The 72089-nt window shown below is 40.0% G+C and overlaps 1 protein-coding gene across 1 annotated transcript; it reads right to left on the bottom strand.

Annotated features, from left to right (window-relative positions):
- Positions 1-21895: 21895 nt before the first annotated feature.
- LOC104478424 (sodium channel protein type 5 subunit alpha) lies at positions 21896-53771 on the bottom strand. Its single transcript, XM_086743073.1, has 27 exons — positions 53517-53771; positions 52588-52718; positions 50885-50980; positions 49225-49353; positions 48350-48441; positions 47259-47462; positions 44822-44879; positions 44295-44436; positions 43606-43803; positions 42492-42674; positions 41540-41941; positions 40671-40797; positions 39520-39758; positions 38971-39171; positions 38230-38583; positions 36682-37119; positions 35666-35812; positions 34440-34560; positions 31690-31844; positions 30850-31023; positions 30504-30611; positions 28633-28911; positions 28012-28065; positions 25875-26016; positions 25146-25246; positions 24455-24725; positions 21896-23052 (listed from the first exon to the last, which is right to left on the bottom strand). Exons 1-27 carry the CDS (start codon positions 53769-53771, stop codon positions 21896-21898), a joined length of 5958 nt encoding a protein of 1985 aa, XP_086599199.1.
- Between the last annotated feature and the right edge of the window lie 18318 nt (positions 53772-72089).

Below are 72089 nucleotides of genomic sequence, written 5' to 3'. Positions count from 1 at the left end.
GCTCCCCTCCAGCCCCCGGCAGCCCCTCGCCACCCTGCCCGGACGGGACGGCGGCGCTGCCGGTACCGGTGCCACCGCTCCTCCCGCAGCGAGGGGAAACTTCGGGGAAGGGAAAAACCCCGGCTCCGCCAATTCCTCCTCCACTGCTCAGAACCGGACGTCTTTTTGGCTTTTTCTTTTTTTTTTTCTTTCTTTAAATTTTTTTATTATTTTATTAACAAGCAAACAAAAAAAAAAAGAAACTTACATTGGTTTATTTAATTTTTCCTGCTAAACCAAGAGTCCCAGAGCCACTTCATTGTATCCACAGAGTTTTTAGTCCCCGAGCGGTACCGTCCCGCGGGAAGGGCCCGGCTGCTGGGCGCGCAGCCCGCGGCGGAGGGCGCATGGCTCGGAGCCGCCGCGCCGGCTCTGTGCGGCTGCCGCGGGAGCCCAGCCCCGGCCGGGCGCGGGGGCGGGCGAGGGGAGGAGGAGGAGGAGGAGGAGGAGGAGGAGGAGAAGGAACAGGGATGCACCGCCCCGCCCCGTCGGGCAGAGCCCAGCCGAGCCCAAACCCGAGCGGGGCCGGGGCGGGGCGGGTCCGCAGCGCCCCCTGCCGCTGGTGGGGGTGGGTGGGGGGCTCGGAGGGGAAGGAGCGGTGAGAAGGGAGGAGGAGGAGGAGAGATGGGCGGGGGTGATGGGGGAAGAGGGAGGGGAGAAGGATAGGGAGGGGGGAAAGGGGGTGGGGAGGAGGGAGGCACGGGGAAGAGGGAGGAATGGGGAGGAAGAAAGGAGGATGGGGAAGAGGAAGGGATGAGGGAGTGGAAGGGATGGGGAAGTGGGAGGGATGGGGAGGAAGAAAGGAGGATGGGGACGAGGAAGGGATGGGGAAGTGGAAGGGATGGGGAAGTGGGAAGAAGGGAGGATGGGGAGGAGGGAGGGATGAGGAGGGGTAGAGAACAGAGAGGGAGAAAGGATGGGGATAGGGAGGAAGGCAGGATGGGGAAAGGATGGGGAAGAAGGAGAGGCAGGGGTGAGGGAGGAGAAAAGACTGGAAAGGGAGAGGGGTGGGGAGGAAGGAGGGATGGGGAGGGCTGGGCAGAAGGCAGGGATAGGAAAGAGAAGGATGGAAAAGAAGGCAGGAGAGGGGGTGAGGGAGGGCTCTGGATGAAGAAGAGTGAGGAGAGGGGAGAAGAGGGGATGGAGCTGCAGTGGAAGCTGAGGGTTGGCACAAGGGGCTTGGAGAAAGGATTCGACCGGGGCAAGGGGACAGAAGGGAATGGAGAGGCTCTGGGGAGCAGGACAGGGCAAGTTGTCCCCAGCATACAGGGGAAGGGGACAGACGTGAACGGTGCCAAGCCTGGAGCCTCTGTTCACCCCATGGACAGTCCAGCCCAGCACCTCCTGCAGCTGCCGGCCCCAAGTGCCTCAGACCTTGAGGAACAGATTCCTGGGTCATACTAACAGAGCAGCAACTCCAGTGGATTTTACCAAAAATAAGCTGCCCAGCAAGACTGGAAAGGTCATAGACGGATGCTCACAGGGTGGAGCGAGGGTCGGCAAAAGTTTGCTGGCAATATTGAAGTATTCAGTGTTGTAAAATTGGAAAAAACTTCTGAAGAACTGCAAAAAAAAAAAGACCTCACAGTACTAAGCAAGGTAAAATAGGGTCACAAGAGACAGGCATCGCTTTACTGGCTGAGTGATGGGCTGTGAAGTGGCTGTTACCACTCCAGAAGGAGAGTCTGGAGCTGTAAGAAACACTCCTGTGAAAGCAGCTCAGGGCTCCATTGTGATGGACGAAAGCAAGTGCTGGGAAAGGAGAGGATCATATAGGAAAAAACTGAGAAGGCTACAAAACAGCACCCAAAAATGCAGCAGTGGCCTGAGGAAGGTGGATGGAGAGTGGGTCTCCATTCAATAACAAGTTCATGCTCAAGGAAATGATGAATTGAGGGTTTCAAAATATACAAAGGCTCAGAACTGGAAAAGCTGTGAATGAAGTGTATCATGGGAATGAGCAAGGTGAGGAAGAGGAGGAGAGAGGGGGATAGAAGTCAGAGACTGGAAAACAAAGACTACAGATGAAGGGAGATGGAGGGGTGTGAAGACTAGGAAAGGCAAAGGAGAGCGGACGTGAGCTCCCTGGTGGGAAAACAGCCTGTGAAAGCCTAGAGAAGAGCAGAGGCACAGAACAATGTGTGAGGCAAGACATAAAGGAAGACAAATCCTCAGGGATTTAATCACTCAATGTGAATCTGAATGATGGTTGTGCAAAGGGAGGTATGTTCTCAGAGGGACCCAACATGGACAGAGGACAGGCACATCTCCACCACTAAAAAGGCAAACTGTGGGTCCTTGGCAGCTCAGTCCCTGCTTTTGAATCCCTGCTACTGTGCCACCACATCTCTACAGGACATCTCTACATTACAAGAGGAACAGGGTTTTTTTTTTCAGCAGAGTTTAATGGATTTCCAACCTCATTTTAAGTTTCACCAGAAAAAGGCGTTCACACCAGAGCAAAAATGTGGTGTAGGGATCGTTGCTGGCCTGAGCCCAGAGGACTGAGGTGATGCTGCTCATCACAGCAGCACAGCCTCAGTGGAAATCCTCCGCGCTGGGATGGCCACGATGTGGTCCCACCACACAGAAGGTTTCAGCACCTAGAAACGCTCCCAGCTCTGGGGCAGCGGGTCCAGCATCACTGTGGGGGTGTTCAGACCTGCACAGACTCCTACCATGGAGCCACGCCCTACATCGCTTCTGAAAACTATGCTTCTTCCCCCAAATTATCTGAATAGCTATAAAATAATATCGTGGGGGAGACGGGCTAGTGCAGAGAGAGAAGAGGTGAACCTGTCTTCTTCCTATGGAGGAAGAGTTAATTAGACTGCCTTGGCTGTGGCATAGTGCTCGCTGTGCTGACGACGAGTGAAGACGTTTTGGGGTTGATTTACATGTTTATGCATTTGAGGGAATTTTGGGGTTGGTATATCCTTGACTGTGCTTTCACAGACCAGAGTTTGCCTCTGCAGGTTGATGCTACATAGACATCGCTGGAGCTTTAACTTAAATTCAGGAATTTCATGTGGAAGGAGGCTCGGCAGCTAAAAGTAAATACTTGCTTCTTCCATCCAGTTCTTGCTCCACTCACAACCCATGAATGAAGGTCCTTGTCTCTGTCCTCCCTCCTTCCTTAGTGATGTCAGTAGCAAGCGTCTCAGGGTTGATCACAGAGAAGTGGGAGTGGGCAGGGGGAGGCAGCAGGGTCTCAGTGTCACAGCTGGGAAAAGGAGGGGAAAGCCACGAGCTTTCACTGAATGTCCCATCCATTGGTCCTGAACTAACCATTTCTTGTCTCTCTTTTGCAGTGTCTAATAGATAATGCTACTGTAAATCTTCAGCTCTGTTGCTTTTTTTACGGAGGAAGGAAACACTCTAAACCCTGATAAAGCACCAGGAAGATCTGTCTTTAGAAACTGAGAAATTATTCCTAAAAGTAACAAATCCTTATTCCCGTGATAACTAGATCATCTCAATCTGAACCTAGCTTATAGAAAACACAGAGTAATATTCACAAAGGAAATAAATAAGATGAATAAAAGGTAGGAAAGGAAAGCTACCTGTCAGATTTATTCCATGTCAGGAGCAGGACTGAGAGGGTTCCTTATTTCCTACCCCCTAGTTCAACTTGCAGCCCAGAAAAACATCCCTTCCCCTAGTTTTCAATTCAAATATGTACACGCTATTTGGGTTCTTGTTTCTAAATTGCCTCCCTTTGAGCATCACTTCAGAAGACACAGAAATGTAACCCAGGAGCGTATGCTGAAGGCAGCACTTCAGGGATGGGTTCTGGATCTGTGCAGCATCCAACTCACACAGCAAGTGGGGAGCATCCTTGGCACAGGAGCAACTTGTAATGCAAACACTAATCACAAAGCAACCACGTTAACTGGAACCGTATAGGCAGACTGATCAGAGAGGAAAATTGATTAAACATATACTACTTTGCCAAAATCTTCCTTTCTGCAGGAAACACTCAGGTAATGCTGGCTTACTGACTGTCTGACAAAGTTCATGCGAGCCAGCTGAAACCCAATAAATGCGCATGTCAGATGGAAGGGAGTACCAGCAGCAAAATAAATTCTGTGCTGGAGAGCAGTTGATGCCATCTTTCTACTCAATTATCTCAAAAAAAAAAAAAAAAGATAGTTTTTTTTTCCCACAAAGCAATCACTGCTTTCTTAAAGGTGTTACAGACGGCAGTGCTGGTTGCAAAGAGCCATTTATTCTACCAAGATGTTTATAAAGCCTTTCTTTCATCTTATATCCCTCCACATCTGTTGCCACCTTTTTTTTTTTTCAAGGAAAAAAAGAATTAAAAATGTGCCGTTCTTGAAAGAGTGAGAGTTTGGAGAACAGTTTTAGTTTAAAACACATTATGTTTTTCTTTAAAAACAAAAAAAAAACCAACAAAAAAAGCTTATTCAGAAATACTTTTATTGTAAAATTTCATTTGGCAAAAAGGAAAAAAAATATTTTTCTTCAAAATTTGAAAGGGTTTTCCCTGCCCTCTCACCCTGCTGGTGCTCAGCGGAGTGCTTTTGATTTCCACAGACCCTGGCTTCCTATAAAGCCTTTTTCTACCCAGGATAAGTGGTGTGAGAAGCTGCTTTAGCACGGGATGCCGTGAGGTTGTCGCACGCAAAACTCAGTTTAGCCAATACTTCCCTCTACCGGGAAAGAAAAATACTGCGATTTATTATAATTCCCTTTGAGATAAAGGAGGATACCCGTGCAAGAAGGGCTTTCCTCTCTGAAGATGACGGGAGATTCAGGGTACGTGGGATGAAGACAGGACATCAGATTCAGGATATCACCAACACATTGCTTGTTTACTAAAAAGCAAAACGATTTGGGCCATCCCGTATTGACCCCCCCCTTCGATGCAAGTGAATGGAGCAAATCTAGGGGGGAGGTTGGGGAGGTGGGTCACCTCCACGTCCCCACCTCTGTGCTATGGAAAGTGTAAGGTCAGGCCACTGTCTGCATCAGGACAGAGCCCACCACTGGGTCGCATTGTGCATGGTGCTAAAGCTTCATTGTATAACATTGTCTGGGATCTGGGGTCATTCCTTCCTCTGTAATAAAAGGCCTGATTCTTCTCATCCCCAGCTTCGATTTTGATAAGCAAAGAGATTCTGACATAAACCCAGCTGCTGTGTCAGGATACATCTGTATCAGTCTTCAGCTTCTGTCTTTTAATTAAGTGTATCGTCCTCATGGAGCATCTCTCATCAAGCATCCACGGGGAAATCCTGTAACGCCTGGCTAAATTGCTACATTTGTTCAATCAGACTCAAAGATATAATCCTAAAGTAAGCTAATCTAATTTAACGGGGAGAAAAAAAAATTACAGGCAGGCAGTGCCTCTGTCAATTAATGTGTCCAAGTGTGAAGAAAGCATTCAGTGCTCTAATAGACACATAACAGCTCACATCATTAAAATAAAATTTATTTTCTCTCCCTGAAATTGCTCACCCTCCCCTCTTCCGAATTAAGCCACTTTATGTTGCACCAGAATATGTCTGTATTTTAATTCAGAAGGGGATGAAGGTTATGCTGGGCTGAATTATGTCCCATTACGATGCTCTTGCCGCCTGTGGACAGCACAAATATTTGGTGATTAGGCAGCTCAGAGAGCAGAGAAACACTGCTTCACTAAGTGGGGTGAGCGTTCACACGGGGTTCAGTGATTAGCAGTGTCAGAAAGGCAGAGCCTGGGTTTCCAGCAAAGCTTTCTGTTCCTCCTGTGTTCCCTGCATCATAACGAGCCACAAGCTTGAGGAGTTTCTGACACCCAGAAAGTTGAAAAAAAACTTCACCTCACATGAACTCACCTTTACTAACTTCCTCCAAAAATTTGTCCATCCCCCGGCTTCCTCAGGTTAGGTAAAGCCTCCTACGAGGGAGTGGTCACACACTGAGCCTTCGCAAAGCAACCAAGAAATACAAATATATTCCCTCCTTTTTGGGTCAAAAGCACCAACTTATGACACTAAAGTTGCTCTACTCCTGCGACCTCTCTTGCAGAGGACACTGCCATCTCTCCAGCGGCACGAGGAGGAGCGAGGCTCAGCCCATGGAGAGAACCAAGAGATCTCCTAGGTGCAGCTGGACTTCAGATGCCCTGGGGAAAATCTAAATTTTGCCAAGCTCCATGAGAGATCTGGCAGTGATCTGCATAGGGGAAGGGCTTCAAAGCGGACCAAAGGGAAGTTAACAACTTCTAGAAAAATTTCCACATGGAATCTAAAGCATCTAGAAAAATTGGTGCTTTATAGATGCTGCAAGATTGACCATACACAACGTAAAAATCACGTTTGATTTGTTGCAAATCACATTTGCTCTGTGCTTTCCTTCCCTTGCCAGGCACTTTGAGCAAATTCTCACCTTACTTCTGCCTCCAGAGCCACCCCTTGCGCATTATATAGAGGATCTCCAAAGTATCGCACTGCTGTTTCCAGGCTTAAACTAATGCTGGCTTGTCCTTTGCACTTTGTTGTGTTAAAGACACCAAAAAAAAAAAAAAAAAAAAGAGCAAAAAAGAGAAAGTTGCTTGGTTTTGGTTAAAAACCCCCTGCAAGCCGGCAGTCAGAAACATGCCTTTGGATGCATCATGCAGGCACAGCTAATGAGAAGACCCTCACAAGGACTGGAGGGAAACTCCAAATGATAAAGTAATTTTCTGCATTTAGTACACAGATCCTTCTTCTTTCATTGCAGTCCATCATGCCCTCCCTTCCTCCATTTTAACACTAATTAGAGTCAAGCTTCCTTCCAGTACATTTACTTAATATTTTACACGAATCATTAAAATTTTCCTTTTTTTTTTTTTTATTTGAATCTTCTAATTAATTGTAATGCCTATTAGTTTGTATTCAGACACTGCCATTTCAGTTTCTGGGAAGTGCTTGGGGTAGAAAGACCCAGTGTAGCTAGGCAATAAAGACCACAATGTCTTCCAGCACGGAAATAATCCGGTGGACTTCCTTAGGATTGCTCTAGGCCTATTGATACTCGCACAGGTCGGGTCTTAGGCAAATTGTGGTTACAAGTGACTCAGAATTTCTGATAAATCTTGGCAAATCTGAAGGAAATTAAACTGAGCTATCCTCCTGTTTCTTTTCCTGTATGGTTTCCTGTAAGGTTTTTACATCATGTTTACCCTTCAGTGGCCTTTCTCTGCTGCTCCTCACTTACGTTTCCATCCTTGTACTTACTAAGTTGCAAATCCAGGGATTGTAGGCTGCAAGGCTTTGACTGCCCATGTTATTTTGCTTGCAAAAGTCTCCAGTCCACCACACGACTACTTTCTGGTCACTTTTCCCTAGCGTACCTGCTTCTCCATCCATTCCCAGTCCAAGTCTACTGCAACAGCACAGATACATGACAATGGAGTCTTTCCTCCTGAAAAGAGGAAGGCATGACTGAATTCAGGAACAATCAGTACTATTTTTTTCAGTATCTTCAAGTTGAGCAGCCTAAGGAGCCCCAGGTGGACCCAGGGCCTGTCCTCAAACTCTTTCAGTCTAAAACTCTTGTCCTGATACTACCCGTACATGGGCCTTCAGGGATTGCTCGTACAAGTGCTGGTACTCATCCTCTTGGTGTGATGAAGGGAGAAGAAGGATGGGTGGTCAGCAAAAGTCCAAGTGGGAGATTATAAGTAGATGTCGTGGTTTTCTTAGTGAGGGGGGGCCTAAGGTGGTAGCTTCTGTAGGAACCTGCTAGAAGTCGCTCCCCTTTGTTCAGTGGACTCGGCCGGGCCTAGGGCGGACCCGCTGCTGGCCAAGGCTGAGCCGATTGGTAGCAGAATGTTCCATGATAACGCCTCTGCGATAACGTATTTAAGAAGGGGAAAACAGAAAAAAAAAAAAGAGAGAAGAGAAGATGTGAAGAAGCTGAGCTGGGGCAGAGGCGCAGAGGGGGAGGCGCAGGCCTCATGGGCCTTGCAGGCCTCACCCTCTGGCCTCTCGCCAGGCGGCCAACTGGGCCCGACTCGGTCCAGCCCGGCTGCAAGAAGTGGAGAGGAGATGAGAAGTGAATAAGATGTAAAAAAGATCCTGAGAGACATCTACCAGCCTGTTGTGAGGAACGGCTGCCGACGCCAAGGTCAGTGAAGAAGGAGGGGGAGGAGTAATGCGGCTCCTGGCCAAGATTCCCCTGCAGCCTGTGGTGACGACCATGGTGGAGCAGGTTGTCCCCCTGCAGCCCATGGAGGTCCACGGAGGAGCAGAGATTCACTTGGAGCCCATGAAGGACCCCGTACCGGGGGAGGTGGATGCCTGAAGGAGGCTGTGGCCTGTGGAGGGCCCGCTGGGACAGCTGTTCTGGAGAGACTGCACCCGTGGAAGAGATGACCCACGCCGGAGCAGTTCCACGAAGGACTGTGGCCCGTGGGAGGGACCCCACGACGGAGCAGGGGAGGAATGTGAGGAGTTCTTCCCCCGACCATGAAGCAGCGGCGTGAAACAACACATGATGAACTGACTGCAACCCCCATTCCCTCTTACCCCCTGTGCCGCTCAGGAGGGGAAGGTAGTAGAGATAATGTTAAGCTTGGGAAGAAGGAGGGGTGGATGGAGGTTATCTTGTTCTCTGTCTCATTATCTTGCTGTTTGTAGTAATAAATGAGTAGTTTTCCCCAAGTCGAGTCTGTTTTGCCCGTGATGGTAACTTTATGGATTTCTCCCTGTCCTTATCTCAAACCTCGAGCCGTTTTTCCTTATATTTTCTCTCCCTGTTCTCTCGGAGGGTGGGGGGAGTGAGAGAGAGACTGCATAGTCTGGTCCTGATCGGGCCTGAACTACTACAGTAGAAAAGGATTCAAAGACAAACAGGCATCCACAAACTGGTGGTTGTGTTTGATTGACCCATTCCCTGCTTGGGGAATACAAAAGGCGCCGACAAGATCAAAGACCAGGAGACACTTTCATGTGCAGATCTCCACCCTTCACCTTTGAGTGAATGTTACACAACCAGAAATAGCTACCAAATATATGCACCAGCTGCCTCTTTTGCCTGAGTGAAGAGTCAAGCACTAGCCCTCACACATCTCCTTGGACTTTCTTCTTCTCTCCTTTGTCTGCCTGTTTGCAAGCACAGTCTGCAAACTTCTCACCCCTCTCTTGCTTACTCCCACTTCCAACTTGAAACTTCCAGCAGGTCCCACCACCGATTTCCCCCTCATCTTCCTTTCCCCAGCAAGCAGTTTTTAGGCTAAACTAGAGTTGAGACAAAGTTAGAGGACCGTCCATCATAAATCACCTGTAACCCTGACAGAATAAACCAGCTTGCCACTCACAATAGCAAGAAAGGGCAGGAGGAGGACAGCACTCAGCCAGGATCTGGCTGCTGATGCAACAGACCTAATTATCTGCTGGGATAAACTACAGTGAAGTCCCTGGGTCCTCCAAGCATCTGAAAATCTGCCCTGTTAAAAATCAAGGAATCCTTTGAATCCTTCTGGTTTGCCTCTTTGGAGACGATTTTAAACAAAGCTATAATTGCTCAAGGCTCTCAGCTTTTCATACTTCATCCTTAATGCAATATCCTACCTCTGACAAATGGAGCCTTTAAGAACCGTACTGCCCTTGACTGGAAATCCAGCATTAAAGCACATCAATGCACACACTGAACAACCGCACTTTGCTTTCCAAGCTGACCCCCTCTGAGTGCAGGGTCAGATCCTCACTGGATATTGAATGTTCTTCTCTGAATCAAGCAAAGTTCATTTTTTTTTTTCTGTAGTGTTTCTGAGTGCTGTCTCAGAGCACGAGGTTTTTTTTCATTTATTCTTTCATCCACTTTCAAGCATTGATTTGGGGATGACTTTAAATGGGACAATACCAGGGCTTCTGCCAGGTGTTTTGAAGAGAATTGCTATCCTCAACACAAACACAGCCACCTACAAACAACAAAACAAAATCCTAACATTTGACTTTGGTTTCCAAAAGAGTTGGACGGGTTCAAGAGTGGCCTCTCTTTGTGGGTATTTGGTAGTCCAACAGAAAGGATGGATGCTGGAGAAGCACTTCCTCCTACCTGCCATTCCTCATATTTTGCTTTTTCTGACGGATTTTCACTTCTCTGCTTTCTCTGCAGTCGTGTTCATGCAAAAAAAAATAAGGAAAAAACCAACACAAGAACTGGTTTAAATGGATGGTTTGAAGTAAAGGAAAAGTTGAAGTGGAAATAAATGTAAAAGACAGGTACCCACTTCTGATCTGAGTGGCAGTTCACACAGTTACAGAGAGGCTACAAAGAGACCACAGGAGCGGGGATGGTGCCCAGTAAACTGCTCTGTAATCAGTTTATTTCTCTAAAGAGATTTTTGTTTGGAGGAGATGTTGGGACTGATGGCAGCTAATGGGCTGCTAAAGTTTGCACAAATAAATGAGAAATGGATTTTAAGGAAGTTTGCAGAACTTAATTAGCAGAGGATACAACAGTGTTTGCTAAAAGGCTTGGTGATGCACGTACGACTGTCTCAGAACGGTTTAATCAAGATGGGAAAAAGACATTCTGAAATGTTTCTAATGTCTACATTTCATATTAGCTTGTCTCATGACTGACCAAAAGAAAAAAAAAAAACAACAAACAAAACAACAAAACCCAACAAACCCCAAAATCCCAAACTCCCATAACTTTGGTTTCATTCATAATGATTTTAGCAGACAAGGTCCTCAGCTGGTACAAACGGGCTCAACGCCATCAATCAAATTATACCAGCTGAGGGCCTAATTCAGGAGTTGCTTGAAGAAATTAAAAGTGTGTAAAAGTTTCCCAGACAAATTAAAAATAAATTAACAGCTGAAATTAACTTACTTCTGGGTGACGATGGGTATCACTAAAATTTTTCTTGCTGCTGTGCTGTAGCCTCAATGGAAGAGGGAACCAATTGCTGTTTGAACCTAAACTTTCACCAGCTGCCTTTTCCCTGAAAAAAAAAACTCATTCAAAAATAAGTTGCTAAAAACTTAAGGGAAGAACAGGGGAAAAAAAGTCTGGAAAGAAAGTACTCAAATTGAGTAAGATCTTTATCCTTAGATAAATGAGGTAGGATAAATGAGGTAGGATAAATTAGGGTTGTATTTCACACCTGCTACCCGTAATGTAGATGGGAATGGGTGATGATCAGCCAGGAGCGGGTATTTGTGGTGTCCCTCCCATCCCACCAGCATCGGTGGAGCAGCCTACGTGTTTAGGTCCACATGGTTTACATCAAGCATCCTGATCCCTGCCTAGAGAATCTTACAAACATGCTTGCAGAAAATTTACCTGCTTATAAACCCAAGTGCATGATACAGTATGGTCAAAGCTGGTGGGTAGAGCAGTGTGGAGGAAATAGGTACACCCTCACCCCACCAGCCTCCCGTCTGGTCACCAGTAGTACTTTGTGATGCATTCTGCAGCAGGGCCCCAAAATAGCTCTTTTTGGTGATCATTGTAGTTTCAGTCATCTTCCCAATTTGCGGCATGGCCACACCATGTCCTGCACAGGGCTTTTTCCCAGGATTTGGTTTTAGCTCTGTAGGCATCTTTAGCTCAGGAGTGAGCTACATGTTTTTCAAAGCCGTAATAGCAGTCACTCTTGCCCATGACGCAGTTGTGTAAAAGGGAGACTTTTGTCATCCTCCACTTTAATTACACGTTTTGATCCTGCCATCGATGTCAATAAACACAGTGTGCAATATATCATACCTGATCCATTAAAACTGTCGATGGCTTTATGATATATGGCAGAACTGAATCTGGCCAGGGATATAAAATGCAACAAGAAGAGCTTTTATAGGTACGTAGGGGACAAAAGAAAGTCCAGGGAAAATGTAGGCCCCCTCCGAAAGGGAACTGGTGTCCTGGTTACCCAGGACATGGAGAAGGCTGAGGTTCTCAATGACTTTTTTGCCTCAGTCTTCACCGACAAGAGTTCCTGTCCCACCACCCAAGCTGTAGAAGGTGCAAGCAGGGACTGCGAGAATGAAGAACTGCCCATTGTACTCAAAGAGCAGGTTCGGGATTATCTGAGGAACCTGAAGGTGCACAAGTCCATGGGACCTGATGAGATCCATCCGCGGGTCCTGAGGGAACTGGCGGATGAAGTTGCCAAACCACTGGCTATCGTATTTGAGAAGTCGTGGCGGTCTGGTGAGGTCCCCGATGACTGGAAGAGAGGGAACATAACCCCAATTTTTAAAAAGGGGAATAAGGAAGACCCAGGTAACTACAGGCCGGTCAGCCTCACCTCTGTGCCTGGCAAGGTCATGGAGCAGATTCTCCTGGAAACCATGCTAAGGCACATGGAGAGCAAGGAGGTGGTTGGTGACAGCCAACATGGCTTCACCAAGGGCAGATCGTGCCTGACCAATTTGGTGGCCTTCTATGACGGGGTGACGGCATCGGTGGACAAGGGACGAGCAACTGACATCATCTACCTGGACTTGTGCAAAGCTTTTGACACTGTCCCGCATGACATCCTTCTCTCTAAACTAGAGAGACATGGGTTTGATGGACGGACCACTCGGTGGATAAGGAGTTGGCTGGATGGCCGTACTCAGAGAGTGGTGGTTAATGGCTCGATGTCTATGTGGAGACCGGTCACGAGTGGCGTTCCTCAGGGGTCCGTGCTGGGCCCAGCCCTGTTCAACATCTTTGTCGGCGACATGGACAGTGGGATAGAGTGCACCCTCAGCAAGTTCGCCGACGACACCAAGTTGTGTGGTGCCGTCGACATGCTGGAAGGGAGGGATGCCATCCAGAGGGACCTTGACAGGCTGGAGAGGTGGGCCTGTGCCAACCTCATGAAGTTCAACCAGGCCAAGTGCAAGGTCCTGCACCTGGGTCGTGGCAATCCCAGGCATAAATACAGGCTGGGCAGGGAACGGATTGAGAGCAGCCCTGAGGAGAAGGACTTGGGGGTGCTGGTGGATGAGAAGCTTAACATGAGCAGGCAATGCGCCCTTGCGGCCCAGAAGGCCAACCGCATCCTGGGCTGCATCAAGAGGAGCGTGGCCAGCAGGTCGAGGGAAGTGATTCTCCCCCTCTACTCTGCCCTGGTGAGACCCCACCTGGAGTACTGTGTCCAGTTCTGGAGCCCCCAGCACAAGAAGGACATGGACCAGTTGGAGAAGGTCCAGAGGAGGGCCACGAAGATGATAAAAGGGCTGGAGCACCTCTCTTATGAGGCCAGGCTGAGAGAGCTGGGGCTGTTCAGCCTGGAGAAGAGGAGGCTCCAGGGAGACCTGATAGCGGTCTTCCAGTACCTCAAGGGGGCCTACAAGAAAGATGGGGAAAGGCTGTTTAGTAGGGCCTGTTGCAATAGGACGAGAGGTAATGGTTTTAAAATAGAGGGGTGTAGATTTAGATTAGAAATTAGGAAAAAATTTTTTACGATGCGATTTATAGAACACTGGAACAGGTTGCCCAGAAAGGTGGTGGAGGCCCCATCCCTGGAAACGTTCAAGGCCAGGCTGGATGAGGCTCTGAGCAACCTGATCTAGTCAGGGATGTCCCTGCTTCTTGCAGGGGGGTTGGACTAGATGACCTTTGAAGGTCCCTTCCAACCCTAACCATTCTATGATTCTATGATTCTATGATTCTATATAGGGGGACAACAGACCCCCATGTCACTGTGCTGTGCTTTGTTAACACCATGGCAGGAGCACAGCTGGGGTTGAACAAGCTCATGCTGATGAGGTTTGTCCTACAGTTGGGTATCAACAGAAATGTTGTCATTGCATTACACGTGTCTTAGCACCATCTCCTGAATCCAGCTATCTGCCCAGGTCACTTCTCTCCTCTGCCATTGCTGAAACATCTGTGGCAGAGGATTCCCGCTCCATTGAACCGTGTGCTGTAGTATCACATCAGACTCCTGGTTCTCGTTTCAGAATAAAGCTGTGATTCACACTGTGAAGAGAATCTTGAAAACATGACTTGAACCTCATTGAGGTAAAAGATCTGCCAAAAACATGAACCTGAGGTGTGACCTGCGTCACGCACATTGCTAAGAGATGAACCCTGGATCTCGCTGCCCCAGGGACTCTCGCAGCCAGCAGTGGGTTTAGTCATTGAGAAGCGCCAAAACAGAGCAAGGGAACAGATCTATTTAAGATTTTCCATATTTTTGAGGGGGTGAGGGGATGTAGAAGTTGTGTAAGAAGATGTTTGAAGATAATCAAGCAGAATAATCTAAAACTTAACTAAGTGCATGCTCCCCATGTCAGGAAAGATGTTCCCTTTCAAGATTAAATGTCGATTTGAGGGGAAAAAAATATGAAGCTAGCCAAACCCTTCCTGGTTATTAATCTTCTGAAGAGATACGCTGACTGACTGAGTTTTTCCTTTTAGACATGTGAAAATGTGTATTATTTTGACAAGCAAGCCCAGCTCCTTCTCCTCAGCATACTGGCAGACACCCATTTTTGGAGCTGGCTCAGACTCAGCCTGGCCCCTCTCATGGCACAGGGTCGTCTTCTTGCACCAGGGAGTTTGACACCAGAATGAAACATCAAGGTACTCCATGGCTTACCAGGGCAGATGGGTCATCTCCTTGAGATCCTCCCACCCACAGAAGCTCACACCTTGGCCAAAACCATCCAGTCCTGTTAAATCCACCCAAGTCTTACTCCAGCTGCTAGTCCTCAAACCACTTCCTCTCCCCTCAGAGCAGAATCCAGTTCTCCCATACCTTATCCTGACAGAGCTGAGACACCCTTCTCCCAGGTATTCACCTCTGTCTTGTGGCGGGTGTGCTCAACCCCCTGGCCAGACTGGTGATAGTCTGATGACAGTTGTGGAGGAGAGAAAGGCCTGAGCTGTAGCCAGACCAAGAACTCCTCTAGTTTCAAACTGTTCTCTGAAAATCCACAAAGGAGCAGAGCAACACTAAGCACTGACGCATGTGAGCTTGGAACACTGATTGTCGATTAATGCATGAATAGTGGGTGGCTTTTCCAAGACACATTTATCAAGGAACAGAGAAAGTTGTGGGTACAAGGAGTCTCATACATACCTCTCCCGTCACAGCCTAAATTAGCCTTCGTTGAGCTCTCCCTGCTAGGCAGCGTGGCTGCATGTTGGTGATCTCCTCTCAAGCTGGGACGCCTCTCAAGGTTGCTCCTCAAGGAAGAAAGACCTTTCTCCAATGGCAGATCTTTGGTAAGCAACAAATACCGTGCATCACCTTGTAGTATGGTGTCTTTGATGTTTGCCTTGGGAGCTTTGATTACCTGTTGAAGTGATACTGCAGAAACTTTGTAATCTTGGCTAAATGATGTGAATGACTGACTTGCACACATACTCCTTTAGACATAAGCCATTGATCAAGTCTGAGACTGAGTTTGGATCTGGCTGCACGTTAGCTCCATTAGGAGTTTGACAAGCAAGAGTGCCCACTCTGAACCTCATGACTCAGCGGGAGGATCCTCCTTGCCCTTTGCATCTCCAATCTCTCTGATAATCCTTCTAACTTGAGTGTAACTCAATTTTCCTTTGTATGTTTTTCCACGCAGTAATTAATAGAATGAACTTAGTTAAGTCTCACTTTCACAACATCATACTAAAACCACTTTTGCTAACACCTTTGACAGTGGCTCTTTAAGTGTCTAAATCTCCCATTTATGACAAACTTGTGCAGTTGGCAGGATCCTAAATCAGGATTTGCAACATGTCCTAAGCAATAATCTCCTTTAGATATATATGTACATTTTTTTTTTTCCCCCTGATCTTTTGTACCTTGCAGCCGGCTTCTGATGGCTGAATGGGTTAACCCTTTCCCTGCCACATCCAATAAAGCTCCTGACTATTGGTTCCTGCTCTTCATGTCCCAGGAGAGGGAAAATTGGCTGGATACTGTCAGGGCTATAATGATCCTGACAGGCAGCAGCTATAGCATTGGTGGGTCAGATATAGGAAGACACTAAAAAGAGGCAAAAGATTATTAGATTGATGAGAAAAATGCCTGTCTGAGAGCCTTTAAGAGGTCATTTCCCTCACATTAAAATAATAAATAACAAGGTGATAGTGGGTAAGTGCCTTCATTGAATCAAAATATCAGGCAATAAAGAATTTTTTAATGTAGCATTAAAAGTATATCAAGAACCAGAGGCTTGGAGCTGAAGTAAAGCTAATTTAAACTAAAAGGTAGGTTTGTGATTTTAAGTGTAGGGCTAATTAACTCTGAAACAAATTATTAAGTGGCAGACATTCTCCATGATATCTTCAGGTCAAGAGCTGTAACTCCAGATAGTCAACTTATTTTAGTCAAACGCAGCCCAACACTCGCCTGTAAGATGTTTGGTTGCATTTAAACTGGTGTTTCCAGCTCCTTTCAGTGGCGACATGACCTAGTTACAGCACAGCGACTTGCACTAAGGTCATTCAGTTGTTTTGTGCTCATGCTATCCCAAAGCAAACCCTCTAGACCTACTTTTCATATCAGCTTGCACAAGCCTTAGTCCAGTACTTGTCCAACAAACTTCTGCATCTATTTGCCTGTAATTATATTAACACTTCTCCCGCACACAACTTGTGAGCACGGCAGCCTGCTCTGCTACACCCTATACCCTCCCACAAAAGTTACTTTGCACTTTCTGCAAGAAAATCTCCTTCCACCTTCTGGTTTTGCTGTCCCTGTCATCACAGGTCTCAGTTAGGGACCACCTCAATCATCTGAATGGGATAAGCAAACACATTTTGGATGACTGGATCTTGCTGTTCTGGAGCAACTTTCATTTGAGACCAATAAGGTACAGATGACAAATTTTTGAGGTGCATTTTATAGCTTTCCTCTGTGCCAGAGGCCTGGCCTGTAGCCATGGGATGATGGAAAGCTTCCCCAGGAAAAACTCACCACAAGGAAACTGCACTCCTCCTACACACTTGGGAGGAAGGGTGTTTGATACAGGCTATTTTCAAAATAAGCATTGCTCAATGCTCTGGTTTAACCCACAGTGACATTTATTCCCCCCTCAGGAACAGTCACGTCTCTCCTCTCGACTTTCATTTTGTGAGATTAAACAAGCTGGGATTCCAGGCTTCTTTCTAAAGCCTTTCTAATCCCCTGTCTATCGTAGAAGTCCTTTAATTCTTGTTTGAGTTGTATGAATCTTTCTCGAGCATCATTTATGAACGCATGCGTGGGTGCAGATGCGACCTCACCCGTGCCTTCCCATTGCATTAGCACATCCTGCTCTCCACGGACCGTGTCTCAGCTGACAAATCTTCACTCACATTCCTCCGTTTCATGATTGCATCACATCACGCATCACAACCATTCTGTTTCAGTAATTAATCCAGGTCTTCGCAATGCTCTGCTGTTTCCATCACCTGGTAGCAAGCGTCCCCATTTGTCCCCTAGTAGAGGACTTTATGCTCTGCCCGGTTACGTTTTCCTTATCAGAATGTCAGTGGATAAGATCTACTACATTCTTCTTTCTCAGTAAATAGATTTCAAAACTATTTTATTCAATTTTCCACTTTCAAGTCTTTCATTATTTCCCCTTCAAAACATGTTCCACAGCCCTGCAACACTCAGTTCAGATTAGCAAGTCTCTGATTGCTTGAATTGGTTTTTATCTGCTTTTCAAATACAAATATTACATTTGAGTTTGATTTTGTGGATTTTTTTTTCCTCTTGCTACCTTGCCTGATTTGACATATTTTCACAAAATCCTTACTGACAGATCTGCAGTTTCATGTGCCAGTTCTCAATAGTATTTTTGAAAACAGGTTTTTCTGGCCTGTGACTCCATTGCTTTAATTCCTTTCTGTGTTCGGTAGGACGTACTCACATTTCCGTTCGAATATTTCTTGTTAGCCAAGGAAAATGTAATCTCATATTGAATATTGTCTTCACTGAAAATGAAGGAGACTATTTACCTTATCTTTATCATATATGGAAAGATTATCTTTAACCTTAAATCTGTCCAAAACCTCATCCCTGCCCCATTTTAAGACAATCCCACATATTCTTTTTCTTCTTCTTCTTCTTCTTCTTTCTTATATAGCCAATGAGTGATTTATTACTGTTTCAGCTTTCTATACATGGTCTAATTCTCTTTTACACTGGAAATTCTCACTAATTTCATTTTCTGACCTTTAAACTGTAGCTTTCTTGTAGCATAACCCTTTCTTCCACTCCCTCTAAGCTCTCTGCTTGCTGCTAATGCTCCTTTTTGAGGTAGTTATTCATCTGTTTAGGTTTCAATCTCTATAGCTGAGATATAGAGATCCCAACTACTTTTTGCTCAGAATGTGTCATTTTGATCTGAAACCACTAGGAGGAAGCATTCAACAAGTTTCACTGTCGTGTTGCAGATCCCAGTCTTAATTTTGTTAGATTCAAAGAATTTTGAGCAGGAATCAAGGGGCTTGCTGGGTCACAGATCCCATTTAAAGTGTCGTGTCATATAATCCCTTGAACAAACGTATAACTATTCACCTTCCAGTCAGACTGGCTCCTCTGCTCCTGCTGCAAAGTAGTTTCATGACTCCACCTTCTGAAGAACAGCAGCCACTTCTAATTTCCAGGGTAATTTTCTTTCCCAGGCTATACTATTTGTTCATTAAACATTTTTCTCCCTTTCTCGTATTTTCCCACCTGATTTGTTTACTGAAAGTTATGACATATCCTCTCAGCGGTTATTTCTAGGCTGAACAAACTAAACTTTAATCTCTTTTCATAATATAGATTTTTATTCATTCTAATATTGCTTCTCTGCACTTGATTCAGTTTTAATTCAGAACTGTTGAATTGCAAAAGTATCTAGAAAATGGGGGGGAAAAACTTCTATTGTATTTCAAGCACATCAGGAGTTCCATGCCATGCAGCTCCGTTGATTTGCCCAAGAGCTGAGAAACACTGAACTAAATTATCTGCGTGGTCCCATTAATAATGACGGTCTGAATGGTACAGTGTAGCTTCTGCTACAGGTCCTGATTTTTGCTGAAAAAAAAAGAGAGCTTATTATTGATTAGTTCCTCATAGCTCTTGTTTTTTTTTTTCTTTTAACTCTTTTGACTGGGGTGCAAATATTCAAGGTCTTGCTATTACTTTGATTTCGTGTGAAAAATGTGGGTACTTTAGGTAGTGAAATCAAGGCCACTACAAAAAGGCACCGTTATTCTGGTATTCTCATGTCCTTCATTGATGTATTTATTGTGCTACATCGCTATCAAAGGAACAAATGGAAACATCATGTTATTGAGCTGCTGTGTCTCATCGACTGTCAAAGGGATAAGCTCTCAGCCCTCATGTTTTTGTTGCTTCTATTAATAGCTTCTTCAAGAATGCAATAATTTGGGGTAAAAGTTGTAAGTGATACACACATTATGGAAGAGGTAACTGTTAAAGAGATCAGGCTGTCAATGCAATGCTCTCAGAACAGTGGTTAAAAGGGGGAAAGCACATAAAATGCTGTTCAGTATGACCAGAAAAAGACAGCAATCCACCTCCAAACACAACTATATGCCACACGGCCGTCACAAGAAACTAGGATTTTAGCATGGACATTGGTAGGATCCAAAATCAAGAGGGTTCAGAGGAGAACCAGAAGGATTAAAGAACATGGCAAGAGACTTGCCTTCCCCAAAACCATATCACCTTTAGTCAGAAGGGTTTTGGCAGAAGGTAAAATTCACCCTAGGGGAGTACTTGTCTTTTTTTTTTTTTTTTTTTGCAACAATAAACCATTCACTTAGGGTACCAAATGATGTTTTGCATCTGGTCCCCTATACTGATGGAGCTCTGACTCAGTTTCCAGGTGGCCTTCCCAGACAGACAGACTTCAGTGAGGCTTGGATGTAGCTGACTGTCAATAAAATGTTCTTACAATCACAAATACCCTTTCCTGGTGCACAGACTGGCACAGATGAGTTGCACAACCTTTGAGTATGGATGTCCTTAAACATGTAGTCTCCTGAGAGGATGTGATGTCAGGACTGTTCAGTGCACACCCAAAGCCATGAGAACAGTACATGCGGCTCATGACGGCTTCTCAATGGACCCTACACATCGTGGGAAGTGAACATCAAACAGGCTAGAGCCGGGAAACACCATCTCACAAGTGCCATGTAGTCAACTCCTAAACTGTCATGGGTTGCAAACAGAGTAAGTGTTTTAAAAATAATTTTAGTCAACTATTTCACTTTATTAATTATTTTTAACTGTTAGTTTTATTTCTTAGTGTGAAGGAACAGACTCCCCTGGGTTCCAGTGGCACTGAGCTATTGACTTCTCTGGTATAAAGCAGAGTCACTGCACACCTACACTAAAATTTGAGGGAGTATTACTCAAAACTAGTTAAAGATGCTATGATGGCTAGGAGAAGCTGAGGGAATACCAGAGGAAATTAAAATTAAAAGCTATTATAAGTATTTATTTGCATTCAGTGTTCAGACAGTATTAACTGAAACAGTCTCATTATTAAGGTGTGATTTACCATTCATAGTAAAAGAGAATTTCTGCCCGAAGAGCTCACAATCTGAATAGGTGGAAAAAAAGAAAATGAAGGCGACACGAGACAGAACATGTAACTGCCACTGTAGAGAAGGGCTGTGGAAGAGAGTAGGCAACTGTCTGCAGGTTGCAAGCAGAGGCTACAAGAGATCCCACTCAGTTGCAAAAGTAATTTTTTTTTTTTCTCTGGCTGAAATCAGTCTGGAGGGTAAAGCTCGCTCAAGCCTTGCCAGAACCTGCCAACACCAACACAACTACAACCTTGCGAGTAGGAAAAATGAAAAGCATCTTGTGCTGATTTGTATGTAATATGTTTGAAATTTAAATGAGAAATTAAAATATTGAGGGTAATTTATGATTTTGTCTAGTGTATGACAAGTGATAACACAACAGTCGTTAGACAGCAAAGTGCATCAGTTGAAAGCTTCTCCAAAGTACATGTACAAGGAATGAAAGACTGAGTATTGTTTGGGCACGTGATTTTCTGAGAAGAAGCCCAAGCAAGTAAGGATACGAAGATAAAGACCTTTACAAGGAAAACATGGTGAATACCGTGAGAGAACATGTGCACACATAGTTTCATGAGAAGCAGGGTTTATGATTACTTTCTTAGTCTTTTGTTAACCCCAGACCCAAATGCTTCAACTCAGAGTTCCTAATTATTCACATTACTCATACTTTGGTTTCTTCTAATCTTTGCAGGAGAGAGAAAACTGTTTTTCCTATCAGAGAAGCACAAACAGAATGAGGAAAGGCTCTTACCACCAATGGGACACTTCTACGTTAGTTCAAGGCCTGACTTCATGGCCATGGATGACAACCACCACCGTGACCAAGGGCAGCTCAGATGAGGCCCATGTGGCGCTCCCCAACCTGGGTTTCTGATGTCATCTGAAGTGATGCTGCCAATTTCCCCCCAGTGAAAATGTTTATTTGTGTCTCTCTTCTCTGCCACATTGGCTGGAAGGAACTTGAGCATAAAACTTAACCATTCTGTGAAGTCTGAGGACAGCATCTAATAAACACAATTTGTTATGGAGTGACTGATAGACACACAGCATAGCTGCCTTCTACTCAGTGCCAGAAGAAATGAGGCTAAAATAAATAATCCTCACAGATAAAATATAAAGCAAGGTTTTACTCAGTTCAGTACGACTTCTGTAATACTAAGAGCTGTATTTATTGTTTCATTAAGCTGCAGTAACACAACTACAATAGCATACATGCCATGACTTACTCTGTTGGAAGAAGTCCACTACACTGTGGCATACCTGTGGAACATGCAGTGGCTATATTTGTGGTACATCAGTCCCCAAATGAAAAATAAAATCAGCAGCCATTTGCTTAACAGGTTTATAATGAGAGTATCAATTAGGAATGAACTAAGGATAAATTTTAGCTCCTTTCCCTTTGGCAAGTTATCTTAACACCAACATTCTTTTCCTGTTCTCCAGTAGGAGAGGAGGACAAAGTTTCAGACTTGTCAGGACTCTTACCATAGTTTTCACCCATCATAGAAGCAATAAGTCCTTCTTTTTCTGGAGCAGTATCTCTAAGAGCGTCATCACTGCAAGTTCTGTGATGGTACAGGTAAGAGGCATGCTTTACGGAGCGCAAGAGCAAATGACTCCTGTAGGCACGCTGGATGACAGTGGCAGCAGCTTCCTCTTGTCTATGTCTGAGAGTAGTGGAGATTGGCTCATAGGATTTTTTTGATGGATTGGCAGCCATGAACTTCTCCTCCATGTGCACTTTAAGAGTATCCAGCTCGCCAGAATCTCCTAACACTCGTTTGGTGAAAGCAAACAAGATATCCAAGCAGTGGATCCTATCGCCACTGACCATAGGCAGGTCCATTGCTATGAGTTCAACTTTGTTTGGTTTTGGTACGCGTAGAGGTTCAGCCAGAGCATCTGCAAAGTCTGAAAGTGCAGAGAAATTTATAAACTGCGTTGCCTCAGGATCAAACTTCTCCCAGATTTCATAAAAGATGTCAAAGTCATCTTCCCCTAAAGGCTCTGCACTTTCCTCAGTAGCAGCATTGAAGTTCTCCAGAATAACAGCTATATACATGTTTACAACAATGAGAAATGATATAATGATGTAACTTACAAAATAAATAATACCTATGGCAGGTTTACCACATTCACCTATAGTACCATTTATGTTTGGATCGCAGTACGGTGGCCCAGTGTTTAAAATAGGACTGAGAAGACCATCCCAGCCAGCTGACGTGGTGATTTGGAAGAGACAGAGCATGCTGTTAGCAAAGGTTTGGAAGTTGAACATGTCATCAATGCCATCTTCCATCTTCACATAGGCAAAGTTAGCCATGCCAAAAATGGCATAAATGAACATGACCAGAAAAAGCAGGAGGCCAATGTTGAACAGAGCAGGTAGGGACATCATTAAGGCAAAAAGCAGAGTTCGAATTCCTTTGGCAGCCCGGATGAGCCTTAATATTCGTCCAATTCGAGCCAAGCGAATGATCCTGAAGACTGTAGGTGATAAGAAATGTTCAAATGCTTTACCGATGCCAGAGGCTAAAAGGGAAAGGATAACAACCGGTTAGAATATCACATTTCTGCTTACCTAGGAAGCAGGATGAAATGATAACCACTGTACAGCTGAAAAATGTCTGATGTGTGTGTGCTAAGACCTTAGCAGAACAACCTTTAACAGAAGTTAAAGTTGAAAAAATAGCTGTAGAAATCAGCAATTATGAACGACATTCTTCAGGCACTGGAAGACAGTAACCATTGCACTAAGGATGGCAAACACCTTTCTGTGCACAACTTCAATATCCGTATCAGTAGACGCTCGTTGACTGATGGTTTTCTTTCACACTAATTGCACGAGTACTTCAGTGGGTGCAGGTTATGTATTTCCCTTCTGAATTTGACTTCCAATACTGATGCTACAAAGCTAAACTAAGAAAACAAGATATAATAACAATATTATGGTCATAATTTAGATAATAGAGTCAAGATATGTATAAGCAAACCCAGTGATGAACATAGAAGTTGTGCATGCCACTCTACAATGGCTTTTAGCCGTTCAGGCACATAGCTACACATAGATGTTCTTTCATCTTTAGTTTGCTGAAAAAAAAAATGACAGACGTGGTAGCACAGGAAGAAGTTTGTCTTTTCTAGGTTTAGATGTTTTGGATACATTTTTCTGAATTTCCACTCCAGGAAGTTAATTTCTCAAGCCATATTCTTACTGGAATCTTACTTACCCAAAACATAAGCCATACTAAAGAAATAAAATATTTTTCTTCCTCTAAATGCTTTCTGATATTTTGACAGTACTGGCCCAAGGAATAATTAAATTTTCAGAAAGCTAAAATTGGCAGAAGAGCTCTTTACCCCATTCTTCCATTTCAATCCCTTCCAATAAAAGCTAATACATTCATGTTGTTCTTTTCTATCCTGTTACGACATGAACCCTTCTGTTCAATCAGCTATGCCTGAGTTTCCAGAAACTGAATCCTATAGTCTGTAATTCCAGTCTTCATATTCTATATCTATTTCAATTCTCTGCTATAAACACAGATGACAAAATTTTTATCTGATAGAAGATTTCTTAGTTGGCACTAAACCTGTAGCAATGGAGATTATCACATAATCTGGTACTGGTATGCTGTGTTATTCATTCTATCTTTCAGACAAGGAAAAACAATCGAAAGAACCATAATGAAAGATTTTACATAACACAGTTGCTTTTTTTTATATACATACTTTCATTAAAGGAGTAGAAATTTAAAAAAATCACATTTTTTAATATAATCATAGCAAGATTTTTAGTTCTTTATCCTCATAACACTATAAAAATCTTTTACAGTATTATAATTTCCATTTTAACACCCATTTGCAGTTGATAAATTTTAACTTTTGCTGAAAAGAATAATAATTGATTTAGTAAAGAATTTGCCAAACCAATTTTACTTACCAACAGTTGACATGATCACAACAACTAAATCAAATATGTTCCAGGCATTTGAGAAGTAGTACTGCCTCAGAGCCACCAATTTCAGTGCACATTCTGCAGTAAAAATAGCAATGAAGAGTATGTTGATGCTGTTAAGGATGTTAGTCTTCGTTTCGCTTTGCTCATAGGTTTCCACCATCATCGAGATCATGTTAAGGCAGATAAGAACCATGATTACAACATCAAAGGCCTGGTGTGTTACAACGTCAAAAAGGAACCCTTGGTACTTGTTCTAGAGGAAAAAAAAAATACATCTGGCGTCAGTTATGACAGCAGATAGCACTCATCAGTACATGTTTCCAACAGCTCCAATTTTTTTTTGTTGCAAAGTCACTCAACTGTAGTGATGTCAGAGAAATCTGAGAAAGGCAGAATGTGAAAATGACATTAAAAATCCCTTCCCATCCTGAATCAGTTCCAAGGTGAATGTAAATTACAACAATATTTATGCAGAGGACTTAATAAATATTTAACCTGTGAAGTCTTTCAGTGCAACTTTTTGGTATGGAGTTTACTTCAGAGCACTGTGTGAGTATCAGTGTAAAGACAGTATAAATAATTTATATGCAATACATAAACATACGCACTTTTCAGTGAATTAAATTGCACTTTTGCAATGCATTTTCCTTTTGAAGAATTCAGATAGTCTTACCAGTGGTCTTGGAATGGGTTTTTGAGGTTTCTTGGATCCCAACTTTTTCATTGCATTGTAATATTTTTTCTGTTCTTCTGTCATAAAGATATCTTCTCCACCTAAGTATAAAAAGAAACATCACTGTTATTTGATGAGAAAGCAGCACTATAGTAGTTATAAAGTCTAAAACGCTGTAAGCTAACATTCTTTCCTTTTTCACATCTTGCTGGTACTAAACCTTTTCATGATTTGCAACTATTAAAAAAAAAAAAACCAGAGTGACAAAAACCATATATTCACAGAGCAGAAGTCCTGGGATAAATCTCAGCTAGCTCATAAAACACGAAGACAAAGGATCTGCCAAGAACCTGGGTAGGAACAACTCTTCCCAGGCTTTCAACATCCTGTTCTTGTCAAATATCCAAAATACTTCTCAGAGCATCTGACCAGACCACCTTCTAAATAATGAGTCTCCCCCATCATGTTCAACTCCCCAAGAAGGAGCAACTTTTTAAGGGGCTGGAGAGATGGCATTGCCTTCAATATGTGGGGAAAGAGCTGTGTTCAGGTTATAGGGGGAAATAAAAGAGGAAGAAACTTACCCTGGGTGTTACTTCTGCTAACTTAATTACTAATGCTCTCGTAAATGCCAATAGAAGTTTTAGATTCTGCACATAGCAGGACCTTGATCTCTAAAGATAGCATTGTTTGAGATATAGTAGGTGCTTGGGAGCACAACTAATATACTTATCTTTTTCTTTTGTTGGTTGAAGTTGTCAATAATGACACCAACAAAGAGATTCAGGGTAAAGAAAGATCCAAAGATGATGAAGTTCACAAAGTAGAGATACATAAATAGACTGTGCTCCATTTGCGGCTGCTCATTTTTCTGCAAGATTGAGAAGCAACATGAAAAATGACCAATAACAACACGGGCTCGATTCAGAAAAATCTTCATATTGCAGATGCTCTCACAAATTGATTCCAGGAGAAACTACCAATTATAGCCCTACTGCTAGTTCTGACAAAATTGGTGTAGTTTAAAACTACCAATAGTGTGTAACACAAAATATTGTTATGTTCATGCCCCTGTTGGAAGGGGCATGAAATGGCAGAGGAAAGTAACATTCATGTGGTGACTGCTAGACGCTGGACCTAGATTCTAGGACCTCGTAGGGATATTATTGCTCAGATGCTGATTGCTATCCCTTTGGAAATAAAACATGAACATTACAAAATGATGCACCAAGCACAACATCTGAGAGATAACTAACCAGAAAATAAGGCTCAAAATAATAGTATTTAAAAGTGTTTCTACTATGACAATTTTTAATTTGATTTCTTTTACAATGTTCATTTATGTAGTTTCTGGCTAGATCATTGCAGAACAGGGTAACTTAATTCATACTGATGTATTTGCACTGAAAAACTTGTAGAGCAAAACTTGGTCTTTGACTAATGGTGAATTAAGTTTACTTTTATCTTAAATTTCTTTTTTTTTTCACAAAAGATTATTGATGTGTGGGGTTTTTTTTCTTTTCAAACCTGACTCAAAATCCTACCATTTGCAATTGATTGAGGTCGATAGAAACAGTGACTGAGTTGGACATTCTTGACATGATTTTCACAAGCATTTCAGAAGCATCAGTTCAGCTTCTTCCAATAAGAACAGGAGCTGTAAATTGCTTAGTACTTGAAAAATCAACCAAACTATTTAGGAGTCTAATTCCAAGCTCTTGCCATTAAAAATTTTGGCCTAGATATATTTTTTTTTATAGCAAAAAAAAATATATATATTCTATGGCTATTATGGATAAAAACAAAACCAGAACAAGAAAAACAGCTTTTCAAATTGCAACATAAAAAACCACCCCATTGAAATATATATATATAAAACCATTTTCTTACGTTACTTTTAAAATTATTACTGTTAAATTATTTGATTCCTTTGAAGTCATGATCAAATTAAGATAGCTGCATCATTTCAAATTCTTTGCCTCTGAAGACATACCACTTCATAGAATCATTAGGGTTGGAAAGGACCTTTAAAGGCCATCTAGTCCAACCCCCCTGCAAGGAGCAGGGACATCTCCAACCAGATCAGGTTGCTCAGAGCCCCGTCCAACCTGGCCTTGAATGTTTTCAGGGATGGGGCATCCACCACCTCTCTGGGCAACCTGTTCCCATGTTCTACTACCCTATAGAACTTTATTCTATACAACATCGGATGATACTTCTGATAAGACAGCAAACACCACTGTCAATACAAACAGCAGGCAAAACAGTACTAGTGACCCCGACAATGTGTTTTAAATGGTTGCTTATCCACAATAGCTTGATTCTTGATGAAGTTTGGGTTTGTGTTTTGAAGTGCACTTTAAACTCTGTCGCTGTAAGACATTCAGATTTACTCCAAGCTTGAGTTTCATAAAAGATGATGTGTGATGGTAGGTGCCTCCATGTGAGTGGGGACTCTGAACTCCACCACTAGCTGATGGACATCCAGTTCTTAGTAAAGTCAATCTGGTGTAAAGAGGTGCTCAGCTCACCAATTCAGACACCCAAGGTGAGCTGAAGTCCTCCCTAGATCCCTCTGAGCATACTAAATAGATCTCCATTTACCTTACAGGAGGTGAACTCACATGGAGACTTTACACTACAGGTAATTGCATCTAGGTGGGTGGCTCTGGAGTTGAATCCCACTCCCCATTACAACAGATTACCTTTAGGATACTATGAGCCAATCACAGGTGAAATGTTTACATCACCTGATAAAAATGATTACTGGAAAGATTTAGCACAGACAAAGAGAAGATGTGAAATTGCAAAAATCACAATGCTTTTGCAGAAAACAAAAAAATACAGCTTAAGTGCCATGACTGACCTCTCGTGAATCTACTGCCGCATACATTATGTCCATCCAACCTTTAAATGTTGCCTAGAATGAGAGATTAAGGAAAAGGTGTTGAACTTTCAGGGTAAAAGTCTTCACATCATTTGCATTATCTGAATGCCACTGACTTTAAGGAAACTTGCCCCTGTGGCATTTTCAGCCTTATTGGGATGAGAAAGCTTGCTGGGTGGGACAGAACATGATGTCTTAGGACGCTGATAGGCCAAACCTTCACTAGCACGGTCTACTAAAGGCCTTGCAATCCTCATGACTAAACAAATCTGTATTTTGGCAGATTAGGTCAGTATTTGCCCCAGATTTCCTTCTGAGATTGACTCCAGCTCTCAGGCTTATGAACCTGCTGGAGGTTGAAACAGCGCTTGTCCACCAGATGCTTACTTTATCACCTGGAAAATTACAGCGGGGTCTAATTTGTTCCCCATTTTCCATTTGTGTGCGCAAACAGCACTGTTGTTTGAACTGCCAGCTGCAAGGGAAGAGCAGGCTGTATGCTACCACCAGTTTCCATCACCCACAGAGATGAGTTAGGAGTTGACAGGAGGTCAAGCCCATCTGACTTGGTGCTAGCTAGTGAAGGCAAGCAGCACTTACCACCTGAAGAAGAGCCAGGTAGCCAGAGCCAACATTATCAAAGTTGACTTTAACATTGACCCAGAATATTTTTCCTGTGTTATTATACATTCTACAGTCTGTTATGTCATTGATAGAACTATTTAATTCTGAATCTTCTTCGGTCAGATTGACACATTTGCCAAACTTCCCAGCAAAGAGGTTCACTCCCATGATGCTAAAGATGAGCCAGAAGATGAGGCAGACAAGCAGAACATTCATGATGGAAGGGATGGCTCCTATGAGGGCATTGACCACCACCTTGGATGAAATGGGAGAAGAAAAATACACTTAAACAAAAATGGGCTCAAGTATCTGCTCAGTGCAATAAGGAGTCATTCAGTCATCTCAGCAAAAGGAAACCTCATGTTTTCCATGTAAACACTAGTCACAGCTGACATGGGTACCTGAAACAACGATCCATAGTACCTCTTAGGCTGTCAAAGGAATAGTTGATAATCTTTGAACTGCTGGGAATCACTGCCACATTAATATACTACACGATGAGCTCATCCTCTTTTGATCACTGTTCCTTAGTTTTGGAGTGGGGGATGGTTTGTTTGTTTGTTTTAAACTTTTATAACACAAAATTTCTGAAGTATTTGTCCATAAGCACTAGTGCAGATGACTGTATTATTAAGACTGTAGAAAGTAGTTTCTAAAAGGACCTGTAATAACTCTCCACTAGTATTTTGCTAGATCTATTATTTTTAGTGAATTGGGGTCTGTAACTATGAGCTAGGAACTTTTCCTGTGTTAGGAGCTGTATAGTCACTGAAAATATCCACGTAGATTTTAAGTGCATGCTAAAACATAACAGATTACTTCATAAAATGGGACAGTGTAAGAAAACGATGAGAATACATCCTTGAGTTTCACAGTGAAGGCAATGAACTCAGCAGTCAGGTAGCAAAGGAAAATTTGGTGGACAAGAAGAAAAATGAAAAGGCTTTGTGAAGGTTTTTGGAAATGATGTCACACACATTCTGCATAGCAAGAGAAAGTATGATGGTACCTGTTTCAAAATTTATTCCAGACATGGAAATTTTGCCTTAAATTAATTAACAGAATATATCAATTTTTCTCCGCCTTCACAGTGACAAGATTGCAATCAGAGAGCTTTCAGTCTCACTTCCAGAAAAAAAATCCAAAAGCAATCTATTTCTAGGATCCATTTTCGCATGCCAGAGTGTGCCACAGGCCAGACTTTTGCCCAAATACAACTGTTGTTATCATAGTTTCACACTGCAGCATATTAACATGTTTTGCATATGGCTGAGGGAATCTTTCTCTGCATTTGCACAATGGTAGTTTTGTAATTAAATGTAATGAATGCCCAGCAGCTTCACATTATTCCTAGTGTTCCCTTGATGGGAAAAGGTAGCAGATACTCTACTGACAAACACTCTTGCTTTTTGCAAGAATAAGTCTATTTGGAACAATAATTTGAGCAAAGTACCTCCTCTTAGTAGTCTAAAGGTTTTTTTGTTCTGATAAAATCAATCCAGTAAAAACTTGCAGAATGGAGGTGATCCTTTCCTCTGAATTAGCTTTTCACCAGGCTTCAAAAATGAAAATTATGCTCACAGTTCTTACTCTCAATTTTATTTTTGGCTATCTGAGTAAGACAGGAACACAAGAATGATTGAGCAGCAACGGAACAAAGTTCTACCTAGTCTAGTTCTGGTTTCAACAGCGCTTGAGGATCGATCACTGCTGTAAGGAGCAGCTAAGTACAGAGGTCCTAAACTGAACTTGGAGTAGACGTGAACTTTATAAAGACACAGTCATGAGTTACAGACCCGTTAGGTGCTTATTAGTACTGACAGGCTTCAAATTGTATTCAGTCTTACCCTCATTCCTTCAAATCGTGACAATGCCCTTAAGGGTCTCAGAGCTCGGAGAGTCCTAAGAGATTTCATGGGGCCAGATGAACTGCCCAAGAGGTTTATTAAAGAGACCTGAATGGGAAGACAAAAGAAAGTATTAGCAATGTCCTGGTATCTGTTTCCTTTATTCCTGTTTTAAAAAAAAAAATTCATTCTCCCCATATTTTCAGTGCCTGGAGTGCAATATCCTGAAACCCTCATTAAGAGAGGTAAGAGTACTGTCTTAGCTTTGCACCCAGAAAAGAGTCAGTGATTCTACCACTGCATCCTGCGCCAGGACCCGTGTAGAAACGCCAAAGGTAGAACTTACATCTACAATAAGGAAGTCCAGCCAGCACCAGGCATTGGTGAAATACTTCTTGAAGCCATAAGCCACCCACTTCAGGAGCATCTCCAAAACAAAGATGAAAGTGAACATTTTGTCAAGAAAGGCCAACATATTTTTAATGTTTTTTCTCTCATTTATATGGATGTCTTCAAACGCCTGAAATCATAATGTACAGATAAACAGCAAAAGTCAGAGATAAGCTTTATAAAATGGAAGCCTGGCATCATTAAGACCCCTTTGTCATTCAGTACGTGTTTTACACAGATTTAAACTCAATCTTTTACTCAAATCTATGTCAGCTCATAAAACTTGTAATTCTCCCTGTCCCTTCTCTTTCTTTTCCTCCAGTACAACCCTGTGGACACATGCATCTTACGCACTGGGAACCCAGGAGGAAAGTATAAACTTCATGAAATGAATTTCTAAAAATGTGCTTTCAAGAGAACCAAGTATTAATTTTTTTCAAGTATTAAAAGTAATTTATTTATTTTAATGACACACACACACAAAAAAAAAAATTCCAATTGTGAAATACATTCCAGAGAAAGCCAGAAAAATCTAGTACACGACCAGAATAGAAACAGCTTCTGAGAATTATACATTTTTAGCATTCTTCACTCTCTCTCATAATTTGTAATAATATGAATAATAAATTTGCAGTGATTGCAATAGTGAATAAACGACTGCTATATGAAGCCTCTTTTTTTTTCTCCTGATGAGTTCAAAGATACTTGCTTGTTTTCTGCTAAAAACAACTTCTCTGTGTGCAAATTAAAGTTAAAAATGCTTCTAAATAAATATATGAAGTCGTGCTACACTAACCAGGGCTCCACTGCTCAGAAGAATCATGAATATAATGAAAGTTTCAAACCAGGAGTGTTCAACAATCTGGTAGCAGGTTTTTCTCAGATTCCACCATGTTTCTCCTCCAAACTTTATGGCACTACCTACGTAACAACGAAAGTATCGAACACAACCTGAAAGAGAGAGACAGCAATGAATGTACGGAATGAATGTACATGCATATGAAGGGTTGCTCAAGAAACTTCTTGCAGCAGGGGTAAACCCATCGTCACCTTAACTTTGTAATTGTTGGCATTTTTTCATGTTTTGCCATGAGGGGAAAAAAAAAATAAACATCTAATTTTGTTTGCCTCATAACTTCTATTTATATACATATAAAGTAAGTGGGACCCCTTTGGACAACTTTCCATTGTTTCAAGATATTTCTGAGACACCGGACATGCTCTCAGTGACCTCCTGTTTGGGCACACAAAACCTCAGGGCCATGGAAAGAGTCTGGATGTTAAAAAAAGCCTTTCTCAGTTTCTGCACACAGTTTGGAAAGCAGAGGCAAGATACCCTGGAACAAAAAGGCATGGAGACAGAGAAGGTAAACAGTTGTCTTCAATATTGTAGCATTGTACTCTGCCTTGCAAGATTTATTAATGTCTTTATTTACTTCTGAATGTATGGAGTGACTGATTTTATATCACATAAACTGCAAGGATACGTCATATTTAACTGACATATAAGCTCCATAAAAGGAGACATCTCCTTTCAAGCTCACCAAGTTACTTCTTACAGCAGGCAATGACATTAGGGTTACCTAACATTTCCTGACCACCCCATTGCAGTTAAAAAAAGAAAAAAAAAGTGAAAAATGTCAGTCAGAACATTTCTGTCATTTCCAAGCATGAACAAAGTAATGTATATATGTGTCATATATATATATATATAATATGTATGATACTATATCATGTATGTATAACTCCTATATAAATAGAATATAATATATGAAAAATTCTAATAATATCTCTTTCAATAAGTAATAATAAGTTTCCCCAGTAAGGTGGATCTGGGATTTGAGATGAGGTAGGAATAGTACTTGAGCAAGTTAAGGACATTTTTTTTTTTTTGGTGCAGAAATCTGTGTTAGGTACAGATTTGCTGCACCTTCACCTGAGTTCTCTAATGGTTTGGCCACAGCAGGCACATTCCAGCCTGCGACTACAGAGCACAAAACAAAACATTTTACATTTCTTCTCTGGAGCAGGGAAAGAAAAAAAAAATTATTTTATTCTAATGGCTGTACTGCCAAAAAAAAAAAAAAGTCATCAATAAAGAAATTTGGAAAAAAACCCTGTGGCTCAGAAATCTGTCGTATTTGTGGTTTTTGGCTGGAGAAAGTAAACTGCAACGTAGGTACAGTGGGTCTTTCTCAGGGTTTACAGTGTATAACTTAATGATAAATATATATATATTATTACTACACAGAGAATACTTTGCATTCAAGCACAGAACCCCTCTAACTTCAAATAATTTCTACATGCTTCACTGTTATTGATTCAGTCCTAAAACTGTGCATTGGAAGTTTCATTGTGCCCAAAAAGGGCACAGAAAAATAATTTCTTTTTTTTAAAAAAAGCCAGCTCTGCAGAACAGGGCAATGAGGGGATGGGAGTAATTGCAGCCAGATTTGATTTATCCTTGTTCTCATCAGTTAAAATACCCAGGAAGCGGTGCTTGAAGGGGATGAGAGAAAGGTTCTTCCTTTGGGAGCGGGGGAGGACAGCAAGCTCAGAGAGTTGTGCAAGGCTGGAGGAGTCCGTCCTGATCATTCTGTGGTACAGGGAGGCTTGAATGGGCAGAAAACAACAGAACTGAAGAAAGCTCAGGGAGTGGGTGGGAATGGTGGTGGTCAGCCAGGCTGACTGGGTGAGCAAAGGGCAAGTTGGAGCACCAGGAAGAATTTTGCCACAGTTATAATTTGTTTAATGTAAGACACTTGGAAGAAACTAGCCTATAAACTGACTTGATGTAGTTCATTAAAACTATGTAGTTTCTCACAGCTGAGAGTGCAGTGATTACCCCTGGCTATCAGTAGTGACACTTATTTGAGAAAAATCTCGAGAGCTACTCCTTTGCATGTTATGAAAACCATGTGTTGTTACAAACATTAGGGTAGGAAGAATTCATGAAAGTACTCAACACATCCCATGACTTGTAAAGCTAGATGTTATATGATAATATAAGAAGGGATTTCCAGATTATCACCCTAGAAAAATTCAGCTTCATCCTATCAGCTTCTCTCTGCTTATTTCTTTCCTTTGTTTGTTGCAGAGATTGTTCATGAAATGCTATTCAAGGAATAAACACTTATACTGCTGGAAAGTATTAACAAGTCTGATGTGCCAAGTCCTTTGTTCCAGTGGCCATTGTCAGGTGAGATCTGATCGCATACGCTTCTCTTATGTTAATCCCCAAAAGTGACTTGGATGTGATCCAACAGAGTGAAATTCATCTCACTTCACTCCAATAATCTCGTTTTTTAGGGTTGGGTCTATGCCATTGCCCAAGTCCCAGCTAGAAGGAACTGTCTTTAAGGGTAAGGGAGGTTATTTTTCAGGTGCCATGATCTCTCTGTTGACTAGACAGAGACAACGATTTGGACTATTTATCCAAATTCCAAATAACTAAAATTAACTGAAAACAATCTCATCCTATTGGGTTAGCATGACTAGAGAAACAAGTCTGGTTTTGACTCTTCTCACTTCCCCTGAGAGCCTTACCTTCTGGAAAACATTTTTCTGGAGTCTTGAAGTCTTCAGCAAACTCTGGAATTTGTCTCAAAATATCTTCAGGGTTTGTCAGATCCACTGTGCTGCCTTCAGAAGAGCTGACACTGTCAAACTGCCGAGCAAAATAAGATCAGATATTGATTCTTTCTGCATTCAGCTCCAAATGAATGCATTCATCCATGAACAAATAAAATTCAAAATTAAAACTTGGCTATGTACTAATATGTCCAGTACTGTTGGTAATGGAACAAACTTTGTGAGTTTAAAAGTATATGATCTTAAAAGTACCAATAAGTGCATCCAAATAGGGGCCAAAGCTACAGAATCACAATATCTACCTACATGAACCAGATTTAGCTGACTGGTAGTAATAGGCTGGCAAATTGGGGAGCTTTTAAATTGCTTAGAAATATTTGTAGTCCTCGGAGCAGGATAGACTACTTGGGTTAGAACCATGAAATCAGAGAAAGGTACATTCAAACAGGAGAACCAGATAAACGTGTCTGGCATTGTATCAGGAACTGAACCCCCATGACTGTTCTTACGAAGCAGAAATTGGAATCATATCATATATTCTCCAGCTACAAAGCTTTTCACTATCACGTTACACCATATATAAGGTATGATGAGTCAGCAGTTTGTTACAAATTACTTACTGAATAATTCTGTTCTGTTCGTGTATTGCTGTTTGCTACTTTTTGAATGTATTCTTCATTCAAAATTATTCTAAAAATGTGTTTATAATTATGTTTAATGTCATAGTGAGAAACTAATTTGAACTACTACATTTCTTGAAACTGAAATACTTAGGACAGAGACTGTCTTGCTGGAATTTCCCAGGTTTACTTAAAAGCATATTATCTCTTAATGCCTTTTTTTTTCCTCTCCTTTTTTTGTACACTCAGATTTCAATAAAGAGAAACAAGCACATAGAATATTATTAATTATCTATTTGAATTAAATTATTTTGTAGTTTTTCCATTTCTAAACACTCTCTTTCCTACACATACGCTTTTCTTTAAAATCAATACCTAGAAAACCAGTAAGGTTTCAGTTTCGTTCACGTAATTCTGGCTTCATCATTAACCAGCCAAACTGACTACTGCACTCTCAGACCTGCTGTTGCCACTAAACTCCACTCCAGCAAATCCGTGAACAGAAACGTACCTGAGCTTGACCAGTATTGGAAAGTCAATGCCATAGAAAAAAATTGTTACCTCTTTTTGATCTGGTGATGACTCTTCAACCTTCTCATCCTTTCCTAGGTAAAGCACGCTGAATTCTTCAGAGGAAAATCCTGATCCTTTACTCCAGCTTCCTGAATTTTTCCCTCTTTCTCCCCTTTGCCTCAGGTGATTTTCATCCTGAAAATAATCTGCGAATTAGAGGGGTTTTCTTTTCCCTTTTTAGGGGGTGGACAAGTTGGAAGGGAAAAAAAGATAAGGTATGCATTTCATTTAAACTGGGGTTCTCCAGACAAAAGTCATAAGATATGGTAATTCTGAGTCTCTGATTTTACCTAAGGATACAGAAAGGGAAAGTCTTCCCAAACGACATGCAGCAAATTAAGGATGGAAACTTAAGGTGGAAGATTCTGAGACCAGAATGGCAGTCTTCTATGGTTAAAATAGAACTGAAAAATTCAGAGGAAATAATGAGATAGGATAATATATGCTATCATATAAGAAACATGACCTTAATAGAGCTACCTCTACATTGTTCTAATAATTACTATACACTACACACAGCAAGGACAAATACAAACAATGGATCAGAGTTCTAAATTCATATTATGAGTCTATTATAGTGTTCTTTAGGCAGAACATACCTTTTTTTTTTGTCTCTCATGTAAATAATGTCAAAACAGTTGACATTATTTATGTAATCTTTTTTACATAATAAATTCCAAGTTCACAAAGGACAGCCACAATTATCTATGGACAATCTACGGGCTACACAATTACCTGTGTGTAACACAATGCATCAGCTAGGAATTCCTGCAGCAAACCCATGGTCTTCCTTTTAAGACCATGAAAGACTTTTAAAAGGCTACAAGCAACAATTTACCCTCACTCTAAACATTTGTACTTTTGGTTCTAGTTCAAAATTTGCTAACTCTCTGGAAATGTATTAACATCACCCACCCTGTTCTGCTAGGGACAGTTGCCTACCGCACATGCATCTCTCAATATATGCACTTTACTGTCCCAACACAAGTGAAGATATTTATTACCTGTTTGTTGTAATCTGTGTCTGTAAATGTGCTCAGATTATCATCATCTTCAAAACCCTCACTTGTGTTCTCTGCCTCAGCAATAGGGACACAAACAAAGACATTGGGATTGGTAATAAAATCTTCAAGACTTGAGCATTTATCCCCATTTTTCTCAGCCCACTCATTACTATAATTCTCTTTACAATTTTTTGTTTCTTCATGCTTGAACCCAAGCGGGTTCTGTGCAGTCAATTTTATTTTCTTCCTGTGTGCTTTCTTTACATGCCTGAGCTTTCCCCAACAGGTATCCCATGTAACACTCTTCACGAAGTTAAATCCCTTGTGAATCCGAGCAAAGGCAATCCGAAGATTGTTCAGTTCTCTGTCATCCTCTGCTGTCTGGAGACAGTCGGCACTGAAGGAATTCAGCAGTAGTGCAATAAAGAGGTTGAGAACCTGAAAGTCATTGAAAAAATAATAATAAAATCAAAAGTCAGGAGAATAGCTTTCAGAAATGTTTTGAAGAACACAGATACTATCAAAGTTTAGTCTTACTGAGCAAATCAAAACAAGGTAAAGATGAAATGACTACGGCATCATGGTTGTTGGAGCAAACTTCTCTCTCACAAATTTCAATGTTCCCGTAACCCTCTCCCCCCAAAAAATTATTTGAAATAGCAGCTAAAACAGATCTGTGCATGCCAGGTACATTATTTGGCCAAAACAACTTTTCAAAGGTTATAGTAGTAACAAAGGCTATGGGTATGGCTTGTCAGTTCAATAATGTTCTTTCCTCTTCAAACTAGAACTAAATCAGGCCTCTGTGGAGCTACGTCCAAAGTATCGTGTGAGATATCAGGTCCAACAATTCTGTCAAATCTGCAACACTCACAAAAATCAACATCAAGAGAAGCTCAAAGTGAGGTTTCCTCCCTGCTTTTGAGTGCATTTAAGTAGAAGAATTTATAAACTCCACTTTTACTTTTTAAGAGAATTAGAGAATTTAATTTTTTTTTCCTAATCTTTCAGTTTGGGATAGGACCCAGGTATCTTGATTTTTATTGTATCAGAACTGGGCAGATAGCACCCCTGAGTCATCCAGGAACAACAGTCAGTGGAGAACATTAGCGCTCCAGAGATGGGTTCATTCCATCTGTTTTAGTTATTGACCTTAGGTTGGAATAACAAAAAAAAAAATTATTTACAGAGGGACTTAAGCACTTAGTTCCATTAATTCAAGCAGGCAAACCGTAAGCCTTACTCATTATTTATGTCCAGTCTCAAGATGTGAAGAAACATAGTCGTCTGTATTATATTTGCTGCAAAGATGCTTCTCCCCACATTGCCACATGAAAAAGCCAAGTGATGCTGTGTGCAAAGCACACAAAATGTGAAAATATGGACAGTGGCTCAAAGCTGAGAGGCAAGAGAGGCTTTTGCAGACTATAACGTACATAGGTAACTTTTCCACTTGCGCTTAGGGAAACTATCTTTTCTTGTCAAAATGCCAGTTAAGTAGATTCTACCACAGACAGGATGAAGCAAAGAAAATATTGGAAAACTCACCACTAAATTTCCTATCACCATGACCAGCAGAAAGACAAGAAGGCACAGTGGTTGTTCAGCAACCACCATGCAGTCCCACATGGTCTCAATCCATTCTCCACACAGAATTCGGAAAATGACCAGGAATGAGTGGAAAAAGTCCATCATGTGCCAGCGCGGCTTGCCGTTTTTGTTTATTTTATGGCTATTCTCCCCATAGCTTCTCCCAAAAAGTTGCACCCCTACTATAGCAAAAATGAAAACGATGATTGCCAGGACAAGGGTCAGATTACTCAGTGCTCCCAGAGAGTTACCAATGATTTTAATTAGAGTGTTTAAAGTTGGCCAGGACTTTGCCAGTTTGAAGACCCTCAGCTGTGTAGAAACATAAAACAATGTTAGACATTGGTAAAGACAACCCATCTTTGCACCTTTCAAATTCTGCAAAAGCTATTTTACAGATATATAAGCCTCACTCATTTTTTTTTTACACCAGTTTCATACAATGCCTACTCTAGAATATTTTTTTCCTCTGAATATTTCTTAGCATGTTCAAAAGAAATATATGTGTCATTAAACTCTTAACACCACAAGGAGTTTAAGACTGTGTTTCTTATTCCTAGTGGCGAGAGAAGTAAGAAAAAAAAAAAGAAATTAAAAAAACTTAATGATTTCCTGCATCCTTACTGCAGACAACAGAAGTATTCTCTGTTATATTTCCAACATAATGTTTTAAACAACTGAGCAAGCGCGAAGCATTACCAGTCTGAAGGATCGTAAAACTGACAGGGTTCCTCCTTTTCGCCTTTCTTTCTTGCCTTTGTGTTTGGGTAAACTCAGTTCAATTAAACTCAGTGTGACAATTATACTGTCAAAAATGTTCCAGTGCTGCTGAAAATAATAATAGGGATCTAGAGCAATGATTTTTAAGATCATTTCGGCAGTGAAGATTCCTGTAAAAACCTGTGACAAAGAAACAGTAGCATCAGTCTAAAAGCTGCCATGAATTTATCTTTTCTTTAGGGTATGTTCCCATAAAAACAGTAATATTCATGGACGGGTCAACAAAAGCCATTTTTGTGAACTTCTAATGCACTTTCAATTAAAATGGGAGGATTGTTTTCTGCTTTCTCAGGAGCATGTTAGAAGAACATCAGTAAAATCTGGCAATTGTCTATATTAGAAACTTAGAGTTTATAAAGGCAGAGTTTGCTAATCTTTAATTTTTACAGTTACTCTTTACGTCTCGTGTGAAAATACCCATCAATCAATCCTTGGTATAAAAGGTCGCATAGTTGAGAATTTGCTTACCAAGTTGCCTACATTAAGCATCCATTTAAAATTATCTGACATATTATTGTGCTCCAGTGCCATGAACAAAGTGTTCATCACAATGCAAACAGTGATCATGAGATCAATAAAAGGGTCCTTTATGAAAGCAGACACTTTTTTCTTGATTCTCAACCAAAGTGGACAACAGTTCCAAATTAGATACTTTAAAGCCAAATCTTTCAGGAACGGTGGGCACCTCCACTGGGATTCTTCAAGTTCTAAAAGCGAAAGAAAACCCTGCTGTAATTAAATAGTTATCACTGAGAAAGATGGTGAAATAACAACTTCAAGTATTCGAAAGACCATAAAATAAAAAGGAAACCTCACATCTCACATAGAGCCCCAAAGCTTCCTTGTACTTTCTACCATTCACGTAGTCCCTGCACCAGCTAATAAACACGAAGAGGAGGCTCCAGGGAGACCTTATAGCAGTCTTCCAGTACCTCAGGGGGGCCTACAGGAAAGACAGGGAGAGACTCTTCAGCAGGGCCTGTTGTGACAGGACTAAGGGTAATGGTTTCAAAATAGAGGGAGGTAGATTTAGATGAGATATTACAAAAAAAATTCTTACAATGGGGGTGATGGAACACTGGCATAGGTTGCCCAGAGAGGTGGTGGATGCCCCATCCCTGGAAACATTCCAGGCCAGGTTGGATGAGGCTCTGAGCAACCTGATCTGGTTGGAGATGTCCCTGCTCCTTGCAGGGGGTTTGGACTGGATGGCCTTTGAAGGTCCATTCCGACCCAAACTGTTCTATGATTCTATGAAGGGAAAATTCAGAAAATTGGATTTGAAATTGATTGATGTGAACTTATTTCAAAAGCCAATATCCCAGTCCTGTACCTCAGATGCTGGAGAAACTCCTTCCACCCACCCTCACTCTAATTCCTTTCACTATCTGACCTACAAAACAAGATCTTACGGTAGGCAAAAGATGCATTCCAGTACATTAAGACTGTGTAATAATGCATTTTTTTTAAAAAAAAAAAAAAAGGAGCCAAACTAACAATGAAATTCCTAACTACACACCTACAAATCTCTGCTAACCTTTAAGAAGTGTATCGACATTTTGGTCTTTCATGCTAGCATTACCTTAGGATTGAAATAAACATAACAAGGAACCACTTACCCTCCAAGACACTGGTAATTATGCTGACTACACTTGCTGCCCTTTGTCTCTGAAGTGCTTCGTTAAAGTGTTCCACTGACAGATGAGGAGGCAAATGCATCATGTTGCTCTCATCATTTACAGCCAGCTGCTTAAAGAAGTAAACATGATTAGGGAGATACCACAGGAATAAAACAAAGTAGGATGTGATGACAGGTAACTGAAAGTTAATAGGAACAATGACATGCAGCCGAATAAATGGACCTTTTTTACAAGATGTAATAGATGTTGAGAACAAAGGTCCTGCTCTTCAGTAACTATGCTGTAGTAAAGCAAGCATGTAAGAGCAACAGGGCAAGCACAAACCTTGGAAATAAGTGTATGAGTGGAAAAAGGCCAAGGAAACATTCCAGATATTCCAGAGACTAACGGAAAAGGAGAGACGTGAGGGATAAACTGGTAGAAAATTGTCTGTACCCACCTGGGGAACTTGCAGACAAAGCTTCTGCATGATGCTAAAGGTGCTGTGAAGGAGAAAGAAATTACAGGTACTGCTCAAAATTACCCCCTTGGACAGGGCATGGGATAAAAGGACTCTTTGGTAACTCGTAATTCCAGGACTAGGATCCTTCAAAAGTGTGTTAGTACAAGTTGTGCATAGCAGAAAAATAGGGTTTATAACAGGAATGCTGAAGCAGTGAACTCTAGTTTTTGGGAACTCATCAGAGTATTAAAAAACATTTTCTACTGACAACTTATAAACTCCACACAGCAGTATACTTTATTTCACATCATTATTTGCCATTTTGCTGAAACTCTTAAGAAAAACCTGCCACTTACAGAGAAACCATAATATGAACTATCTACTTAAAAGAACATCTTTTACTTACCAGCTTACCCTTTCCCAGGTCTTCCATTACTGGTGGAAGCAGTACCCCTTCAGAAGACACCGGATCTAAACTGTGCACCTTGCTGCTTCCTCCTCCCATCATCACAATCACCCCATTGCAGTCATCCGCGTTCACCCTCTTGCTGCTCTGCGCGCGGTTTGGGGTAGCGGGGCGAGAGCTGGGGCTCATCTGACTTTGCACACTGGAGCGTCTTCCCATCTGCGCAACCGACACTGACCGACACTGGATTTTCTGTTCCCCAGCTCTGCGGGTCTCCTCATCACCAAAATCCATTCTGGAATCAACTTCTAAAGCAGGTATTTGGAAATTGAACATGCTCCCATGGCTAAGTCTGCGTTTTGCATGGTTTACATTGGGACTGTACATCAGGCCACGGAAAGACTAAAAGGCCAGGAAAAGGAATAAAGAAAGAACGACATAATATCATAGAGAAGATTTTGGGAAGCAACAAATGCTTAGAGTTTCATAACATTTCCTATCAACCATTGCAAGTCCAAAATTCTTATTTGATTTAATTTTTTTTTTAGGAAGGATTATGCTTAGATTTTAAAAGGCAGATAATAAAATCCTATTAGCTGTAGCAGTTACTTTTGTGATAAGCTTTATATTTATATTTTAAGTAAGACATTTTTAACACAGAATGATGGCACAAAAGTTAAATTCTGCGAGTCATTCACTTTTTCTCTTTCTCAATGTTATAGAAAACATCTTTTAGTTGTTATTATAACTTTCTTTCCATCCTTCATTTATAATATTTCATTTTTGAATTGAATTTCACATGTAATTCTATTTTATCTCAAGAGTTTGTTTATTTTTAAGACTTAAGAGTGATCAGTGTTTGTAATAGGATTTCGTTTGTGCTTTCAAGCAATTTTTTTTAGTATTAAAATTGGAAAAGCTCTAAGGATCTCAGGTTCAGACAATAGATTACCAACTTTCGTTGACTGTCTGTGGACTGTGACTTGGGAAATTGTTGTTCTTCTTCATGATCTTCTATCCCCAAGGACTGATTTCTCTTTCTCCTATTGCTTCTTTCTTTGATTTCTTTGGTAGACAGAGAGGAGGCTCCGAGGGAGCTAACTGACAGGATATCGATTCCTTTCATAGCCAATGACTGAAATTAAATCAAAAACATGGATGATATTATTCCTGGGTACTTTGAAAACAAGCAGAAAGAAAACACTTATGTGCTCTATATTATTTCCTCCTAACAATCTGTGTTTCACACAACTCATTAAAAATCTTCCAATATGTGATAACAGTAAAAGGAGAGATTTTCCCCAACATATGGAGCACTGAACAATTTGCTCTTTGCAGTATCTTACATGATTGTATATATTGGGCCTGCCAGGAGCAAAATAATCACATTATAGCTCCTATTCCTCCATATGGCAGACCTGCTTACAATAATAGTACTGAGTTTGAAAATAATACTGGAGAACATATACTTTTCTGCAAATAAATGCTCAAACAGTATTAAAATTCTGTCTTTTCACTGAGGATCCTTGGGACTGTATTCACACTGTAGCTGAATTTCCTTCCCATACTGAATTTAGGACAATGTTTTCAAAACAGAGGAGTATTTTGTTCCAGAAGTGTCTAAGCCATTTATTTTACCAAGAGACTTTTCATTCAGCTACAATAGATTTTGGCTCAGTTGTTAAGAGTTGATCAACAGGATTACTGTATATTTCTCTCTTTCAGCAGTGCACAATGATAAAATAGAGAAAAAAATTAAGGAAAACTCTACATTTTCTTTTGGAAACTGCAGCCTGATGGAAGTTAATATTTTCCACACTTAAAAATATTATTTTCTTACAGTTACAGTAGCATTTAATGCTCATTATCCACAACAAAATTCATTGTTTCACAGGAAAAATGAACAGTTGAACAAGGAATTCCTCCTCTAGCTCTTGGAATCACTACTTTCCGTAAGTTATTACTTGCTTGTGTTCCCAGCTGTTTACAAGGAATGATGCTTTTCCTTATGCAACTAACACCACTGAGCACTGAGAATAACACTTGCAAGGGAATTATTTACATACCTCCTGCTCCTTCTGTAACAATTCCATGGCTTCCCGAAATTTCCTTTCCTTTGCCTCCGTTTCGGCAATGGTGGCCTTGTTCTGGTCTTCATACGCCATTGTTACTACAGCCAGAATCAAGTTGACTAGATAAAATGAGCCCAGAAAGATGACCAGCATGAAGAAGAGTATATACACCTTCCCAGAAGCTCTGAGGGTCTGTAAGCAACACACCCCAGAGACAAAAATTACCATAAAAAATACCAAACAGGCTTTCAATGTATGTCTGAAATTCTTTAGAAGCACCCAGCTTCTTAGACGCGATGCTTTAGGAAATGTAAATGGAAATAGACCTTCCTTGGCCCTCTTTCCCCCTCTTCCTACACCACCACCTGTGAATCACTGATCGTATACCCCATAAGGATGACTGAGGACGCATTGTTCGAAGGACAATACAGGACTCTTAGTACTTTTTTTTTTTTTTTTTAAGTCTCTAAACCAGCAAGGTAATAGGGCTACTGCTAGGCCGCACTTCAGCATCCCTTTTCTAGGAGTCATAGGTTGTGGGATGAGAAAAAGGAAGATGTGGGCTTGACGACACCCAGCTGCTGCTTTTATTTAAGGTTTCCTATCCTCTCTACATGTAATTTTCTGCTTTGGCTATTGCTCTCCCTGGAAGACCAGTGCTGAATTGTGGACAAAATTGGTACCTGCTGGTACAGACGCTCCCAGTAGTCCTGAGTCATCAGGCGGAATAAGGAAAGAAAAGCCCAGCCAAACGTATCAAAACTAGTGAAACCATAATCAGGATTTGGCCCACGTTTCAGGCATATATAATCCGGAGGACAGATCCTAGAAGTAATAGTAAAAAGTGAAGTTCTTTTAACCGTGCAGATTTCAAGGAAAACTTCAGCTTATGTGAGAGTTCTGGTTATTATTCAGCTCTGCATTGTGTTAGATTGCAAACCAATTTTCTACTCCAGGGAGTATTGGCTAGAAAAATGGGATGGAAAGAGCAGCTCCCATAACCCAGCAACAAAGGAAGAAGATGGGCTGGAGCAGACCACCAACCCAGGACTCCCCCATTATCACCAATCCTCACCCCCTGCCCCTCGTTGCAAAGGGGTAGCTCCAGGAGAGCCCAAAATTTCTGCTTTCATCTCTTACAACTGAGCAAACACAGAAGCACTGAGGCAGAGAAAACTTCCAAAGAAGAAATATTTATAAGTGCACTTACCCAGCACTAGGCCCACATAGCAAAATATCTGAGGTGCCCTCTTTCTTAGCAAAGTATGCTATAAAAAAGAGGGAAAAAAATTAAAAACAAAGCACTTTCTAGCCTGAATCCTCTATTCTTTAATATAAGTAGTGACAAGTAATCAGTGACCCGTAAATGTCTGTGCACACACGTACAAATTGCTGCGTAGCAAATACTAAATAAGCGCTAAAGTAAGAGAGACAGGTTGCCCACACTCACAGTGGCTGCACCAGATTGCAAGATGCCCTGTCATCATTTATAAACATGCATGTATGTATGCACAAATTTCCATCCTTAAACTAGAATTTTTAAAAAATAATTTTATTTTTATTTTTATTTTTAATCACTTTGGCCACATCTTCTTAAAGGCAATCAAGAACTGGAGGGCACAGGCTCAAGCACAGTCTCTGGTTTGGTAACCATTAGCCCAAACTCTGGCACAGTTTTGGCCCCCAGGAAACCATTCGGACATTATTTGGGATTGCATAGACCAGTTCTGTTCCCAGTGAGCAACAAAAACAAAGCCCTGTTTTGAGAATGAAGAAAGAGTATTTGGCTGTGTGGATATACACCAAGCCACGTCGCTACCCTGCTGAGCCAAACAGCGGATCCTCACTCTGCTTCATTGAGAAATACAGATTTCTCCATTAGGATGCTGGAGCTGTGCCCTTTTTGACCTCTTCCCCTGTTTCTCTCATTTAGTTACTCTCATGCCTGAGCCAGCAGCAGACTGAAAGTAATAGATTTAGCACTAATAGCTAATTAGACCCATTAAGATGTGGGTTTATTATCCCAGATGCAAGGGATGTCTCGTGTCTTCCTGGTGCTTCTCAAACCTCAGCTGTGCTCATCAGGTAAGCCAGCATGATTCAGAGCCAGCAGGAATCCTCAGTATCAGCTGTACCGTACCAGGTAAAGACTTCATAAAGGAAGGAGTCACTATCTAGCTACTTTCCACCCAAATTTTCTACAGCTCTGCTCCTGAAAACTGACAAAAAAAGGGGTTTTTTTTTAAGAAGATTCAGTAACTGAGCTTCAGAGAATCGTTACAACATGTAGTTCTCCATGCTGGAGATGGGAATATCACACTAAGTCAGGGCTAAAGCAGCCTGTTAAAAATATACAAATATTCATTTAATAGAAAACTGGGCTTACAGTGCTTACAGTGAGTCATAAATCCTGGAGGAAAGTCATCCATCTTTCATTAAACCTGTATAGGCCCTCCTGTTCCCATACACATGACTGCAAATTATCCTGCACACAATATTGTGGCATAGGACGTGAACAAGACAAAGCTTGTGAAGCAACACAGATTTTTAATTTTTTAAGCCCTACTTTTTCCAGGCCACTGCCTTTATACAGCTCCACTATTTTGCATTAGAAAAAAAAAACCTAACAAACAAAACAAAACAAAACAAATAAAATAAAATTCACAAAACCCAACAATAAAAAAAAAGATGTTCTTGTTACCTGTTTCTTCAGCAGAGAAAATTAGTATTTTTGTTTATGTAAATTACTTTGTTCTTATGTGTGTTTTTTGGTAGGTATAAGAGTTTCTTGCAAAAAGTTTTTTCCTCAAAAATATTTTCTATAAAAACTTTCTTCCCCTGGACTATGAAGTTATTAAAGAAATCCTGTCTGAACAAATCTCCCACACGGAGTGTATACAAACAGCATCCCTGTGTGGCTTTTTAATGTATTTCAACATTTCCTCTGGGAGAATGTTTTTCACCTTATATAACTACTGCTATGTCTGAGCTTGCTGGTGGAGAATTTCTTCAGTGATGAAGTTTTCTTCATATTTCTGGCATAGATATTGTTTACTTTCAGTGTATTTTTTTCATATATATTGAGTCTTTTCCTTTCTGAAGTGCATCTTATGGTTGCTGTTCCTCTGAGAGTGCTCTATGCTTCCAACCGCTGGGTCAAGATGTATACATGAAGGATGTATATGATATATATCTTATACAAAATATATATCACATATATAAGATAAATATGATGCAAAGAGGAAAGTAACTTTGACTTTTAAAAGAGTTCCTCTCCTTCAAGATGAAGAGTACCTCACTGGGCAGCCAAATGAAGATGTACAAACTCTTCAGCGTGTAGTAAAAAGTGAACTGTGGGGAATTACGGCAGAGAATGAGCTAATGAGTGTTTCAGTTACTGTCTTAGTGTTCTGGGAAAGAAAGCTTGATGTTACTGGAAAATTTGGGAGTGCTGTTTCTTATAACGAAGGGAAGCGGTGCATTCCTGGATACCTGCAAGCTGCTCTGGCAATCTGAAGGCCACTATGTCATAGTTACTTATCAAAATATCAATCATCAAGCCATCAATATCATTTACAGCAGTGGCTATACATGCATGCATAGGTGTCTATACGATCACCTAAAAAAGAATTAAGGAGAAAAATTACCTGTATCATTAACAAACATTTCATAGGATTCCCATGTTTTGTTAAGGATCTCTGTAGAGTTCCGGATACACTTTTGTCTCAGATTGCCCTTGAAAAGCTGGAGGCCAATGAGGGCAAAGACGCTCAAGCAGAAAACGGTCAGGATCATCACATTGGCAAGTTTCTTAACAGACTGGATAAGTGCCCCTACAATGATCTTGAGTCCTAGGAAGACACATACATGGGAAAATAGGATGAAAAAAATGAGATTTTAACTGAGATAAAACAATGTATAGCAATAAAAGTACAAAAATTACTGGATAATATGTGACAAATGTTTGCAATGCAAGTATGGTTTGGATGAGAGAGTAATTTATATGAAAACAATATTATTTTTTCTTCATTTGATAGACTCTATAATTTCCATATGTTCCTTTAATCCCTGTAAAATATTTAGACAAGGATGAGGAACCAGAGATAGTCTAGTTTTTCTTATCTGGAAAGAGTAACATGCATAATTCAAAGGAAATTTCCAACACTGACAATCTGTGAAGAATCTGGAAACACTGGAAACAATTATGAATGTGATCAAAAAGACCAGAAAGACAAGACAGGGGCAACCTGGTTCTTAATCCGTATTTAGTTATGAGAAAAAATTCAGTGACTTTATAACTAAGGGAAAAATGAAAAAAGAAATTCCCAGGGATGATGTAAGACTGTTAATAATAAAGTCCGTTCAGTCACCAGAGGTGTTTCTGTCGAACTATAACACATAGAACAGCTGGAAGAACATTCTGTAAAATTGACACAATAAAGTGTTAGCAAAATCTTTAAAAGTATAATTAAAGTAATTAATTAAAGCATAATTTAAGTATAATTAAAATAAATTACATACAAGATTGTTTCTAACACTTGATTTATTCTGGTTGGACCAGGTGGACTGAGAAACTATTTGTGTCCATAAATTCTGCTGTGTCTGCAATCAATGAAAAATGCAGAGAAAAAAAAAAAAAAAGAAAAAAAAAAAAAGAAAAAGCAAAAGCCAATATTTTGATTGGAATAAAGAATCTGTTGTAAGTAGTAGAAAATATTCAGCAAAAAAAGTTTCTTACCTGGGACTACTGAAATGGTTTTTAAAGCTCGCAGAACCCTAAAAGTCCGAAGGACTGACACGCTCCCCAAGGAACTAAATGCTCCCACGTACCTGTAAAGCCAGGATGTGACGTCAGGTGGTCGAATGGAGTAAACAGAGCAATTATTTTACAGTGGTGATTCTTAACTGTTGATTCTTCTGAGTATATTTTAAGTATGAATAAATTGCATATCAAGGATTTGCCTGAAGACTTACAAAATAGATTATTAAACTCTTGATTATAGAGTTTCCTTACGCAGTAGCTCTTGGTTTGTGCACAGCTGCTTTTGTATCAGCATCTTAAAATATTACGTATTTAAAATAGAAACAAAGATAATACTCAAAATTATTCTTTTCAGGCTGAAACACTGGCTGAACTGGTTTGATTCTACCTGTCTCTATTCTGCGGCTGCATCTAACCAGTATAAAATCTTTCTAATTACTGCTTACTGAAGCTTGAACCATGACTTTTGGAGACAGAGAACCCAAGTGTAATCCACTGTCCTGGTGTCTGTACACACCAGCCTATTTTCAAAGTTATAATTTCATTCACAGGACCAGTAGGTCTGTATTTGACAGCCCAGCTATTACATTTCACTGGTCAAAATCCATCCGTTCATGTTCACTCGCTGCAGAGTACATCTTCCTCTGCACAACTGTTTCCTTCTTGACAGACTAACACATTGCCATCATACAGTGAGCGATAAAACACGGGGAAGAGTCAATGTCCCAGACAGTTTCAGATACAGTTGGGACCCACAGGGCTTTTTGTACTGCAGGCAACCCTTCGCACCACGAGAGCACCATGTAATCCATATTTTATAGGTCATCTATATTTTATATATTCCCACTTACGCCATAGTGATGACACTGAAATCCAACCAGTTCCAGGGATCTCGAAGGAAAGTGAACTCATTTAAACAGAATCCTCTTGCCAATATTTTTATCAGCGATTCAAAAGTGTAAATGCCAGTGAAAGTATATCTAAGGGAGAAAAGTGCCAAAGGAAAACAGCAACACTAACAATTAATGGAAGACACACAGTCAGACCGCCTAGGCCCACAAACCAATCCAATGCTGCAGAGAAGTAACGGAAAGACTGCTGTTGATACCAGTGTCTTCTATCAGTATTTGACTCTCATGTAGTTTGAGACAGTAGTTGACTGCTATCTGGACATGGCTATTAACGTGCATGCCTGTGACATCAATTTTTGCACTCAACAATTTTTTCCAAACTCTTTCATGTGAGTCCCCGTAATTTGAGAAACACAAAACTCCTAGCCACTCACTAAAATAAAGATTGAAATTTGTATCTCCCTCTGATTTCAAGTGGCCAAGTGAATATGTGACATGCTGTGTATTATTTGCTTTGGGAATACAGCATTCATTTCTGTGCAGAATGTTTAAAACAGAGAAATAGAAGAGGACAGGATTTTCAATTGAAGATGGCAATTATTCATATTAATGGAAAATTATCAGTAAAAGCTCTTCTGGACTTACTGAGTGCACTTATCATTTCAACAAGGCAATGATCTCCCTGCAGAATTCAAAAGGCATTCATGTGGTAGTCAGCAAATGCACTAAAAAATGACATGGATGTAGTGCTTCCCTTTTCATTTGGAAAGAAGTATTCTGAAATTATTATTGAAATGAACTTGAACAGTACTTTCGATGCCAACAGCAGATACAACTCATCTAACATTTAATGTTCTCGTAGGTAGAGAAGTATCTCAGCATCTTCTGGAGATATGCATATTAATACTGAATATACTAATATAATATTAAATATGCAGAGTCTTGCTCCTGTTTGCATAAGGATTTGCTGTTCTCAGTGTCATGTATCATGAGAAAGTCAGAAACAATTAAAATTGTTGAGCTATTTTTAAAACTAAGTATTTTGGAATCTTTTCCTTTGCATTAGCTGTTAGAATTATCAGGGTTCCTATTGTGACATTTTTATGCCAAACTAAAAAAGTGAGAGCTGATATATTCTTAAAAGAAGTAAAAACATGGGATTATCCAGCTTAAGCGTGACTGCAAAGGCACGGATTTATTGAGATTTAATGTTGTAAGTGTTGGCAGGGCTGAAGATAAGAGCTTCACTTTCTAACAGCATCCTGCAGGCTAGGAGCTTCTGACAGAACATTTTATTAGAGCAAATACTCAATGTTTCAACATTATTAAAAAGAACATAAGAAGATATCAGCTCTCGATGTGCTTCATCAGCATCAGCAACAATGGGAAATGTATCTGGATAATGAGAAAAAAATTACTGAGTAACTTCAGCAGGTCAAAGGAGGTGATTCTGCCCCTCTTCTCTGCTCTGGTGAGACCCCACCTGGAGTACAGTGTCCAGCTCTGGAGCCCTCAGCACAGGAAAGACGTGGACCTCTTTAGAGATCCCTCCCAACCCAAACCATTCCATGATTCTACCTTGAGTGAAGGCTGCAAGACAAGTATCAATAATTCAGTATAACTACAGAATTTTAAAACACACATACCCACAGATACTTACTCAACATACTTGTTCCATGAAGGAGATGGAGAAGACTTAGAGGACTCACTCAGAGCCATGAACACACAATTAGTTATAATAGTGCACATGATGAACCAAGTGAATAATGTAAGTCACGGGAGTGAAGGCAAAGTATATGACATTGACTCAGAAATGTAAGTAGATATTCTGTCAGCTATAAACATAATATGTGATTTTGAGTTTAAAGCACATGTAAGAAGAGCATGCACATGTATTTTCTGATTTTTAACCATGTTAGATGACAACACATTACCTCTGCTATTCATGCCATCTAGACTTCTGTACGGGCTAGAGATCTGCTGCTCTAAGCATTGCAAACTTGGTAAAAGGATCCTGAATCACTCAAAGTGTGGGAGGATGGATGCATTTTTAGTTTCATTTTACAGCATAAAGGTGAAAAACTTGCCCAAGGTCAAACAGGTAAAGCCCAAACCTTACTCTAAGTTGGCAGAGCTGCACTCTTCTGAAGGGATATTGTGAAGTCTGCCAGGATATTTGCAGATGTCTCAAAGGACACTAGATGCCCTTGTTTAGCTCACCTTTGGGGCTGCGCAGTTGCAGGGGTATGAATGGGAACTTGGGCATCTAGCTCACGTGTAGACACCTCAGTTTAAGCACTTAGCTCTGGAGCTGAATCTTGTGCTTCGTGTCATTCAACACAATTTGGCAATCCAGGAGGTAAATGTGCAAGGGAAAGACATCTAACCTTTCCATCATCCATCCTCTCTGTCTGCACAAAAAAAAATGTCCCGGCTTTAGCTCTGGGCATGGTCAAACTGTCAGAAACTCAGAGCTGGACACTGGTGTTGAAATGCCAATATCAGCCAACTTGCTGCCCGAGGAAAGCCTCAGATGAGAGGCATCACTCCTCCAGAGATATCTGCACCCTGCTACAATGACAACTTCTGACCCATTGCAGCTGACTCAGCACCACACGGGCAGGCGAAGGCTGGAGACCTAAAATCGATGCAGGGACACCGCAGACTCTAATCTGGGCCTGATTCAACCCCAAGCCACAGCATTATTGCTCTGGTCTCATTACTCAGTGCCAAACTGGAGCAAAACACTAGTGATCCCCATCCCCTAAATTTGATGTATGAGGTGAGTTCTATATATCAATTTTACATCCCAAAGGCATTCCTGGTAACAGCATCCCTGAAAATTTTCACTTTCATATATCAAAGGTGTATATTTTTAATATGATTTCCTAACAAAATGAAGTTTGCATAATTTTTCTTTCTATTTGTTTTCATATCTGTGCCTGCCTATCTCAGCTTTTTCTCTTTTTTTTTCTTAAAATTGGCCAATGGTTGATAGGCTTTGGCACATGGGTTGAATTTCATTCCTATGGTTTGGGTAAACAGAATAGGATGAAGATCTTATCAGTCTTCTCACTGAGAAAGGCTTCAGCATGAGATACTTGTTTATGAGGCATCAGGTAATCAACATCAGAGATCATTCTCAAAACAAAAATCTGTAGAAAACCAGACTTCAATACCCCCAGTCCTCACAAAACTATTTATTTCTGTGTAGTACAAAAGCTTAAGATAATAATAATTTCTAAGGTAATTCATAGTCAGAAGTAATCTGGAGTGAAGAAAAGACTTGATTCATTCAATGCTCTAAAATATACAAACACAGGATTATGTATTTTTTATAACGAAAGAGAGCAAATGAAGCCAACAAAAGGATATGAATGTACCAAAATTTTAATTGCTGTTCTTCGGATTGGATGGAAAGGACTCAGGATCCATAAGGCACGTGTAGCAGTGAATCTGAAGATTGTCTTCTGTTTGTTTAGCACTATGAAAATCTTTAAAGAAATAAAGAAACATGAAGTAAAGCTTTCAGGAAAGTGAGCGGAGAACATATTTTTGTACTATATCCTGTTGTATCCTGCATCCTGATGAGCAGGAGCTTGATGCTAACTTCAGTCTGTTCGTTGAAATGAGAAGACTCTTTGTCCCTTCATTATAAACTGATGAAAGAGTTAATATTCATTAACTGTTAAGCTGCAAAAATAAACCTCAGCATGAACTTTCTTTCTAAAACATAAAACTTGCAAAGAGTTGTGAACAGAATTAATCTTGCTTATGACTATTCTCTTAAAATAAATTGGACCTCTCATTGAGTCAAGGTACACAGAGGTGAAAGGAAGAATTACAGTGTCCATCATTATTTACTATTGTTGAGTTGATAGTGATCCTCTAGCTCTAAGACTGTAGAAATTAGTTCAAAGTATTAACCATTTCTCAAGTAATAAACTTAATTTCCAATGGATTAGGTCCCATTTCTCTGTTCTTTATTGAAAATCATATTCTTCAATGCTTCATGACTAGAATACAGAGCTTGAATAAGTAGGTTTTAAGCCTTCCATTCTGATTCAAATGTTAATCAAGTCCATATAATTCCTATAATTTAAAATTAAGCTTTTTTAAAGAAGATTACAGCATGTAATTCAGCTGTGCCAACTGCATTTTTATAACATAGAAAGGTATGTTAGTTTTTCCAAAGGGATGTAAGCAAAACTGTTTGATAGATGATTCACATAAACTTCTTTTAGCAACAAAATAAAACAAATTAAAATCCAAATATCTTTGTTGGCTCTAACCTTACGATCCTTGTAGTATGGGTCAACATCCTCCAGTGGTTCCCCAATGAGCTCTGGAGGAGGATTTCCATAGAGAGCTGGTAACTTCTGGAAAGCTTTTAGGTCAAGTTGAGGACGTGGTTTCTCCTCAGGTTTCAGTTCTATAGCGTTTCTTTGACAATTCTTCTTGGCAGCAATTCTCTTTTCGATAGCAGCCAAGGACTCGTAAGTGAACTTACGGAAGTTGTTGGCACCAGGTAGTAAGAACTCAGCCATTTTTCATTCTTCTTTCCCTGTCGCTGATTCTGTCCAAATAATAGAAACAAATAGGAAGGAAGTAACTCCAAAACAGGTAAGTTATGAAAATTAAACAACTAGCTGCCCATGCATTGCTAATAACATAAACTTTCCGAGCCATCCACTCTATAAAAAAAAAAAAAAAGGTATGATCAATACCTTTTTCGGTGAGATGTCTGTTTAGTTGGTTTTTTTTAAAATTTTGTGTTTCTGATTGGATGTGGGCAGACCTCTGTAAACTTAAGAGTATGTTTAGAGCACCTCATTTAAGACACCTGTTATCCTAAATGCTCTTGAACTGTTTTTCAGAAAAAGCCCAAGGTGCTGGTTTAACCCAGTATTCGGAAATGGGACAGTAAAACCCATCAAACTGCAAAAACATCAAACATATAGAAGTTGCAACAGAAGGACCAAGTATTAAATTAACTAGTGCAGATGTAAATACTCGGATGGATCACCTATCCTGGTGGTGTCAGTACAGGAACAAGCAGTGTCCAATCATCAGAAGATTTAACTTGTGACCCATAGAGTCAGTATTGACTGGCATGGTGGACAAAAATGCTTGTTCTAACAAGTATCAAGCACAAAGTTTATATTTTACACCTGCTTGTCAGAACAAAAGGGAGACTATACTAGAAAAATATTTTGTATTATTTAATGGATACTTTTGGTCAGATATTGGAAAGGATTCATTCAACTAAATGCTACCCGAGTCCATCCTTTGGCAGTACAGAGACTCCAACCTTCTACCTTTCACACTGTGAAAAGCTTCAAAGCAAACCCATGAAGTGCACAAATATTGGCAGTGAAAAAACTGAAAATGGTACACAGAGTAAGATGATCCAGACCTACATCCTTGTGTTAAACTCACTCAAAAGATCTATAAGGAGATTTCTCTAAAATATCTCATTTGATTATTACCTCTAGGAAGACACTGTGATTCAGTCCAGAGTCACTGAGCTACTGAACAGCAGTCCCACCTGTAGATTGCGAAATGATCCCATCCGATCCAGGACTTCACCCACGATGGAACACTGCTGAGTCTGCAGGGAAGAAGATTACATTAGATGGACACAGCCAGGTCTTTCCATCCAGAAGCTGCCACCGCCACTTCAATGTGCCCTTCAAAGTTGACTCCATATCTAGCAATCATAGCTTATCTTGGGAAGTTTAAGCTGTCCTCACTGGACAACTGCCAGATGACCTGCTCTTGACCTGCTCCTTTCCAGGCACTACATGAGGCATCTCAGGAAAACACACAGTCTGAATCAAGAGGCTTTGTTTTACTGAAAATAAATATTATGTGCTGACTCCCAGTATCTTCCTCTGCCATGCAATGCCATTTTATTTCTCCCCAGATCCAAAATAATTTCAATTGTCCTCACATTGCTGAACTGTAGGAAACCATTGCTGTGAGAACAACAGCTGGAGGGCAGTGACGAATGAACTGCAGTGAAATCTATTCATTTTTGCAGTCTGCTTGCCTCTCCCATTAAACAAGCACACTAAATTCTAAATACGAAAAGTAATCCTTGCTTCCAGCACAAAATAGCAACATTTCTGGAAGAGAAATAGGACATTCAGGCAAGAATACTCATTATTTTACACTTTTCAAGATCAAGCTAAGAGTCTGGAAGCTGTGTGTAGTATTATAGCAAAAAAATGAAAAAGATAACATCCACTTCCAAGTTTTCAAGTCTTCAGCAAGCCAAAGTGGTATTTGTTTTGTTGATGCTCAGAGTAATTTAGATGTTGCGGTATCAGTAATGAGAGCTGTGAATGATGCATGAAATGACACAATTTCTGTGCAATGCACAGAGGGAATACAATAATTACTTTATTCTGCTTTGTGCCAAATCTTCCAAACATACCCATCCCTCCACACAGCATTTCCACAAAAGTCTACCTGATCTCAGAAGTTCACCATTAAAATTCTGGGTTTGTTGCAGATTTCTTTGTGGTTTTGTCTCCTCTCTTCCGTGAAACCACCTTTCAGATCCCAGAAAACAAACTGATTGTCACACCGTTCTCCCTCAAGGGTGTTAGAAGGCAGAGCAAATTCTAGGAAGGCAAGATGTTGCTGACTAAAGCCAAGGACGGGGAAATAGTAGGAAGCATGAGGGCATGTGGAGTCTGCAGATGCCTAGCCAGAGCTGGAAACCAGGCAGGGGAGCCTTTCCTTGTATAAATGGTTTTATGAATTGTTCCACAGGTGAACAAACATTAAGGAAAGGAAATAAAATCTTATGATTGCTGTCTCACACGTCAGTAGCAAAATTTCCATTGATAGAAGCTGCAATCCATGGAGTGCACAGCTTAACTACACTTTTCATTCATGGGCAATTCTGAGCTACTCAGCTTCATCTTTAATAAAATGTAATGATTATTAAAAATGGCATAATCCAGAAAAAAATGTTTCTGATTCACTCAAGCATCTTTAAAAATATCCCCAAAATAATACCTGTTACTCTTCATCTCAGGGAGGATAACGCACAAGGTACAGCTAAGAAGTATTTAGCTTTTTATATGACCAGGGCTAGATTTAGCAATTTGACCAAAGGAAGTAAAAAGTGTTAACGCAAAATCGTTTTTGCGCTTGATGTCACAGAAGCAACAAAGTACCATTTTGGCTTTTTCTCAAGACTTGAAATACCTATAAAATAGTGTGATGTTTCATATCTGTTTAAAATGGAAAGTTTTTTTATCCTTTGACTGACTGAAGACCAGAGAATGCTGAATAAAATCAATATGACTGAAGAATAATAATAATAAAATAAACCAAAAAAAAAAGCATTTCTGATTTGTTCTTTCAGCTGTCAAACTTATTTTCTATGAATTATTTATCAAATACCAACATGTGTAGCTAGATAACATTCTGAAGTAAGGCTGCTTTCTTCCAAATGTGTTTTCCTCTTTAGGAATATTCATTGTGACAGACTAGGCAACAAGGTTATTGTCAAAGATATTTTTTCTCCTTTTCTTGCTATTGCGATTACCCCAATTCAATCATCAGTTAATGAATAAATGTTCTCAATTATTTGATTTCCTGCTTCATGATCTATTATGGAAAGAGGTGAAAACATGTTGACAACTACTGTGATCAGCATGACCAAGGTAGTCAACATGATCAGAGTGGCCAGGATTTCCTTATTCCATTCTTTTTTTCTTTAGCTTGGACATTTGCAATTCTTGTCTGTTCAAACTGTCCCTTTGGTTTAAAAAGGCTTTCATAATATGCACAGAAATTGTATTTTAAGTAACTGGAATAACAGTTGTTTGAAGACTCTACGTGAAAAGCCTTGTCCTGTTGGAATGACTGAAACTTTATTATTGTCTTCAGTGTAGTTGATTTGTGTACACTTTTGCATCTTATTCAGCGATGATATCCAATGCCTGGAGCAGCAAATTTAGGGACTGTAGACTGACCCAGCTGTTTGTATCTCCAGTAATTATTTCAGTAGCCAAGAACATCAATATGGACCTTGGGAAGACATGTCATCTGTACCATGTAAAGTTACTACAGTAGACTTGGGCTGCTTTGCATCTTTCTACATCTGAATTTCCAGTAGGTAAGATAAATCTTTCTAGAACTGAATAAGGAAAGATTTAGTTAACAGCAGTTCAGAACTTCTGTAGAGTTGTTCTATTCTTTCCTCAGGAACTTTTCTATATTTTGAGCTAGATGATTTAATCCAATCAAACTGACATTGTCTTAATGATCTTTAAAGCATGTATGAAAATAACTATTGTATATTAGCACATATAATGTTTTTATTCATAGAATAATTCAGATTGGAAGGGAACTCAAGAGGTGTCTAGTTTAACCTATTCCTCAAAATGGATCAGTCATGAGGTCAGGGCTTTAACCAGGCAAATATCCGAGGACAGAGACTGTACAACCTCTGTGAGCGACCTGTTGCAATACTTGACTGTCTCAACCCATTTGGATTCCTTGTGTTTCAATTTATGCCTCTTTCTATTGTCTTCCTGCTATGCACCACTGTAATAAAAAATAAAAAGAAATAAAATATTGCATTAATTTGAGAAGTAAAAGGCAAGTCCCTCCAAAATGCCTCTATATGAGGAAAACAAATATTATACCTGCTTCAGCCCATTTAGTCTACCTATTTAGAGCAGCCTACAAGAAACATCTCACAGGTCTGAGTAACACCATTCAGCGTAGCTCCATTGAGATTGCCAAGGGAAACTATGATCAGCATATTTGCTCATTATTTTCCCACCATTAGAACATCACACCTTACCTGAACTGAGCTGTGGCACCATCCTTTGAATATTCCAGGTTCAACCCCAAACTTTGTTTAGCGTCCCTAGACAACCTGTCCAAGAGCTCCAGTTCTCTGAGTCTCCCAGTATGGCATCTGGATGAAAGGAGATGATCTAGCTACCCTATACTGATCTACCTGATCAGCTGACCAGCTGATCTATCTACCCTAAACTCTCCGCAATCCACAAAATTGAGGACACAGACCACCCAATAATAAATACATAATATAGCTTAAGACATATGGAGAGTGTTGAAAAATGCAGCAGATTTTTTTTATTGCCTACAAAAGAGAACTTGGCGTGAGATAAATCCCACTCTTTCAATTTGAGATTTCCACCTTACAGTTCCCAGCACCGGAGGATGAGGGTAGTAAACAGTGTGGACATTCACAAAGTGGTTTAAAAAGACCTGATAAAGTCTGTTAGCATTTATCCAGAAAGTCCCTTTGGGTGGGATTAATCTCACCTCACTGCAGGCATCTCGGAGTTAGACAGCTACATCTTCACTAGCTCTCCGACTGCCTGCTGAGACACCTTCTCATGTTTCCTTCAGGATGAAATTAATCACATCTCAGAGTGCCAGTTGACTACAATGGATGACCTGAGATTTCTCAAGTGAGATGAGAAAATTTAGCTTTTTGCACTCATTAGGCCCACCCTTCTTGCTGCCTCAACTAACGTATAACTGCTAAATTCCCAAAGATTAGTAATTTTACAGTCAGTGGCAGGACTGGAAGAACATCATTAGTCACCAGCAGACTGTGAACATATAAAAATTCTAGAATTGCCTTATATCACATTGTTTCCTTAATGACTACTTACAGGACAAGCCTTCTTCGCAATTAGTGCAGCGTTGTCACATTTTCATTTCCATGATAAGGGTGGACTAATTTTCAGTTACTTTGCTATCATAAATAATTTAAATCTGTGCAGCAATCACTTTTTGTAAGTGCTTGAGCAGCCAATTGACAAGATGTTAAATGGCCCGTTGCAAGCACTGAGGAAGTTAAGAAACTCTGTGGCAGCATGGGAATCTGCACCCAAGGAGATAGCCAAACCATGGAAAAAAAACCTGTTGGTCATCAAGAAGTGCAAAAGTGGCCAAAACAAGATTGTGAGCACCACCACCATCAACAGTGTAGTTTGAACTGATTAATAATCAACGAGGGATTTCCCACCCAGTAACTAAGGATAGTGAGGGTAACCAGAGGACAACAAAGAAAGATGGGAAAATCCATGACCCAACACCAGGATTCAGGACCATCTCTCCAACCTATGAGGAATCTAGGGAGTGGAGAAGACCTCAAGGGACCCCACAGCCCAGGACTATGCATGGCATAACTGGAGCTGTGGTACAGGAAAGTCATATAACTCACAAAATTGCTCATATCTGTAATTAAAGTGTGTTGGTATCCAAGTCCGTTGACACACAACACTATGGTATTATATGGTGACTATTGCATAGAGATCTGAGATAAAAATCTCCTCTCTATTCCGTTACCAAGAAGATTGACCAGTTGCTGGACACTGATGACAGGGCAATAAAGCTTAGGTGTGGAGTGGAAATTTATTTATTCATTAAGCTTGGCAGGCTGGGTCCTGCCAAAGGGACAACAGTGGAAGAAAGCTGCATGTGCTGCAGGTTACATTTCGCAGCCAGGAAAGGGAAAACAACATATTTTCTACAGTGCTGGACTGAACCATCTTGCGGTTTTTATGGATATTCAAGCTTTGCAGCAAAGAGATGGAATTTGAATTCTCTTCACCCTTAAGGAATGAGAACGAAGATCTCACCACCTCAAATCTGCAAGAGGCTAAGGACATCTACCTAAGACTTGCTGCAATTGTATTTGGATGGCATTACTAAACGATAACTTTTTGCATTTGAGATTCAGGGCTCTAAAGGCCAGACTGCCAATAAGTCAGATTTCTTTTCTTGCCACATGTAAGCAGTGCTTCAAATGTGGTTAACATGATTAATGGTTTTATAAACTTTTGGCTCCTATTAATATGACTTGATTACAACTGACAAAACCTATAGAAACTCAGCTAAATACATGGATGGGATTTTGGACTGTTACCAGTAACAGAAAGCACTAAATGCACTAAAAGTGTCACTTATTTGCCATTTTGCAGTTCTGAAGATTGGTTTCATCATGTACATTTTGATACAGAAATGTTTCTTATCAGCTCAACATGTGCTTTGGAGGACAAAACTTTAGATACAACATAGGGGAAACAAAACATTTTTCCCCAAGATCATAATAAAAGTCAAATAGTCTATGAAATAAAATCTAAAAAAAAAAAAATCCCTGTAAATAAAATAGAGTAAGAAAACACTTAACTTGTAAGGTTGGTTTTTTTTTTTTTTAAAAAAAAAAAACAACTTATCTTGAGTATACAACCTAAGTTTTAACTTTGATTGCCCAAAGTTTGGTGATTCACAAGTTCTATGAAATTTTCAAATTGCATGGTCTTTTGTCCGCCAGAGTTTCCTACACAGAAACATTGTTCTAAATGAATTAAAATATATCTAATCAGAAGTTTGTTCTGAACAGTCCATTTGCATTAGGTATGTCAGTATTAGGTTCCTCACTTTTCGTGATTAACTTCACCATTTGCCCTTTTCATCCTACAGAAAGAAATCCAAATTTCAAAGAACTTTTCTCCATTGATAAGGAAAATAGTCTCTGGTCAAGTTAATTACAAAGCAAATCAAAACATAATACAACAAAAAAATCAAAACCTATGAAACATGGTAGATGAACTGTACCAGTAGCACGACAAGAACCTGAGCAACCGTTTCCGTTAGGTCTCTGTACTGGTTACCTCCACAGTTTATCGTCCTTATCATCTTAGTAAAACACTCTCGTATAACATACAGCTCTATTCCACATAAACTCATTTCTCTAGAGTTTTATCTGGTGTCTCTGTGGTGAACTGAGCACACATAAGCCACTCCTAGCAGATAAAAGCTTTGCAGCTGCTTCAAATGTAAACCTGAAATGTTTAATCTCTTCTGCTTCATCAAAGCAGAGACCTGTTTCTGTGAGTTTTAGATGACTGTCTTCTTTTCTACTGCCAACTCATCACCAAACAGTCAAATTTGTGTTCTCCTCTCTATTACATCATTTGTTAACTTACTTTCTCACCAATATTTGATTATCAGTGTATTTGCCCCACAGTTTACCTTGATAAAAACATTCACCAAACACAGTTCAATATATTCCGCAAATAAAACAGATTTAGTTAAGACTTTGTTTAGAAAAAAAAATCCATTTAACATAAGATCCATTCATCTTAAGTCTCAAAAAACAAATGTTAGTCTGTATCAGAACAATATGACTAAGCATAAATCTACGTAAGAGAGAGCAATATGATAAAATGTAATGTTATTGAAATACATTTCTTTCCTTGTAATAAAAATTATTAACAAAGAATATGAACTTTTTATATAAAATATATATTTCTGCTATTCTTATTCACGGATTAACAACTTCCTCATATACGTTTTTACTCTTCTATGTGTTATTTTTGACCCTAGTTAACTCATTTCTGCAAAATAGCAAGTCGAAAACATAGGGGAAACTCCTGTGCAAACACTGCACTGGAGGGAATAAATACTCACTCCTCCTCCCCACTTTCATTTTATTTTACATACCACTCACCTACAAAAAAAAGTTTCTGCTCAGGTTCTTTTAGTGTTTTTTAGGCAAATACAATATCACTGAATCCTACAGAAGACCCTACCACAAACCACCTTTTTTCTAAGAACAAAAAGTGCAGTAAACCGCAGGACTTACATTCTTTTCCATCCCCTCTAAGTGAAGGTTCGAGGAGTCATTTCTTTCTATGCAAGAGAAACATATTTCAGCACAGTTGCCTCCCAAGAAATGGTTGGGAAAACCTCCTCACTGCCTTTCTCGTCTCTATTTCCCCTTTCAGCAATCCCTCACTGCTCTGGCAATCCTCTTCCTTCAGGGACTGTGTTATTTGTACACGGCGGGTGTTGAGGGAGGCGTCTATTTAGCCATCAGAGTAACTGATGTGATTATACAAGGTCTCCTGGGAAAGGCTGTAACCTCCGTAAGCAAAGTTGGGGAGGCTCCAAGCTGAGCATTTCTTTAAGATACTTTTCCATCCCTGGATTTCTGAGAGTCTTTCCCTGTGGATGGAAAACAGGGGGCCAAATGCCTTTGTCAGCCTCACAGTGAGAGCTGTCTGTATTATAAAAGATTTTTTTTTATATAAAAGGCATTGGCTTTTTTATTTTATTTAAATGTTTCAGTTTCAGTTCTCTCCTTCAGTAAATTCAGAAAATGTATCATGGTGAATCTATAAATTATATTGAAGGACTGCGATTGAAGCTGGGCAGAAGGCAGGAAAACTGAAGACTCTTACCTCTCTATATCTGAGTGTGTGTATACATATATACATACATGTGCGTGTGTGTGTATGCACATATACACAAATAAAATGCCAATGCATAGATATGATTCAGACTAATATGATGATATATACAAGGAGTAGGTGAGGAACCTGGAAGAGTTCACTCCCGCCTGAAACCTGCAACTCCTCCGTGGCTGAAGCCACTGTTGATGAGACTTCATCTTTGCAGCTGTGTCTGCACTACCAGAGAAAGGGGACAGGGCTCATTCCCTGGCCCTGAAGCTAAACGGAACAGTAAACTTCTGTCCATATAACTAAATTTTCTTACAATTCAAAAACAGGGAGGGAAAACAGGATTTCCCCTGTCCAAGGAGAGACTCATGCAATTTTAGGAGATTGTGCCTTTCTGGCAGGAGAGCCAAGATTTCTCTTACGGAGGGTACTCATTTCTTCATGTGGTTCTGCTTAGGACAGAGGGTGTGATCTCACTTATTATTAGTCTGATCCAAAGGATCTTCAGTGCTGTGTTTCTGAATTACCCAGGTTGCTGAACTTTTTAAGGCAGAAGGAAAATGTCTTTCTATTAAGCATTGACTGCATAAGAAAAAAAAATCATCAGACACTAAAAACAGAAGTTAAGGCTAATACATTCATTTCAGATTATACTTCACTTTCAGGATGTCTAATATTTCACTGAGTTGAAACAGAATGAACTGAAGGAAGGAAAGCCAATTGACCCTTGGATGGAATATGAGGTAGTTCCCCTGCAGCACAAGAATGTATTAAAAATGTGAACATTGTTTTGACCCAGAAGATCTGGGTGCTGGATCATTTCCTATACCAAATACAATCAGGATCAATAAACCATCTGTATTTTATCCTTGGTAGCTTTGATTGAAGTGGAAGAGAAACTTTCAAAGAAAGTAGTCTTGCTATATTCTGAGACAAATGCTGTTTTATTTTCTGTTGAATTTGGGTTGGTTGCCGATCTCCTTCTATCTTTAAAATTATCTTCTTTCAAAGTATGTAGGACTCTGAGGAATGGGGGGAAGAAGTCATGATGGTACACCAGGTCCCTAACTCTGATGTTTTAGTGGAACATGGCCGTCTTTTGGCAAAAGCTTTGGTTCATTACGTTCTAAATTTAATTGGAGTGGTGCTGTAGGTAGTTAAACTATATCTTAGATGCTTTGGACAGGCCTCTTCACAGGAAGTTTAAATTCATGGGAAGAAGCAGATTTTTAATGGTCAGGAAGAATATCCACAAATAAAATTAGGAAATCTCATGACAGACGAAAACAGATAAGATTTATTAATCCATGTGGCTTCACAATTGTCACCACTATCACACTTTAAAGCAACATTATGTACAGAAAATAGCATGTGCAGATCAGTCACATAAATCTCAGACTTCATGACACAAATCCCATTCGTATTATCTCATATTCCCTGTAAGCTCTCTGTCTGCCATATGTCTTATATAGCTTTAAAACGATTTGACATTAATTGTATGAAGTTTGAGCCGTTTAAAGCTTCACTTGGATATCCGTAAAGATGGGTGAAGTTCACCTGCACCTTGCATATATATGGAAGGAACGGACGAATAATAAGCATAGATTAAAAAATATATTTATGCCCCACAGAGAAACTAATGGATGCTCAGTAGGATTTCCAGTGTCTGAATGACATCACAATCAGGCGCATCTCTAACATCACTTCATAGATAGCTTTCATATCCATCTCCAGTGCTAATTTACTTGCATTTCACCCAAAATTATAGATGAAAAACAGACTTGAAACAGCAGCTAGTCTTGGCTTCCTGTCTATTAGCTATTCTCCTCTGCTTTAGGGGAAAGGTAACCTGCAGTTTCTGAGGGCAAGAACGAATTATTGTCATCTAAGGGTGAAGAAAGCAGGAACCGCATCTCATGTATCATCTGAATCAGAGATCAGCTTAGCTCTAGTAATTAAAAATATCCCAGGGTGATTTCAAAGGGCATCTTCTTTTACAGGCTGCATTCAAGGTACGCTCCTTATGTGTACTGAGTTATCCAAGCCCATTGAGTACTCATGGCAAAGACATAACTGAACCAGTTCCAGAATTCAACCAGTTTTACCCCAATGATTGCTTGAGAGAGCAAATGTCTCACATAATCTGTGCTGCAAAGTGGCTTCAGGTCACAAGTCCTGCAAAGGGCAGGAAATACATGGAAAATGCAGAAATGTTGAATTGCAGTAGCCAAACAAAATGTGTGTTTAGTTGAAGGTGAGAGAAGCAGCTGTCTAGACTCCGTTGACTGTGCTGATGAGCTTCCCCTGACTATAAACAGGAATTTAGACACATCCCACCTACAGTTAAATGTGTGGGGACAAAATAGAGATTTCCTGTTGGACAGAGAAGGGTGAGGCACCTTCGGCAGTGACTTTTTCTTCTCTGACCAAAATTAAATCCCTATTTCGCCCACTATACTCTCAGCAAGGCTGTTTGGCTCCCCACTCCTTCATGTGTAGGAGAAGTGAAGAACCTCCGACCTCAGCAAATTGAAGTCACAAAGAGCAGGTGGAGGGAAATAAACCTCAAGCTAAAAGAAATTGGAAAAAGTAGAAATGTAAATGCTACTATGACAAAATCTCAACCTTGCTAAATGAAGAAGAGCCAAAAAGCATTACCCATTTGTAAAGAAAACACATGGAAATAGTCTGTAAAAAATTCTAGGTGTTTAGAGAGAAAATGTATAGAGGTATTTTAAAAACTGAGCAATATCTGCATTTGCAAATGGTACAGAAATGGCTTAATGCAAGTGGGCAAATATTTGATGCTAATGGATATTTGAACTCCAGAAAAATTAATACTTAAAGTCAAGTGAAACATATTCATGTGATGTATGTTTGCTATTAGAAAAGAAGAATATTCATTAAATGTAAATTAGTTTAATCTACGATAAAGCTGAACAGTCAGCTTAAAGTATGATTCAAATTGCCCTTCAGTTTTACCCTCCGCAGTGTAGCAGTAACCTTGGGGTAGGGAATGGTTGCCTAAAAATGGTACAAAATAAATTAATTCCTTAGTTCTTTTAAAAATAACCACCAACTTATTTCTCTTTGTTTCCTGATGATGCTGTAATTGGTATGTGTGTACTTGTGATAAATTATGCTATTTTATAGCAATTTAAGAAATAATGAATGGAAGGTAGGTTGTGAAAAATTCTATATCTGGTGCAGCAATCAGTCAGTACCTATCCAGGTTTTTACACAGACTTCATTGCTATAGTAACAGAGACACAAGAGCGAATACAACTGCAGTTTTAATTGGGAGAAAGCAGACGAGTTGCACAAGTGCAAATATTTTTGCACGTATTTCTGGAATTTCATGACATCACCAGATTTAGTAAAGATTAATTTCTCTTCCTTTGTGGAAATCTTAACTGAAAATTCCTTTTGCATTTCACTATAGTCTTCTTTTAAGGAAATAGTGTGGGTTTTCATTTTGTGACCAATCCTAGTTTTTCATTTCATAAAGATGCATCAATCAGAACCATTTCAACTACACAATGTGGGAGAAAGGAGATGAAAAACAAATAGAAATTGTTAATGTCTAATGCGTAAAACTGACCTGAATTCTTCATCTGGGAAAGGAAAAATGTCAGTTCCTTCACCGTTGCTAATAATATTTCATGATAAAATTATTCAACAGGTTTCAGATATTCAACACAGAATTTTACAGTCATTAATCAAAAGAAACCTTACATACTCTGAGCAGCATACCTATAGCTAAAATAATAAATGATAGCTTTTTGACTGCAAGTGTTGTGATTTCTAATGCCAACCCACTTAGACTGGAAAAAAAAAAATTTTTCAACTTCTGTGTTTATACTATTTCATCACAACAATTTCAGGTAATTTAGAATTGCTTAACCGATATGGTTTTAAACAAATAAATGAAGGACTCAATCATTCATCTTATGTTTTCTATTTCCTGTAGAGAAACCACCATGATGAGATTCGTATCATAAAATTTAGAAATTTTTTTGGATGTGTTGTTGATTTTATTGTCAATTAAACTATGGTATGGAAACTACCCTCCAAAATGCATAACTGTTTGTCAGTTCAGGAGCTACGTTCATCTACACAATATTCCTGTGACTTTACAAAACTAGAACCTTTTCAGTGTCGATTTTGATTTTTTTTTTAATATCACTTTTACAACACAGTGGAGACTGAGACCTTCTGGTCAAGAGGGGAAACCCTCATAAATCGTTGTTTATGGGATGATTATTAACATATGTGGGATTTGCAGCCCAGTCTGAAACCGAGGAAACGATGCTGCAGAGAGCTTTTAGTGATTTATGAAGGCCTTTTACTGCACAGAGATTAGAATAGCTTTTATAATATATTACATTGCTGCTTTATTTTAAAAGAATAGCTGGAGCCATTTTCTGATGCAGATAATAGTGAAGTCTAAATGGTATAAAGTAGTTAATTGGCATCTTTGTCAAAATAAAGACCTAGTATAAAGGAATCTCATTTCCTTTTATCAGAGAATGAAATTATAAAAAAAAAAATCATGGTGATGTAAAATTCAGACTCTTTTGAATGGATAATTGGTATTACAGAGTAACAGGAAATTGCTTTCTTTGTAAGTATGTATTAAAATCAGTCTGTTACATACAGTAATCTTCAGTTTCTAAATGCTCCAATGCACATTTCAATCAGGAAAATTTGCTTATCCTCTACTCAAATGGAAAAATATGGATTGGTCTTTTCTCTCTCCTCTGTGGTCTATCAAAATAATACTAAGAGAATTAAAGCAGTGAGGTAAATCAAGTTAGAAATAAATATTCCTAATACTATTTTGTCAAGCAGCATTAAGTCTATCTAGAGATTTCCCTACCTGTACCAGATACTGGATATTTACTCCTTGAGAAACTTTTTATCCATTATATCTTTATTTTTTTTACGAAGAAGTAAACCACAAAAACCCGATTTTCTGGTGTAAATCAGAGGCAACTTCAGTTAGCTGAAGGTATTACACCCTGGAATGAAGGTCCAGGCTGGTAAGAAGAAACTACAGCCTTCAGGAGCAGCTGATTTTAGGGACTTACACGCAGAGTACAAGTGGATAAGCTATTTAATACATAATAAGATGATTGACTAAAGCATCTGTTTGGCAGAGTATGGTGATTTAGTGACTGTATGATTCATCAGACTGGAACAGTTGAAAAAAATTAGTGTGAAATACTGTTCATAAAATGAGGTCCTCTTCTGCGTGCAAAATAGTTGTAAAAGAAGATCTGAGCTGAACAATCCCCAACAGCTCATTACCCCAGCTCTTTGACCTACATCACTTACTCTTTCCACCTCATCTGGAACAGAAGAGGTTGCCACTGCCACAGTTTTCTGCAGGAATTTTCACTTTTCCCTTTTTAATATTGATAATGTAGTTCTGCATCTCCTACATGTTTCTGTGAGGTCTTTCTTCAGCATCTCCACCACTTATTTTGTGGTTTCCTGCTGACGATGATCTCACTGGCTCTTGCAATCTGTAGTACAAGAGAATTGAACATATAGTATTTTTTTTTTCAATTCTGTACATTTTTGTTTTGATCTTTAGACTTCTCATGTAATAGAGAGAGTGTGAGAAGAGGTGAAGTTCGTAGTTAAGGCACTAGCTCACTACCACAGGGCTTTTCAACCTGGTAACTCAAGACAGTTGAAGAGCCCTAATCCTGCTGATTTGAACTGAGAATGTTTATCACAGGTAAGACGTCCAAGTCCTCGGATTGAGGGCCCAAAAGGCTACTTTTTGGCATGGTCTACCATTAAATTTGGGAGCAGCAGCAGAAAGGATTCAGGGAAGAAAGAGAAGATTTGTATACAAGGAACCACATTAATCACAGGATAACTGTATGGGTATTTGCAAATTGAGAAATCATTGTGTTCTTTAAGCCAAAAACTAATTGAAATTGATGATATTAAAAAATAATTAATTACCTTTTAAAATATATGGGAATGCTTTATTTCATTAAATTATTTTTTTTCAGTTATGCTCATGTGGAAATTAAGATCTTTTAAATATCAAGTATCAAGAACTTTCTTTAAAGAACGGGAAATGACTAATACAAATCCACAGTGAAACCATTTGGTCATTTACACAAAGGAATCTTCCTCCAGCTCTTTAATGGACTAATGCATGCTGAATTGTAATGGGGCTAATTTTCTCAACACCTACTTAAGGAGAAGACGCTGGGGTGCCCGATTTTTCCCCTCTCTTGGGTCTGAAAAATTCAACACATGAAAGCATCTGTGACACTTTGATAGATACAGTGAGCTGCAGCCAACGCATAATTGGAGGATGCGAAGAGAAGTGTCTGAAATTGCTTCTCAGAAGACATGCTTTAAAGGTCTATCAAATTCAACAAACAAAATGGAAAATATCTAGGACTTGTTTAATCATTTGTCTCACTCTCATCTTTTAAAGCTAAAACTAGAGCTTTGAATTTGAGGAAATAAGAACAGATGATCGGAAGGTCAAAGGGATCTTCTCCTGCTATTGTAATGTGTTACATTCTAAGCACCTGCGCTTCGTCAGCCACAAGTATTTTTGTGTCAAAATAATATAAAGGCCAAAGGAAGCAATCTGAAATAACATCAATGCCTCACCTGTGTTAGTCATCCAAATATTTCTTGCAACATGACCTTCGTTATGCTCCGAAAGAGACAATTCAAGGAATCTGTCTACTGCAGTTGCCACTTGTAATATATCACAAACACACAAGCTTATTTGCACATATAAATGCATAAATTTGGGGTTTTTTCCAAGTTAATCAAATGTCCTGTAACTGAGTCCACACTTCTATGTTATTTCATAAGCACTTTCATTCTTCTTTACTTGTAAGAGTACAAATGTCTTCTAGGTACCAGACATAAAACACATACAGCACAAGATTTTTAGAGACTGGTTTAATTCTCATATTTAAACCATAACATTTTTATCATGCTGTTTCTTGCAACACATAAATCAGAAAGAAAGCAAAATTGAAAAGGAAAAAGGTGGGAAGAGAAAAGATGAGAGGGAAAAGGAAGGAAGTGCTTGTATTTATCTATAACTTTCACACAACATCTTATTCAGTTACTGAAACTGCATTCTGTTTCTTTTTTAAGTGAGGGAGGTTGACATTTGACATAAAGGATCTTTTTTTTTTTTTTTTTTGCAAACAGAATCATCAGTTCATAATACCAGAATTGGTGTATCCAGTGTGGATTACCTTTTAAGGCAGAAAAATCCAACCTTTTTTTCATACAAAAAAATGGCTTTATAGCAAGCATTACTTTAATTTGTGAGGTGTTTGGCCCATAAACACTGGCTCAAAATTCAGGAAAAAAGCTAAAGCAATAGTGGTTTTAGCTGGATATTGTGATTTATAGGAACATGCAAGCATGCTTCCGCTCTTCACTTACAGCACTGGGCAACCGTAGGACTGTCCTTGGTTATTAATTGGGGTATGTACACCACATATCATCCAATTGCTAAGTGTTTGGGAAGGGCAGAGCTTCTTACAAGATTTCTGGGAATTTATTTCTCTTTCTGAAGTCTGAGACCAGCCAGAGACTTTCTCTCTCCTGTGGTAAAGGACTTGGGAATTCAGCTCTGCATTTAGCACGATTGGCACCAGCAAACGGCCAGCAGCATTATAAACCCAGTAAATATCTTTGTGCTCTTAAACACCATAGAAAGATGGAATAAGACAAAAGCCTTACAAGAAGGATGGAATGACACCTGGTTGTGTAGAGAAGCAGCAGTTCACCTTCAGAAAGCCAGAAAGTGTCTTGTGAGGAAACGGCTTACTATTCCTCAGACATTTACAGTGATCCTCTTTGCTCAAATCTGTGAAATGCGGGCACTGTTTAAGCAGGTGCCACAAAGCCAGATTTGAGCCACTGCGTTTTCCAGTGAGAAACGGTATGTTGGAAAGTGTGCACTCTTCCAATATGAGTGCAGCAATGGTGCCACGTTTGGAAATGAAAGCCTCTGCCCATCAAGCCCATTGTTTTCTGCTTTACTACAGCTGTACGTAGTATTCAAACCCACTATTCAGCATCACCACACCAGGAAATATGGAGTTAGATTTCACTTTACTTCTTATATATTATTCACAGCATGCTATGAAACATTATGGAGTTAATTTAATTGCACTGCAATTAAAATACCTGTTTCTGTATACATAGATAAACACACAAAATTTATAACCTTAAATGAAGATGGCTGCTGTCACTGTCTCTATAATCATTAAGGTGAGTGAATAGGTTCTAAAATAATAATTCTTTCTTTAGCATTGCCCCAGCTTTAAGAAAGAGTAAAGCCTTTCTCTGTATTTTTGCTCATTTATATTCTTGACTCTGGATAATTGCAGAAAGAAGAACAGCCATGCCTGGATGGCAGAGTTCAACACTTTCTGATCAGATTATTTTGACATTCCATGCATGGCAGATGTGATGTTTAATATAAAATTTACTTATTTGAAGCTATTTGATGTTACACAGGATTTTTGATTTAGCAGAGTGACACATAATGTGCTGAAATCACAATATAAATGTAAGGTTACACTTAGCAAAATATAGAAATTGCAATATACAGTTAAATCACAATATCAATGGAATCTCTATTGCCCTCTCTATAATATGCTCACTGCCGTGATGCTGGGTGTCCCCAGTCACTGGGAAGACGCACATTGGTTGCAGCAGCTCCAGCCCATTGCTCTCTCCGAAGTTCTTTTGTTAGTTGGTCGGTTTCTACACCCCCATGCTGTTCTCAGTAACCCAGGGAGACATTCCCTCTTAAAGAACTTGGGGAGAAACATTCACACCATCAGCCGATCCACTCCACTGTTGATACACTCTATTGAGCCACTCAACAGCTGACAGCTGTTTATCTAGAACGAAAGCCACCCTCCAGTTCCCTTTGTGTTGAGATGAAGTCAACTTTCCTTGCACCAGTTTGTAGTCAGTCAGACTCTACATTATTCCCTGAGTTTCTTGGGTACGTCACTCTTGCCCATGTCCTCTGACCCTCCTCTATTGTAGGGCTTTATTGGACAGTCATATGGGAAGAAAATGCCTTTGCTCTGGACTGAAAATAGAGTAAATGTAGAAAATCTGGGCAATATCAGCTTAAGAAGCAACAAGATTCTTTTTCAGCAGCCAGGTATATCCATGCATGTCATAATGCAATAATGAAACAATATAACATAACAGAACAAGGTTAACACCAAGATAGTTTTTTATTTAAAAAAAGCAATTTCTATTTTATTTGAGATGGTATTAAGCTGAACAGGTTGCCCAGAGAGGTGGTGGAAGCCCCATCCCTGGAAACGTTCAAGGCCAGGTTGGCCAGGCTCTGAGCAACCTGATCTGGTTGGAGATGTCCCTGCTCATTGCAGGGGGATTGGACTAGATGACCTTTGAAGGTCCCTTCCAATTCTAACCATTCTATGATTCTATGATTCTATGAAGTAGAACAGCAGTTCTTAAGAATTTATCAGTTTAAGCATATTTCAGGCTGAAACTCCAGGCTGTAAACAGATCAGAACTTATAGTGCAAACATACTTTTAGATATAGTATTTCAA

Source organism: Chlamydotis macqueenii, chromosome 2 (genome assembly GCF_036417535.1).
Source record: "Chlamydotis macqueenii isolate bChlMac1 chromosome 2, bChlMac1.mat, whole genome shotgun sequence".
NCBI classification, from domain to species: domain Eukaryota; kingdom Metazoa; phylum Chordata; class Aves; order Otidiformes; family Otididae; genus Chlamydotis; species Chlamydotis macqueenii.
Note: the sequence above shows the minus strand (reverse complement) of the source record. Positions and strands in the feature narration are given on the sequence as shown.

Excerpts from the sequence above, each read along its gene's own strand:
- LOC104478424 (XM_086743073.1), bottom strand. The coding sequence starts at position 53,771 with ATGGCTGAGTTCTTACTACCTGGTGCCAACAACTTCCGTAAGTTCACT. Across the intron at positions 39,172-39,519 it reads TGCTTAATGTAGGCAACTTG|GTTTTTACAGGAATCTTCAC; the intron begins GTAAGCAAATTC and ends TCTTTGTCACAG. Across the intron at positions 35,813-36,681 it reads ACACAGATTACAACAAACAG|GATGAAAATCACCTGAGGCA; the intron begins GTAATAAATATC and ends GATTATTTTCAG.